Source organism: Peromyscus eremicus, chromosome X (assembly GCF_949786415.1).
Source record: "Peromyscus eremicus chromosome X, PerEre_H2_v1, whole genome shotgun sequence".
NCBI classification, from domain to species: Eukaryota; Metazoa; Chordata; class Mammalia; order Rodentia; family Cricetidae; genus Peromyscus; species Peromyscus eremicus.
Window position 1 is genome coordinate 37,011,053 of NC_081439.1, and position 72,089 is coordinate 37,083,141.

Here is a 72,089-nt window from a genome sequence, read left to right on the forward strand (position 1 = left end):
CACTGAAGACACCTTATGCTGGAGAGGATGTGGAGCTAGGGGAACTCTCCTCCACTGCTGGTGGGAATGCAAGCTTGTACAACCACTTTGGAAATCAATATGGCGCTTTCTTAGAAAATTGGGAATCCATCTCCCCCAAGATCCAGCTATACCACTCTTGGGCATATACCCAAGGAATGCTCAACCACACCACAAGAGCACTTGTTCAGCTATGTTCATATCAGCATTGTTTGTAATAGCCAGAACATGGAAACAACCTAGATGCCCTTCAACTGAAGAATGGATAAACAAAATGTGGTACATATACACAATGGAATACTACTCAGCAGAGGAAAACAATGACATCATGAGGTTTGCAGACAAATGGATGGACCTAGAAAAAATCATCCTGAGTGAGGTATCCCAGACTCAGAAAGACAAACATGGTATGTACTCACTCATAACAGGATACTAGATGTGGAACAAGGATGACTGGACTGCTACTCACATCACCAGGCAGGCTACCTGGAAAACAGGACCCCAAGAAAAGACACGGGGATCGCCCAATGACAGAGAAATGGAATGAGATCTACATGAACAGCCTGGACATGAGTGGGGGTAGTGAAGGGCGAGGGTCGAGGGAAAGAGAGCTTGGGTGAGTGGGAGATCCCAGCTGGATCAACAACAGAGAGGGAGAACAAGGAATAGGAGACCATGGTAAATGAAGACCACATGAGAATAGGAAGAAACAAAGTGCTAGAGAGGCCCACAGAAATCCACAAAGATACCCCCACAACAGACTGCTGGCAATGGTCGAGAGACAGTCCGAATTGACCTACTCTGGTGATGGGATGGCCAAACACCCTAATTGTCATGCTAGAAACCTCATCCAACTACTGAGGGATCTGGATGCAGAGATCCATGACTAGGCCCCAGGTGGATCTCTGGGAGTCCAATTAGCGAGAATGAGGAGGGTTTATATGAGAGAGAATTGTTGAGACCAAGGTCGGATAAAGCACAGAGACAAATAGCCAAACAAACGGAAACACATGAAATATGAACCAATGGCTGAGGGGTCACCAACTGGATCAGGCCCTCTGAGTGGGTGAGACAGTTGATTGGCCTGATCTGTTTGGGAGGCATCCAGGCAGTGGCACTGGGTCCTGTGCACATTGCATGAGTCGGCTGTTTGAAACCTGGGGCCTATGCAGGGTCGCTTGGCTCGGCCTGGGAGGAGGGGACTGGACCTACCTGGACTGAGTCCACCAGGTTGATCTCAGTCTGTGGGGAAGGCTTTGCCCTGGAGGAGATTGGAATGGGGGGTGGGCTGGGGGGGCGGGAGGGGGGCAGGAGGGGGGAGAACAAGGGAATCTGTGCCTGTATGTAGAACTTAATTGTATTGCAAAATAAAAATTAAAAAAAAAAATTAGTAGATTCCCATAGATCCATAGATTTTGTTCCATTAGTTTTGGCTAGCCTACTCCTTACCTTCTTAACTATCTAATCCCTCTTTAACCTTTAACCTGAGTATATGACCTCTCTCTCATTTCACGTCATCTGTATTCAACTGTTCTATTTGATTTTTTCCTTAAGTTATAAGGGTATGGTTCCATATAGATTTTCATATACCCTTCATTTTGTTTAAGCCTTCCACCAACATTTCAATAAAAACAGGATACTATACAAATCCTAATTCTGCCGTTTTCACTAACAAAGAGGAGTTACACCAATCTCACATGGCAGATGTGCAGCAGTGATAGAATGAAAACAGCCAGGAGTTACTAAATCAAGCACCAGTATAAATTCAGGAAGAGCAAAGAGACAGCCAACAATGAGAGCTTGATGGCGCTAGGGAAGAAGCAAAAATACACATCCTAAATCACCTTTGTCTTTCTGGACCAAGATAGATGTTAAAACTGGCTCAATACTAGCATTGGAATAAAGCTTGTTCATCAATTGGGAACCCTATGCTTCATCCAATGTGTCAGAATTATACTAGATAGAAATATAAATCCTGAAGAAGACAGACCTTCGCATTGGAAGTGTCAGTCTAAGGCAAGCATGAAGGGTTACTTTTTTCTGCATAAGCAGTAATTGTGGTGATCCTGGGGGAAATGGATTTGGGGTAAACACCACCTGCGTTGGCTGCTAAAAGAATGAGAATGAGGATACTTTGGCATCTAAATCTAATTATGTATGCAGCATTATGAGCAGAATCTGTGAATTGCATCTATCCCAAGGCTATGGTTCTTTATTGCTAATCACACATATTGACAGACCAATTATTGATGAAAAAGCTTGTCATTTATCTAAACTGAACTACAATCAGCCCTATGTTATATATCATGCTATAATTAAGTTAGTTTAGTAATCTAATTCCTAATGCTCAGAGTAAAATTCTTGACAGGTATGGTATCTCCTTTATCCTCTACCTTTGTCTTAGTCGTGAAAACAGGAAAAGTAAAAAGGTAAGATAAGAGTAGAAATGGGAATTAGTATGATCAGTTACCTTTTTTTCTAGTCTCATGCTTACAATATTGAGATATGTATTTCCCCTTGCTAGTGTGATCCATGCGTGTCCCTCTTAGGGTCTTCATTGTTACCTAGCTTCTCTGGGGCTGAATTATCCTGGTTATCCTTTGCTTTATATTTAATATCCACTTTCCTATGATGGGATACTTTGCTCAGCCTTGATGCAGTGCAGAGGGGCTTGGTCTTGCCTCAACTTTATATGCTTTGGTGACTCCCTCTCTGAGGAGTAAATGGAGGTGGGGTGGGGGGAGGTGGGAGGAGGTGGAGGAACAGGAGGAGAGGAAGGAGGGAGAACTGTGGTTGGTATATAAAATGAAAATTAAAATAAAATAAAAAGAAATATTGAGATATGGAGACATTCTTGTAATGACCATGTTTAGGCAACAGAGACTTGCACTAGTTTACACAAATGACTGAATGAGTAGTGAAGAGAATATAACAGAAAATTATATCAGTTACTGAGATTTATGATGGAAATTGTTGCTGCCATGATCATGGTTATTATGAGCTGTCTTGTGAACCATCTCTGAATTTATAAACAATACTGGCTTTGCAACAAAGTCTGTGAGTCATTGAACAGCTCTTCTATTTACTTGGTTAGGAGCAATTAATCATGCCTGTATGCCACCAATAAGTAACAATATTTTTCTAGTAGACATACAGGACATGTGGAAAGGCAGTCAGGAAGAAGGACCCATTCAAAACACATCTTTATTCATTTTAAATTCAGTATAGGATTTTTAAAACTATAAGTACACATTAAACAAGAGGGCTGAAGCACAGAAGCAAATGTAATGTATCTGTTATATTCCATCATCTCAGCCTCTTTCATGTTCCTTATGAACTTAGCAGTGTTACTAGTCCATTTCACTTACAACCATCACAGCAAAGACATTTTATTTTGACTAAATTTGCAATATGCAAAATCTTGGATATTCTGGTAACATTTCCCTTTTCCTACTTTTACTCATTTACACATGCTGGTTCTTGGAAGTTTTAATGAGAGAAGATTCAATACTAAACTGTCTCCTTGTACTTCAAATTATTTCTGAAAGGAGTATGTGACATTTTATCCTAATAGTATAAGTGAAATTTGAGGAGCCTACACTTCACTTCTTCTGTCCCAACATTGGGGCTTGATTGCAAACAATCTCTTTAGAAGACAGGAGAGACTCTTAACCACCTTGCCTTTAACCTATGTTGTTGCAACTAGATTGAAATTTCCAGTGACACTGTAATTTTTCTAGGGTCAATACCTTCCAGTATAAGCACACCACACAGACACACACACACACACACACACACACACACACACACACACACACACACACGCACACACACACACACACACATTTATTCAGGGAAAATGTGCATTGAAATAGACTAATAATGGGAATGTTACTTTTGTCTGGTTTTGGCTGATACAGAAATGCTATCAGACATGAATGATACATCTATGATATTGATTTTAATATTTACTATTTGCTTATATTTTGTGGTCATAATAGTTTATGAAAATGTTTATAGACAAAAGCTACTGTGTTCACTACTTCTTTTGTTGTATGAGATTTACAGAAAACTTTAACATGTATTTGATTTCATTTCTGTATTATTTCTGCTTTAATGATGAAGGGAAACAAGATTATCTCATTAATGAACTTAAATTGAAATAATCTTTGTATTCAGAAAGGTCCATGGAAATTTTCAAAGAAATATGTTTCATAAACTTTTGCCTTTGACAAATTTGCATTTATACTGTGATATTTTATGAAATCAGATCTCATTGTCAATAAAGATAATTCCTTTCTGGATTTCTGTTTTCCTGTCAACCAAAAATATTTGGTAAATTAATAACTTTAAGCAAGGCATACTTTTCTTATGTGTCTCTGTTTTTAAAGGAAATTACTAGAAGACAATGTCTAAGATACAAGAGACTTTCTTGTTATAGTAATAATTTTGTTACAATCATAGAAGCATTTCAAATATTGGAAGACAATTTATATAAAAATAGAGCCAATGGGAAGCTGATTGACTTTGTAGATTAAAAAGCTGAGATCAATGGCAAGCTCAGCTGTTTTGTGGTTTCTATTGATCACAGTTCTCTCACATGGTGCTAAGATCAGGATATTTGTGCCCTCTCAAAATTTCTACCAAAGCCTAATCCCCAAATATTAAAGGAAGGAACCAGCCGCAGTTGCTTAAGGCGTGAAAGTGAAATCCCTGTGTCTGAACCTAGAGGAATCTAATTTATGTTGTCCAAATGAGAATACAAAGAAGGTGCTCTCTACAAGGAAAGAGTCCTCATTAGACAGCAGACCTGCTGTCACCTTGATCTTGGACTTCCTTCCTTTTATAACTGACTGGATTTATTCATTTTCTTTATAAATTAGCTATTTTTTATAGCAGACTGAAAGGAGTAAGATAGCTGACAAATTGTTAAAATATATCTGTCCACATAAAGTTATCTGGAGAGTTGAATTAAAATAAAGGAGAAAGTACATAATAAATGAAAGCTCAAAGCTCACTATACTAGGAGCTGTATATACTCTTGCTTTGTTCAAATTGTGGACATTCCAATAACTAAGTGAAGATCTGTGCAAAATAAGAAAACAAGGCTATGATGTCAGTAAATAAAGATAAAGAATGCATACAAAAGATCATCTTAAATATACTGTGTAAAAAGAGAATTCACATGAAGCTTAGCTTTCCCAGCCCTGTTTATTTCTAATTACTAGTAATCACCTATATCTGCTTATTGTTTTGACTTGATTGGCACAGCCATATCTGATGATAAAGAAAGAAGTCATAAAGCCAGCACAGATGCTTGACAAAGATCCAGCAAAGCTGAGTCACATGGTGGCTGCTATGTCACCTTTGGTTTTCATCTCCACCTGTTGTATACTTGGGGGACTTTTAATATTCATACAATTTGGGGAGATTGGATTGATGGAAAATTTCTTATGAATCATTTATGCCTTCTCCCAGTAATGCTGCTTCTAAGCTTCACCAAGAAAGTTCCAAACATACTATTCCCCCTGCTTTTAGGAAGATATCCTTATCTACTTGAAGGTCTTCCATATGCCTTGGAGGTTGTGACACATAAAGAAGTCAGAGGTCTCTTTAGGAGGCTATGAGACATTCTTGAACCATCTATCCCAGTACTTATGCAGGAACAATATATTCAAAACAAAGTAAACTCCTCAAAAACATCAACAAGATTTGGTGGACTAGAGGAGTTGTCCACAGATCAGATTGCAAGCCTCTTTCCATCATAAACTCAGGCAACTACGTGGCATATACAGCAACAAAGTTAGACTAACTGAAATTACCTCTATCCTATATAGGGACTTATACTGACAAGAATAGCATGGAAAGATTATTTAAAAAATGAGATGTCAGGACCTCCCTTTCTTAGAAGAGTTAACACATACAGAGCCACTATAGTGTCATATGACCAAGGAATAATATAATGCCAAGATTAGACATTTAGACAAATTCTATAAAGATATAAAATATAAACATTGTGTTATGCCAAAATTTGAATAATAACTGCAGCAGCTTTGGCTTGAGGATTTTTCTTGGGCACTCTGACCATTAAGAGTTAATAATACACTGCTTGGGACATAGCAATATGCCTGGGCTGGTCCGAAGATTTTGTTTTGGTCTAATGTCCTCATAGCTACAAAAGCTTCTAGCCTGAGGACAGGCTGTCTTATGCCTCTAGATCTTTAAAAATTGGGTTATGGAGTTAACAAGTAAAAATGATAAGTCTGTTTATCAATGATGTCAAAACCTGAGGGAAAAAGAGTAGAAAAGATAACTCTATCATAGTTTATTAATGATGACTAAAAGATGAGCAAGAGGAAGTGCAACACATGTCCAAAACCAAAAATGATGTGATCTATGTTTTGGAACATCATGAATGTATCCTTGCTTACTAAATTCTGTATAAATAAAGAAGCATTCTGCCTGCTGGTCAGTCAGGCTGCAAGATTCTCCCAACCACCATGGCCTGGCTAATTCATTCCTCTGCAAACACCTTATATCCTCTGCAGGGACTGGCTCACTGCTGGGGATGGCTCTCAGCACTTGACATATCTTTTTGGGTCTCCTGATTAACCTTTTGTCAATTAGTTAAGCAAAGATTTAGTCCATTTCCTCATAAGAGTATAGTTGGTATATCTAAATTAAATGCAGGAGCTGTGGGTAAGATATGAAATCTTATTTATGAATTGAGATATAGGCCATCCACAGAAAGCAGAGAATATGAAGACAGATCATAGATTAAAAACTACTTTTTTGTTGTTGTCTTAAATTATACATTCTTAAAAACCTGCTTTCTGGTGCAGTTTATTTCCAAATAAAGCCCAATAATTCATTCAGAGAAAAATGAAAATCAATTTTAAAATCATAAAAGTAAGACAAAGATTACCAAGGGTTTCAAGATTATCATAAAATATTATTTAAATAATGTTAAAAAAACTATGGAGTGTGCTGAGTGTGGTGGCGCACACAGGCACAGGCTTGTGGGCCTTTGTGAATTTGAAGCTAGACTGATCAACATACTGAAATAGAGAAAGTTTAGCTAGAAGTACATAGTGAAACCAAGTCAAAACAAAACATAGCAAAACAAACAAAGCAGAGTTATGCCTGACACCTCATTTTTATGTATGCCAAATTACTTTGAGTCATTGCCTCTGTATGACTTGGAAAATACATGTATGATGACATCCAGTACCATTAGATTTTTTTAAAAATAATGTAACTAAGTCCCAGAAAGCTTAACTTAGTAGCTCAAACCAAGGCTTTCTTTGCTACTCCTTCCCTAGCTGTACAATTTTGGTAAGTTACATGGGCTTTATTTGTTTCTCGGTTTTATTTTTCTTTCTTTAAAATTAATTACACTTTTGCACCTGTTTTGAGTATGAGTATGGGTGTTTAAGTGTGAAAAAACTCGCAGGCTGCAACATGCTTGTGGAGGTTAGGGAACAGTTTATACGAATTGGTCCTTTCCTTGCACCATACAGGACCTGAGGACTGAATTGATGTCCTCCAAATTGGTGGAAAGCACCTTTACCCGTCAAACCATCTCACTAGCTTTGCTTTTGTTTTTTAAACCAGATTTTGTGTAGCATAGACTGGCCTTGAGTTTGTGTTCCTCCTGCCTCACCTACTATCTCAAGATGGGGTTACAAACATGCACTGCCATGTCCATCTAGTAGTAGTTTATAACATCCAAGGTGCATATATATACATATATATATATATGTATATATATATACATATATATAAAATGGGCCTAGACTATCAAGTATCCCATAACGACAAGTCAAATGCATTTAAGTTATTTATAAAAGCAATTTCTGATATATTAAATAACGTTCTACCATTTAGAATAGGGACTAAATCTGTCATCATAATAATTTTAAAAATGAACTTTGTTTTATATCCTGACTGCAGTTTCTCCTCCATCCTCTCCTCCCATTTCCTCCCCTGACCTTGTCTCCACCCCCCCAATAATCCACTCCTCTGTTGATGTTCAGAAAGAGGCAAACCTCCCATGGGTATCAATAAAACATGACATATCAAGTTGCAGTAGAATAAAGAACCTCCCCTTGTATTAATGCTGGGCAAGGCAACCCAGAATGAGAAATAGATCACCAGAAGCAAAAGTGTTAGGGACACACCCACTGTTAGGAGTCACACAAGTAGACCAAGCTATACAACTGTCACATACATATATAGAGAGGGTCTAGATCGGTCCCATGCCGGCTCCCTGGTTGTCAGTTCAGACACCGTGACCTCCTATGAGCCCATGTTAGTTGTTCCAATGGGTTTCCTTGTGATGTCCTTGAACCCTCTGGCTCCTACAATCCTCCTTCCCTCTCTTCATCAGGTTTCTCGGAGCTCAGCCTAATGTTTGGCTATAGATCTCTGCATCTGTTTCCATTAATTACTGGAAGAAGGCTCACTGATGTCAACTGGAGTAGGCAACAATTTATGAGTGTAAAATAATATAGTTAAGCATCATTATGTTAATATTTTTTCTCTAATACTGTTTGGTTCTATCCTCGGCCATGCAGCCTCTGGGTCCTGACACTACAGACAGTGTCAGGGTTGAGACACTCTCACGCCACAGGTCTCAGGCTGGCTGGATCAGTCATTGGTTGGCCACTTCCACAATCTGTGTACCACCCTGACTTCAACACATCCTGAAGGCAGGACAGACTATAGGTTAAAAGTTGTGTGGCTGCACTTTTTCCAATCTTGTTCTCAACAATTCTTGCTCATACAATCCCTCCTCTTTCTCGCCAATTGGACCTCCTGGAGCTCCACCTGGGGCCTGGCCGTGGATCTCTGTATCCGCTTTCATCAGACATTAGATGAGATTTCTAGCATGACAGTTAGGGTGTTTGGCCATCCGATCACCAGAGTAGGTCAGTTCGGACTTTCTCTCGCCCATTGCCAGTAGTCTATTGTGGAGGTATCTTTTTGTATTTCTGGGGACCTCTCTAGCACTTTGCTTCTTCCTATTCCCATGGGGTCTTAATTTATCATGGTCTCTTTTTCCATGTTCTCCCTCTCTGTTCTTGATCCAGCTGGGATCTCCCGCTCCCCTAAGCTCTCTTTCCCTCAACCCTTGCCCTTCATTACCTGCCCCCTCATGTCCAGTTTGCTCATGTAGATCTCATCCATTTCTCTGTCATTGGGCGATCCCTGTGTCTTTCACAGGGACAAATAGCCAAACTAGTGGAAATGCATGAACTATGAACCAATAGCTGAGGAGCCCCCAACTGGATCAGGCCCTCTGGATAATTGAGATAGTTGATTAGCTTGAACTGTTTGGGACTGGGACCTGTCCTTAGTGCATAAGCTGGCTGCTTGGAACCTGGGGCCTATGCAAGAACACTTTGCTCAACCTAGGAGGAGGGGACTGGACCTGCCTGGACTGAATCTACCAGGTTGAGCTGAATCCCCAGGGCAGTCCTTGCCCTGGAGGAGATGGGAATGGGAGGTGGGCTGCGGGAGAGGGGGGGCGGGAGGAGGGAGGACAGGGGAATCCGTGGCTGATATGTAAAACTAAATCAAATTATAAAATTTTAAAAAAAAGTTGTGTGCCTGGGTTGGTGTCCCAATCCCTCCACTGGAAGTCTTGCCTTGTCACAGGAGATGGTCAGCTAAGGCTATTTACCCATTAGTGCTAAAGCTCAGGTCATCATGGTAGATTCCTGGGAGTTTCCCTTGCAGCAGGTTTCTACCTGTCCCCGAAATGCAGCCCCCCTTCCAGTCATCTGTTTCAGTTCTTTTCCCTTTCATCCACTTTTCAACCCAATCCCTCATGTTCCCATCCTCACCTGCACCCAGTCCACCCATGAAATCTCTTCTATTTCCTTTTCACAAAGAAACACCTGCCTCCTAGCCTGGTGGCCCTCTTGCTACCTACCTTCTCTGGGTTTGTGGATCATAGGTAGCATGGTTATCTTTTATTTCACAGCTAATATCCACTTATGAGTGAGTACATACTATGTTTGTCTTTCTAGATCTGGGTTAACCTCACTCAGGATGCTATTTTCTAGTTACATCAATTTACCTTCAAATTTCTAAATGTCATTGTTTTTAACAGCTGAGTAATACTCCATGATGTAAATATACCACATTGTCTTTATCCATTCTTCAGTTGAGGGACATCAAGGTTGTTTCCAGGTTCTGGTTATTACAAATAGAGCTACTATGTATGTAGTTAAGCAAATGCCCTTGTGGTACAACTTAGTATCACTTGTGTATATGTTCAAGTGTGGTATAGCAGGGGGTCGAAATAGACTGACTCCAAATTTTCTGAGAAACTGCCATCTTGATTTCCAATGTGGCTGTACAAGTTTGCACTCCCACCAGCAATGAAGGAATGCTCCCCTTGCTCCACATCATCTCCAGCATGAGCAGACATTTGAGGGTTTTTTTTGTGTTTTTTTTTTTTTTTTTTTTTTTTTTTTTTTTTTTTTATCTTAGCCATTCTAACAGTTGTAAGATGGGAATCTCAGATTCAGTTTCATTTGTATTTCCCTGATGGCTAAGAATTCTTTAAGGATTTCTCATCCATTTGAGATTCTTCTGTTGAGAATTCATTGTTTATATCTGTATGTCATTTTTAATTGGATTTTTTTGATGTCCAATTTCTTGAGTTATTTATATATTTTGGAAATCAACCTTCTGTATGATGTGGAGTTAGTGAAAATCTTTTCCCATTCTGTATGCTGCCATTTTGTCCTATTGACTATGTCATTTGCCTTATAGAAGCTTTTTGGTTTCATGAGGTCCCATTTATTAATTATTAATCTAAAAGTCAGTGCTACTGGTATTCTATTCAGGAAGTTGTGTTTTTTACCAATGCATTCAAGGCTACTTCCTCTTCTACCAGGTTCATTATAACTGGATTAATGTTGAGGTATTTTATCCACTTAGACTTGAGTTTTGTACAAGGTAATAGATATGGTTCTATTTGCATTCTTCTGCATACAGTAGTGTCAGCACCATTTGTTGAAGATGATTTCTTTTTTCATTGTGTATTTTTGGCTTCTTTTTTGAAAGTCAGGTGTCTATAGGTGTATGAATTGATGTCTGGATCTTCAATTCAATTCCATTGATCCACCTGTCTCTCTGTTTTTATGTCAACAGCATGCTGTTTTGTTACTATAGCTCTGTAGTAGAGCTTGAAATTAGGGTGATGGTACCTGTGAAAGTTCTTTTATTATACAGAATTGTTTTAGTTATCCTGTTTTTTTGTTTGTTTTTTATTTTTCCATATGAAACTGAGTACTGTTATGTCATAATCTGTAAAGAATTGTGTTGGAATTTTGAATGGGATTGCATTGAATATGTAGATTCCTTTTGGTAAGATTGCCATTTTTACTATGTTAACCCTATTGATAGATGAGCGTGGAAGATAGCTCCATCTTCTTATATCTCCTCCAATTTTTTTTCATGAAAGACTTGAACCCTTTGCCATGTAGGTCTTTCAATTGCTTGGTTAGAGTTACCCTAAGATGTAGCGAGTATCTTAACAGGTCTTATTAATAAAATCAAACCTTGTGCCAGTTATTAGGGTGAATGCTGGAATATCAGAGAAGCAGCACAAGTCACAGCCACCTCACCTTGCCAATTCCTCAGCTGATCCTGTTTCTTCAGACTGGAAGCTTCTGAGTTCTCATCCAAATGGGTCTCAGCTGAACTCCTTCTCAAAAGTCTGAAAGCTTAACCAGGTTTGTTCCTGGTCCTCATGCCTTAAATACCTTTCTGCTTCCTGTCATCACTTCCTGGGATTAAAGGCTCTTTTTACCATGCCTGGCTGTTTCCAGTGTGGCTTTCAACTCACAGAGATCCAGACGGATTAAAGGTGTGAGTGCCACCATTTTCTGGCCTCTATGTCTGTCTAGTGGCTGTTCTGTTCTCTGACCCCAGATAAATTTATTAGGGTGCACAATATATTGGGGAACACAATATAACCACACTAAGATATTTTATATTATTTGTGGCTATTGTAAAGGGTGTTGTTTCCCCGATTTCATTCTTTTTTTTATCATTTGTATATAAGAGGACTACTGATTTTTTTTGAGATAATTTTTTATCCAACCATTTTACTAAAGGTGTTTGTCAACTGTAAGAATTCTTGTGGTATAGTTTTTTGGGTTGCTTATGTATATTATCATATCATATGCAAATAGCAATACTTAGACATCTTCCTTCCCAACTTGTATCCCCTTGATCTCCTTTAGTTTCCTTATTGCCCTAGCTAGAAATTCAAGTACTATATTGGATAGATACACAGAGAGTGAACAACATTTCTTGTTCCTGCTTTTAGTGGAATTGCTTTGAGTTTCTCTCCATTTAATTTGATGTTGGTTGTCAGCTTGTTGTATATTGCTTTTATTATGTTTAGGTATATTCCTTGTATCACTGATCTTATATTCCAAGACCTTTATCATGAAAGGGTGTTGCATTTTGTCAAAGGCTTTTTCAGCATCTAATGAGATTATCATGTGGTTTCACTTTTTTCAGTTTGTTTATATGGTAGATTACACTGACAGATTTTCATTTGGTGAATCATCCCTACATCTCTGGGATGAAGATTACTTGATCATGGTAGATGATATTTTTGATAGGTACTTGGATTTGGTTTGTGAGTATTTTCCTGAGTATTTTTGAATTATTGTGCATGAAAAATAGTGGGATGTAATTCTCTGTCTTTATTGTGTCTGTGTAGCTAGAGTTTTTCTCTCTGGGTCCCACCAAACCCCGGCAGTCCCTTAGCCCACTTATAAAATAAACATACAGATGCTTATATTATTTAAACTGTTTGGCCATTAGCTCAGGTCTACCATTGTCTAGCTCTTACTCTTATATTCAGCCCATTTCTGTTCATCTATATGTCGCCATGTGTTCCGTGGCTTTACCTGCTGCCTGTACATGATGCTCCCTGGACGGCAGGCTGGTGTCTTCTCCTCTCTGCCTTCCTGTTCTCTCACCTCTCTGCTAGTCCCACGTATACTTCCTGCCTGGCTATTGGCCAATCAGTGTTTTATTTATCAATCAATCATCCACAGCACGTCTGTGTGGTTTGGGTATCAGGGTGTCTGTGGCCTCATAAAAAGAATTTTGGAATGTTCATTCTGTTTCTATTTTGTGGAATAATTTGAAGAGTATTGGCATTAGCTCTTCTTTGAAAGTCTGGTAAAATTATGCTCTAAAGCCATGCAGCCCTGGTCTTTATTTTGTTGTGAGACTTTTATTGAATGCTTCTATTTCCTTGGGGGTTATAGGTCTATTTAAATTTTTTATCTAGTCCTGAGTTAATTTCAGTATGTGGTATCTATCAAGAATTTTGTTGAGCTCTTTTACATTTTCAAATTTTGTGGAGTACAGGTTTTTGAAATATTACCTAATGATTCTCTGAGTTTACTCAGTGTCTGTTTTACGTCCCCCTTTTCATTTCTGATTTTGTTAATTTGGATATTCTCTCTCTGCCTTTTAGTTAGTCTGGGTAAAGGTTTGTCTCTCTTGTTCATTTTCTCAATGAGCCATCTCTTGTTTCATCGATTGTTTTTTCTGTTTCTATTTTATTGATTTTAGCCCCCAGTTAGATTATTTCCTGCCATCTTCTCCTGTTGGGTGTGTGTGTGCTTCTTTTTTTTCCTAGATATTTCATGTGGGCTTTTAAGTTGCTAGTGGGTGATTTCTCCAAATTCTTTCAGCAGATAACTTAGTGATATCAACTTTACTCTTAGCACTGTTTTCATAGTGTCCCATAAGTTTGGATATGTTATGCATTCTTTTTCATTGAATTCTAGGAAGGCTTTATTTCTTTTTGTTGTTGTTGTTGTTGCTGTTTCTTTCTTGACCCAATGGTAATTCAGTTGAGAGTTTTTTGGTTTCCATGTGTTTGTAGGCTTTCTGTAGTTTTTGCTTTGTTGAACTCTAGCTTTAATCAATGGTGATTTGACAAGATACAGGGGGTTATTCCAATTATTTTGTATCTGTTGAGACTTGCTTTGTGACTGCACAGATGGTCAGTTTTGTAGATGGTTTCATGAGGTGCTGAGAAGAAGATATATTCTTTTGTATTTTTGTGAAATATTCTGTAGATATCTGTTAGGTTCATTTGAGTCATAACTTCCGTTAGTTCCATTATTTTTCTGTTTAGTTTCTGTTTATTTTATGACCTGTCCATGAGTAAGAAAGAGTGAGATGTTGAGATCTCCCACTAATAATATGTGGAGAGCTCTATGTGTGATTTAAGCTTAATGTTTCTTTTACAAATGAGGGTACCCTTGTTTTGGGGCTTAGATATTGAGAATTGAGACTTCATTTTGGTGGATTTTTCCTTTGATGAGTATGAAATGTCTTTCTCCATCTCTTTTGATTGATTTTGGTTTGAAGTCTATATTGGTAGATATTAGGATACTTATACTAACTTGCTTCTTAGATCCATTGGCTTGGAAAATCTCTCTGCATTTTTTCACTCTGAAGTAATGTCTACCTTTGTTGTGGATGTGTGTTTCTTACATGTAACAGAAGGATGAAACCTGTTTTCATATCCGTTCTGTTAGCCTGTATCTTTTTATTGGCAAATTGAGAGTCATTAATGACCAGTGATTATTAATTAATTCCGGTTCTTTCTTTTTTTTTTTTTGGTGGTGATGGTGGTAGATTGTGTGTGTGTGTGTGTGTGTGTATGTGTGTGTGTGTGTGTGTGTGTGTGTATGTATGTGCTTCCATTCTTTGAGTTTTGCTGGTGTGATATTATCTATTGCCTGTGCTTTTGTTGGTGTAGCTCACTTCCTTGGGTTGGAATTTTTCTTCTTGTACTTTCTGTAGGGCTGGTTTTATGGATAGATATTGTTTAAATTTGACTTTGTTGTGAAATGTTTTGTTTTTTTCATCCATAGTAATTGAAAGTTTTGCTGGGTATAGTAGTCTGTGCTGGCATCTGTAGTCTCTTAGAGTCTGGAAAACATCTGTCAAGGCCCTTCTGACATTTAGAGTCTCTATATTCATGTCTACAACCTTAGAAGAAGACTTAGTCTTTACCAGAGGCCAGGCTGGTACTATGGACTCCAGAAAAAGACTTCAGCTTTGTCTGTGACCAGGCCAGATCTAGGGACCCAAGGCCCCTAAAGCCCAATGGAGACATCTTACTGGACCAGAAGACTCACTGGTCCCCAAAACCCTTGTCCACTTATGCCAGATTACCAGAGAGGAAACAAAAACTAAGGAAAAAAAACACTCATTCACTTGTTCAGTAAACACAAATGCAGGAACCAACTCATAGAAGTATAATCTCCCCAAATTCTGATGCTTAAATGCCAATGTAAGAATACAGTCAATAATAGAAAGTGCAATATGGCACTGCCAGAACCCAGCTATCCTACTACCACAAGACCTGTACATTCCAATGCAGTAGAAGCACAGGAAAACTATCTTAAAAATAATATGATGATAGTTATAGGCAGGAATGTTATTATAATAATATATACTCTAAAATAATGACTAGAAAGACGATATATAACTGAAGTTGAGGATAATTTTAGATTGTATTTGTGACTAGTCTTTTAATTTATATTACTTAAAAAGTAGCAATTATGGGACAATGAGATATGTCAGTAGGTAAAGGTGCCTGCTTTGAAGTCTGACAACCTGACTCAATCCCTGGGCCCCACATGGTGAAAGGAAAAGACCAATTCCTGCAAATTTTCCTGTGATCTCCATACATACACTGTGGCATGTACACACACACACACACACACACACACACACACACACACACCCCAAAAAGTATCAACTGTAAATATTGCCTTAATGTTTTCTAAAAGTATGAAAGTTTCTGGTGCTAAAAGCAGACTCTTACTGCAGCATTTAAAGGACATCTGCAGTGAGTATAATATATAAATGACTATTTAGAAGATTAATAGAGATGTATTTTCCGATAAGTTCATGATAAATACTTATCTATTCTAAAAAATATAGATATAAGCAGTGATTTAATTCCACCATGTAAAGTGTAAGTAGGACCAATAAAAAGTAGAAAGGCAAATAAGAAGGTTTGAAATTGTTAAAATTTCATTGTTTGAAAGGTGGTATACATGTGGTATCATCCAGTCCAAATAAAGGCTGAAGATGTAGCTCACTTATGGAGCACTATCCTAGGTTATATAAAGCACAAGATCTTAGGTTATCACCAGAACTAAAATAAAAATACTCTGCTCATGTAGTTCTGGATAAAAAAAATCTAGATATACTTTGAGTTTTATATACAAGAACATTTTAAACCAATAATAAGAGATATTACCAAAAAATTGCTTTATTTTAGAATTCTTCAGTCTGAAAGTCTCTTCCAACTTGTTATTTAAAAATCCTAATGAGTGCTCTTAGGTAAAAATGTAATACTTTTAACAACTTTTTCTGAAATGAGTTGTCTATATCATCCCTTCACAAGAGGAATACGAAGACACTTTCCAGTTTTCTCATACATATAGAGAATTAGGGATATCTTGGATGGGGAAAGCATGGATTTCAAATGCAGAGTTTCTAGAGGACAAAATCAATGGTGATTGATGCCAGATCTCAATTTGTCCTAATATGCCCATGAATATCTGAAAGATGAAAACTGAGTATATCACTTAATTCTCTTTAAAACTATAGAGGAGACATCACATTACATGTCAGAATTGCAGGCAATATTATCTAAAGTAGCCTTGTACTTGAGAAGAATGTGAATATTATTACAGCTACTTTGTGTTCTGATATACAATATTTATTTAACTAAGTAAAGATGTGTTATATTTGTTTGTGTTGCAGAATAGTTGTTCAACTGTGTAAGGATATGTTGCTGTTTTTTCTAGTCTGCCTAATGCACCTGGTTGGTCTAATAAAAAACTGAACTGCTAATAGCTAGGCAGAGGAGGGATGGGCAGGGCTGGCAGGCAGAGAAAAAAGGGGAGCAAGCCAGCCAGCCAGGGACCTGTCAGCCAGGAGCCAGACAGCCAGAAATGGAGGAAGCAGGAAAGTAGAATAGATAGTATATAAATGAGGTAAATGAGCCTCAGGGCAACACATAGATTAATAAAATGGGTTAATTTAAGTTTAAAAAAAAAGCTAGCATGAAACAAGCTTAAGCTAAGACTTAACATTCATAACTAATAATAAGTCTCTGTGTCATAATTTGTGGGCTGGCAGTTCAAGAAAGCCTGCTACAACTTTGTTATAGTAGCACTTGAATTATTTTTTCTTATTTAGGGTCAGAGGGTATGATACAGTTTGTAGTATGACATGCCAATAGGATCAAAGAAACTGGCTCAAACCAGTTGCCAAGGCATGCACATAATATACTTCCTTATGAGCCAACCTGAAGTTTGCCTAGGGACCTAGCAACAGGCACTGTCAGAGTTCCTGGTAACTGTCAGAGTTCCTGAACAAGTAGAGTCTGCCTGAGGACAGACTTCAAGTTGGCTTATAAGGAAGTACATTATGTGCATTCCTTGGGCACTGGTTTGAGCCAATTTCCTCCACCTATGGGCCTGTCCTACTACAACACTTGATTAGGCTAAATTTCTCAAGCATATTAATTTTGCTTATGTCAGAAGTATTTGTCCCTACAGAGTAGTTCTCTTCATTCCTGCAACACATTAAGTGAACAGCAAGGGTTACTTTACAAACAATATAACCTTAATAGTTAAAGTTTCTCTGTAAAAGGATTAAGAATTTATTTCTTGCCATCATGCTCATTGTATGTTATGTGAAAAATGAACTACATGCTTAGTGCCATGGTGATTAACACCTTGAAAATATATAAATCATATAGTTCAATTACATATTTAATTGTTTACATAATTGTCCCCAGTAAATTATGTCCAACAACCTTCTATGAAAATTGTACTATCTATATCCAACTTCATATAAGGAATAGTATACTCAAAATACATGTTTAAAATATAATATCTGGATTGGGCAATTGTGGATCTCAGCAGAATGGCTTATAGAGGCCAGATTAGTGGTGAAAGTTATTAAGACTACAAATTGTTTTAATGGAGACATAGGTGTCAGAATGTGAAGATCAGAGCACAACACAGCATATTTAAAGGCATCCAGGCCTTTGTTTAGTTCTAAGGAAGGTCTGAAAATATAATTGGATGCATCAGAAAAACTAAATCCAAAGAAGTCACACTTGCTTTTCATTCAATTTCCCAATTGTGATGCTACAATGACTCATAAACTTGTTATTATAAATGTCATTTATTTAGGATGAAAATGTACTTGAAGTATTTGTTTTAAGCTGATGTTTGCTTTTGTTTATTAGAAGTAACTTTGGAGGAATAATCTGAAGTGAAACAGATAAATTATAAGTGTTTGAGAAAAACTAAATTAGTAAAAAGACAGAACATTATATAATTTTACAAAATGATTCAAGAAGAAATGTGTGTGTGTGTGTGTGTGTGTGTGTGTGTGTGTGTGTGTGTGTGTTGGGAAAATATATCATATTTTAAAAACCAATCTAACTGACATTTAAGCCAGTGGTCCCTGGATACTTTCTGCTGACATGAAATGGAAGATTGGCTTGGTACCCAGCTTGAAGGTCACATTGTACTACAAGTTGAACTTCAAATTGTTTCATTATAAGAGTAATGAAATCTATACTGTTATGTACTATAAATGTGCTGCACAGTTAGTTTTCAATGCTTCTGCATAAATAGTTTCAAATATAATGTTAAAAATTATAATGGACAGAATGGCCTTTTATGCAACCAGGAAATCACTTTTTCTGGTGGGCTTTTAATAACAGTGATTTTGTCATGAGTTGACATTTGTACTACTATTTCATCTAGGTATAAACAAGACAAAACAAAACAACCCAAAAATTTATTTTTATACCATATACAAATATATTTTTATACCAAATAGCCATAGCCATTATTTGTTTTTTAAGGATAAGAAAATCCTGAATTATTGTGGTGATATTTTAATTGTGCTGAAATGTGATTTTATTTGTATGTTAATAAAGTTTGCCTGGAGATCAGAGGTCATTAGTGAGCCAGGAATAGAAGTCAGGTGGTGGTAGCCCATGCCCTTAATCCAATCACATGGCAGGCAGAGTCTCTGTGTGGTCAAGGACACAGCCAAGCGTGGTGATCCTTGAGTCTTTAATCCCAGTACCAACCATAGAGACCAGGAGGTCTGTATAGACAGGCAGTGATGAGGAAGTCATGTGGCTGGGCTTAGAGCCAATGAGAAGGCAGAACAGGAAAGCAATAAAACTCAAGACACACAGGAAGAAGGTTTCTCTCTCAGGGGAAGAACAACAGCAAGTGGTAAGCTAAAGGGAGTCATGGCTATTGCTATTGCCCTGATCTCTTAGGCTTTAACTCTGTATTTGCCTCCGTGTTTCTTATTTAATAAGACAATTTGAAATTCGTCTACAAATTATTATCTGAATACAACAAGGTGGGTGTGTCATTAACTATATCACATTCCTTTACTGAAGCATTTCTATGAAGAGTCAACAGTAAAAGAAGTCTTTCAATGCCAAAGTCACTTCTAAAATGACATTGTGTACTTGGTGACAGACTATCACAGGCAGTGTCCAGGTATTCTTTGGAAATCAGATCAATCTCACCTAAGTTTCTGTAAGATTATTTCACACTGACAGTAAGGAGATTTTGAGAAATATTTTGTTAGGTAGAATTCTTCTGTGTGTGGACAAATTTGTTGATTCTCAGAGTTGTTTATTTACTAAAATGTGTTTCAAGTCAATTTTCAAAATTTTATTATTGTATTTTCATGACATGTTTAAGTGTATACTCCAGAAATAGTAAATACATTTATTTTATTGTGAAAGTCCAACCACTACATATTTTTAATCTTTCCCCAAATTTTGTCATTGTAAGCAGAAACTCTACCCATTAAGTTATAATTCCCTTCTCTCCCTCACTCAGGCTCATTTCCTCCAATTTTTGGAATGGTAACATTAAACATAGGAATGATTTCAGTAGAATTTATATGCACTGAAGTATTTAGTGGATCTTTTGTCAGTATTTCAGTAATATAATAGTATAATCTGGCTAAAGTAAGATAGGTAATTGTCAAGTGGAGCTGATCAGCTGGCTCAATTGGTAAAGGTACTTGCTACCCACCCTGACAATCTGAATTGGCTACTCATGTCCTACGTGGTAGAAAGAGAACAGATTTCCACAAATTGTCTTCTGATCCACATGCATACCATTGTACCAAGGTGTGTACACACACACACACACACACACACACACACACACACACACATTAACAAATGTAAAAAATTAAAATTGAATTATAGTTCAATTCATATATGGCAAATCAGACAAATTATGTTGTGTTTTAGAAAATGAAAATTTTTTCGTAAGTTTCTGTTGTGGCTGGAGAGACGGCTTAGCAGTGAAGGGCATTGGTTGTTCTTTCAGAAGACTTGGGTTAGATTCCCAACATCTACACATTGACTCACAAAGTCTTAGAACTCCAGTTCCAGGAAATCCAATGATGTCTTCCAGTTTCTGCTGGCACCAAGCTGGTATATAGTACACTTACCTATATGTAGGCAAAATACCCATGACCATATTGTTTTTCATTTAAAGTTTATAAATTTCTATTTATAAACTATAGTGCAGTCTGAGTGATGGTCCCTCTATATATGAAAGGAGACTAAAAATATTGTGGAGCCACTGCTTATCCCAAGATATCTCATGTTGTTGAAGTAATATATTTTTGCAAATACATAAATAAATTATGAGTTTTAATTAAAATAACTAATTAAAGTTGGTCTCGGAGTCAATATGCTTTTATCACTTAGTATATCTAAAGAATCAGTAATTCAATCTCCTATTTTCTAGGAATTTTAGAAATATTAAATTGATACCTTTCTGTTTTGTTTTGTAACCTGCTGACTTTAGCCAGGACCTGCTGTGTGACTATGAATTTAGACTATGTACTGAAGCCTGGTGGGCTCACCAATAAGACCATCCATTAGCTGCACCCTGATCCATGACTAGATATAAACAAGTAAGTCTTGTGTAAACCTATTATAAGCAACCACTCATGTTTTGAGACCTTAAAGTAGAAAGGAAAGGGGTAGATATAATATTGGTTGAAGGAGTATAAGAGAGTAAAGTGGATGAGAGTAAACAGAATGCATAAAGTGCATTCATGTAACTGTCAAGGAACAAGTTTAATTAATAAAGAAGTAATAATAAATTTCTGTAAACAATTACTTAGGCATGTTAATTGTAAGAGAACTCTTTAATTTTAAGGTAGGAAAACTTTGCATTCATATCAGGAGTGAAGGTATAGGTTATGTAGAAATACTGGCCCAGAAACAGAGGCATTTTCATTTCAGTTTTAAAAGTGTAAACTATGGTGGAAGGTACACACAAGAATAGAATATTTCCTTAGTACAGAGATCCAGTAGCTGATCCCTGACTGAGACTATGAAATTCTTCTTTGTGTTGACATATCAAATAGACGAATAAAGACTGATTAACCAGATTCTGATTTCTCTCATACATATGGAAAATATCGATTCAGAGAAATATACCATAGATCTGATCACAAAACCAAGTATTACCATATGAACAAACAATTGCAGTTTGCTGTACACACATGAGAACTGAAAATATATTTTCTCACAAAAATTTACACATAAAGTATCAAACCTTTTTTTATAAGCAAAGTACAGAAGAGTCAAATATGTCCTCAACTGATGAATAAACAAAATATGATTTATTGCTATAACTGAATATTTTATATTCATAAAATGAAGTATCATTATATTCTGTGATACAGATGAAACATGATAACATTTATATAATATGTCTAGAATATCCAAACATACATATAGAAAAGTAGACTAGTGGTTTTTCAACATTTGATGGGGAATTTTAGCTGGCTAATGAACAGGTATCTTTATGGAATTATGAAGTTATTTTATAATATGATATTGGTGTTAGCTCCACAATACTGTGAATGGATACCTCAGATGTAGCAGGGTCCTTGCTATTGTTCCCTTTGGGGGCGGGGGCCAAGTATGCGCAGAGTCAAACCACACAGACTCTGGGAGAATGTCCAAACAACAAGCTCAGTTTATTCAGTTAGAGGCAAGCAAGCCTTATATACCCTCCACCCCACCCTGGGGGGAGGTCTGATGAATATGCATCTGCTGGTATGACATGGCTGCCTCTCATTGGTCCAGGTCATCTCCAGATCATGTTCAGCTGCTATTTCTAAGACCTTCAGGCAGACCCAGGCTGGCTCTCAGAAAGTATCTTTTTTACTTGTTTGGGCCCGCTGGCCCTCAAGCCCATTAGGGATGAGTCATCCCATATATCCACCACTTTTTATTATGTACATAAACAATAAAATGGTGTAGTTACATGAAACTTGTCTCAATAGAAAACATTAAAAAATAAAAACATAGTAGTCAAAAATGGAGAATTATCAGCTGTAAGAATTAAAAAAAACAGAAACACCAATTTAGAAATCAAGAAAACAAAAATAGTACAAACAGCAAAAAGAATGTGATCAAAGTACATTATATATATGTTAACAAGTGACACATATTTATATATATATATATATATATATATATATATATATAATGATAGAATGGAATTCCTTGGTTTAGACAATTAATAACTACTAAAAGATAATAAACTTTAATAAGCCCACTGGTGCATTGGATATATAAGAGAACCAAACTAGATAGGCTTGATGGTACCATTTTGTGACTGAACTTTGAAGGCCATAGTAAGTGAATCTGTTAAGTTTATGAGTGCGTGTACTCCAAAATGAGTAGAAATAATGAAAAATTCAAACAGATATGGGCAATATTTTTAAACATTTGTCAAATATTTAGCAGATAATGAATGTGTTGTTAAATTCAATAACTAGTCCAGAGAAGAGTCAAATAATAGAAACAGCAGTATTGATTAGAAACTATGAAATGGAAGCAAGATTAGTTTCATTTTCTTGTGAGTAGAGGGTATATGAGCCTCTGTTGGCGGTTTTATGTATGCTAGGTAAACTAGGGTTTATATACAGGCTCTAAAAGGTGCTTCAAGGTAATGTAAAACCACTCTCATCCACAACCAGAGGCTTCATCCTACAGATAAAAGTTTGGCGTTAACACAAAAACTTTAAGAAGTGAAAATCAAGTAGAAAGTTACATTTTTCTTTTTTTCATTTGCATTAAAATGAGTGGTGTATTTACTAAGGTGAGCAGTTTCTTTTTTGTTTGTTTTTTTTGTTTTTGTTTTTCGAATTAGAGTTTCTTTCGAGATAGGGTTTCTCTGTGTAGTTTTGGTGCCTATGCTGGATCTCACTCTGCCTCCCGAATGTTGTGATTAAAGGCATGAGCCACCACAGCCCGGCTGGTGAGCAGTTTCTTAATGTGAGAAACACCAGACTTTCTTGGGAACCAATGACATCACAAAGTATAAGTTCACAAAGGCCTCTCCTGATGTATGAGGAACAAGGTAAACGCATGAGTAGTTATGGAGGCTGGTTGTTTTGAGAGACCCAGGCCAGAAGAGATCCAGGTGAGCCAAATCCATCAAACCTGCACCATGGCATGGAGAAGGCAAAGATGATCCCGTTCCGCAAGAGCTGAGCTTCAATTCTCTGTTAGCCGAGTGGACAGATACCTTTGAGAAGGAAAGTATTGCCGGCGCCTGAGTGCTGCTCCTGTGTTGCTCGCTGGTATACTCGAGTACCTGACATCCAACATCCTTGTGCTGGCTGCTGAGGAAGCCTTCATCAGGGGCAAGAAGTGCATCACCCCAGAGCACTTATGTTGGGTGATTCAGAACAACAGACAGCTCAGTTAGCTCTTCGAAGAGAACACCAAATCTCTGGATGATTTGCCATAATGAGAACTGATGATGGTTGGGTCTCAGAGGCTGAGGGTCTCCCTTTTCAGCCTCCACCAGGCCCAATGTAGCTGGGGGAGCTAATCAGTCATGCTATTAAAGCATATAAGCAGGTGAGTGGTTTGATTCCTTTAAGTTTGTCATTTTGAGCTAGAGATGTTCTGAGATATGGGTGTGTGTGTGTGTGTGTGTGTGTGCAGTAGCGGAAGCTGTCTGTTATCAGTGTGTAGGATATTTGAACTGTGGTTTCCAGAAGAATGTTTTTAATTGGAGATGGTATGCAGAGTGGTCCTGTTAGAAGGAGGTGACCCCATAGAGGATTGGGAGGCCACCCTGGTTGGGGGCCTGGAAGGCTTTGGGAGGATTATAAATTGTCTGAGGCCACCTAGGCATGTTGGGTTCCCAGAGCCATCCAGCTAACTTGAGAGAAGTGACTGAAGACATGGACTGTGGACTTTATTCTTAGGAGAGTTCTCAGGTTAACAGGTGAAGGAAATGGTGTGAAGCAGTTCAAGGGATAGAGAGCAACTAGCTTTTGGCAATAGCTTAATGGGTGACGTTATTCATACAAACAATGGCTTCTTCATGTGTATGGGATATAAGAATCACTCTATCTTTGATTTGTCAAATACAAGCTGGCTTGTAATTCATAAACCGCTGCTTCTCACAGGACATCACACAGGATAACCAGTGAGCAACTGCATCTGTTTCCTTCCTTGTCTGCATATAGTGAGGCTGCTTCCCAAAGTTGTTGTTCTCAGACCTTTGACACACAGGTTAAATAGCTATCTGTTGTATAAAAGTGGTTCATTTGGCTTATAGATATGACTTATCATAGCTCCAAGCCTAGTACTTTGCCCTGGAGTGAAATAGGAGAAGTCATAGTACATCAGTTAAATAAGGTGAGCAGCAGAGGATATTACTGATCAAGAGGGATCCTGTAAAGAGACAGGCAACCTGGACTCATTCAGATTCTTTTTCCTGTCTGAGATGGAATTTTGAAGTTGTCTTGACTAATTCCTAGTTGGCAAAGCCTTTGTAGAATCAAGCAAATGGAAGGATTAGCAGTGAATCTTCTCTCCCTTTATACATGTACTCATCTATGCCTTGGGATTTCACAGGAAACAAATAAGAACCATGAACAACATAGTAAAATCCTGATCTATTACCCTGTCAATGACTATTCTATGAATGCAAGGAGTCCTACACTAGGGGAACAAATGAGGCAGTACAAACTCTTAAGTATGAACGCTTAGGAAAGCATGAGCACACTCAACAGCAGGCTTTCTGTAACTTTCTGAGATGAAAGGAAAGAATGTGGTGAAGAAGGATGCCTACTGCTAGCATCCTACAGAGGGAACCTTTGGCAGCCAGTGCTCTGTTGAGGGAAGGTAACCTGTAACTTGCCTGACACAAATTACCTGCCTATCTGGTGTGTGATCAAAATAGCCCCAAAGCCTGAAATGGGCCAATGTGGCAGAAAATATGAGTTGTAAGAATACGTGATCCAAAGAATCAAACTTATTAGGAACTCATTGTGTAACAACGACTTAGTATTGGATAGTAGACTATCCTCACACTGAAATCTTCCCTTGATAGCAGAGATTTTATGAAGAACCAAGTCCCATCCCCCCAAAATATATGGCCAATCTTATAGGATGTACCTGAAGAGAGGGACAATCTGACTCTTTATAAAAGGAATTTGTTACTCTAAAAGTGAGATTCTAGAAAGAAAGGTTATTCTAAACTCAGATATACTATTTCTGTGTGCAAAACCAGAGGGACAGCTCACATGCCTAATCTGGACAACAGAAATGTTTACTTAAAAGGATATTACTTAGATGCTGATCCTTAAAAAAATCTTTTTTACCTGAGTGTCTGAATTTTTTTCCTTACTTAATTAGTCAAAACATATGGTTATGGTCATTTGGAAATGGCAAGGGCTGTTCAATTAGCACAAACATCACTTGTTTTCCACAGTCCTCCTCCTTTAATATTAAGGTCCATGTTGGCTCCACTTTCTCCATGTACTGTCAATGCAAGTGTGTTAGAGCTAAGCAGTAACAAGCAGTTCTTGGGATGAACCCAGTCCAAAAATCAGTCTTATGAGAAGCAGAACACAAAACCTGTTTTTTTTTTTCTTTTAGGAGTATTGACACATCTAAGGATGGCAGTGACTGGGGCCTCTGTTTGATATTATTTGACTGTTTCTCGTCAGAATCTTTTACAAAAAGTAAAGATTAGATTCATTTCACACTATGTATTTTATAATAGCATGGGAAGATGAATCTCTAAATTCTATTAAATCAGAATTTACTAAAATAAACCAGTTAACAGCAAGGAGGCAGGTTAGGTAGTACAGTTAGATATTGGAATTTCTGCCATGTAGGATGGAAGGAATCCATGAAGGGCAATGAGTCTTTTTGATATGAAGGGTCAAAATAGTTAAAGCAGCTGGGCGGTGGTGGCACACACCTTTAATCCCAGCACTCGGGAGGCAGAGGCAGGCGGGTCTTTGTGAGTTCGAGGCCAGCCTGGTCTCCAAAGCGAGTTCCAGGAAAGGTGCAAAAGCTACACAGAGAAACCCTGTCTTGAAAAAAAAAATAGTAAAAGCAGAGGAAGGAGAAATGAGTTCTAGTCTCCAATACTTGTTCACTTGTAGATCCATGAACTTTCATCACTGTAAATAAATTTAGAAAGTTAGAAAAGTAACTTTAAAAGTCCACTAGAAGTGTGTGGTTGTCAGGCTAAATCTTTTCCCAAGAAAATCTTCTATTGAATGAGAGAAAGCAGGGTAAGGAAACAGGAACTTTTCATGGTGGCTACTTTACAACTGAGGCCAGCAAGGTCCAGAGATGGTAACCAGCTCCCCGAAGACTCAAGTGTGAGAGAAGCATAGCAACCGTGAGGGGCCAGCCCATGTACATGATGTTTAGGCTCTTTCCTCTAGTCTGTCCTGAGAGAAGCACTGTGAGGTAGATGCCCTTGTGATGTTCTCCCCTCTGGACATGAAGCTCAAGCCTTCACTTCAAACATGTTAGGAAGTCTTGAATTTTAATAAAGCACATTCAAAAATTCATTCTTTTTATTATTAATTATTTTTTTATTTATTCTACATCTTGTACTCAATTTCCCCTCCCTCCTCTCCTCCAATTCCCTACTCTTCCCCCTCTCCTACCTCTTCTCTGCTACCACAGTCCACTCCTCTTTTGTCTTCATTCAGAAAGGAGCAGGCCTCCCATGAGAGTCAGGAAAGCCTGACATATCAAGTTGAGGCAGGACCAAGTTCCTTCCCCTGCATCAAGGCTGGGCTAGGTAACCCAGCATGGGGATTGGGTTCCCAAAAGCAAGCTCAAGCACCAGGGATAGGCCCTGATCCCATTGCTAGGAACTCTACCAACAGACCAAGCCACACAACTGTCACACATATGCAGAGGACCTTAGTTGGTCCCATGCAGGCTCCCTAGCTGTTGGTCCAGGTCTCTGAGGTCCCTGTGCTCCCACGAGCTCAGGTCAGCTGTCTCTGTGGGTTCCTCCCCCATCATGACCTTGACTCCCCTGACTCCTATAAGCTCTCCTCCCTAACTTCAACAGGACTCTGTTGATCTGTGCATCTGCCTCAGTCAGTTAATTGATGAAGGTTCTCTGAAGACAATTAGGCTAGTCACCATCTGATTACAGGAGATGGCCAGTTGAGGCACCCCTTCCACTCTTTCTGTGAGTCTTAGCTGGAATCATCCTTGTAGATTCCAAGGAGTTTCCCTGGCACCAGGTTTCTCCCTAACCACGGGATGCCCCTCTTTCTCCCCCCACCCCCATGGAGGCCCACAGAGGTTTCCTAGTGAGATCTGAGCTTGCTTTACCCAGCAGGGCTGCATTAGGGGGTGGCTTGTGTGGTTACCAGGTGTTTGGAAGGGTCTGCACTTGGCTGTGCTAGGGGGAGGTCTTTTGCCCAGCCCATTGGCATTCCTATAAAACTTCCTTTTGAAGAGACAGAAGGGGCTGGTAGATATTGATTCAGGTCATCCCAAAGCTATCCTGTGTTTCTGTCTGTCCTCTCCACATTATCTTTCTATCTAAATATTTCTTATACCTCTCTCCTCAAGAGTACCTTGGCAAAAACAGAGAGCTGGACTCCCACAGCCCTCAAGACATCTCTTGTATTACCCCCCTCCTTCCTGCCACCAACCGACCCAACCCAATCTCTCATGTTCTCATCACCTCCCAACCCAGACCCAGTATACCCAGGAAATCTCTTCTATTTCCCTTTGCTAGGAAAGTCATGCATCCCTCTTTGGGCCCACCTTATTACCTAGCCTCTCTGGGGCTGTGGATTGTAGTCTGGTTATCCTTTACTTTACAGCTAACATCCAATTTTGAGTGAGTACATACCATGCTTGTCTTTTTGGGTCTGGGTTATCTCACCAAGGATATATTGTTTTTCTAGTTCCATCCATTTGCCTGCAGATTTCATGATTTCATTATTTTTTACAGCTGAGTAATATTCCATTGTGTAAATTTACCATAATTTCTTTATCCATTCTTCTGATTCAGAGTTATCTAGGTTGTTTCCAGGTTCTGGCTATTATGACTAATGCTACTATGAACATAGTTGAGCAAGTGTCCTTGTGGTATGATTGCGCATCCTTTGGGTATATGCCAAAGATTGATATAGCTGCCTCTTAAGGTAAATTGATTGTTAATTTTCTGAGAAACTGCCATATTAATTTCCGAAGTGGCTGTACAAGTTTTCACTCCCAGCAGCAGTGGAGGAGTGTTCCCTATACTCCACATCCGCTCCAATGTAAGCTGTCATTAAAGTTTTTGATCTTAGCCATTCTGACAGGTGTAATATGCTATCTCAGAATTGTTTTGATTTGCATTTCCCTGATGGCTAAGGATGTTGGGTAATTCTTTAAGTGTTTCTGGGCCGTTTGAGATCTTCTGTTGAGAATTCTCTATTTAGATCACTATCCCGTTTTTAATTGGATAGTTTGATATTTTGTTGTCTAGTTTCTTGAATTCTTTATATATTTTGGAGATTAGCCCTCTGTCATATTTGGAGTAGGTGAAGATCTTTTCCCTTTCTGTAGGGTGCCATTTTGTCTTATTGACAAAGTGCCTTTTGCTTTACAGAAACTTTTCAGTTTCTTGAGGTGCCTTTTACTAATTGTTGTTCTCAGTGCCTATGTAACTGTGATTTTATTCAGGAAGTTGTCTCCTGTGCAAATGAATTCAAAGCTACTTCCCACTTTCTTTTCTATCAGGTTCAATGTAACTGGATTTATGTTGAGGTCTTTGATCCACTTGGACTTGAGTTTTGTGCAGGGAGATAGATATGGATCTCTTTTAATTCTATTACATGCTCACATCCAGTTATGCCAGCACCATTTGTTGAAGATACTTTCTTTTTTCCATTATATAATTTTGGCTTCTTTGTCAAAAATCAGGTGTTCATAGGTGTGTGGATTTATGCCATAGTCTTAGATTCCATTTCATTGATGCACCTGTCTGTTTTAAGCCCAATACCATGCTGTTTTTATTAGCTCTGTAGTAGAGCTTGAAGTCAGGGATGGTGATACCTGTGGAAGTTACCATATTATACAGGACTGTTTTAGCTATCCTGATTTTTTTGTCTTTCCATATGAAGTTTAGTACTATTCTTTTTGAGGTCTGTGAAGAGTTATGTTGAAATTTTGATGGAGATTGCATTGAATCTGTAGATTGCTTTTAGTGAGATTGCCATCTTTACTACGTTAATCCTACAGATCCATGAGAATGGGAGATCTTTCCATTTTATGATATATTCTCTAACTTCTTTCTTCAAAGACTTGAAGTTCTTGTCATACAGGTGTTTTCCTTGTTTGGTTTGTTACTCCAAGGTATTTTATATTATTTGTGGCTATTATAAAGGGTATTGTTTCCCTGATTTCTTTCTCATCTTGTTTATCATTTATATATAGGATGGCTATTGATTTTTTGAGTTCATCTTGTTTCCAGTCATATCACTGAAGGTGTTTATCAGCTGTAGGAGACCCCTGGTAGAATTTGTGGGGCCCCTTATGTATCCTATCGTATCATCTGCAAATAATGAAAGTTTGAATTCTTCCTTTCCAATTTGTATCCAGTTGATCTCCTTTTGTTGTCTTATTGCTCTAGATAGAACTGTGAGTTCTACTAGTGCTTTATTAGGTAGACATGGAGAGAGTGGATAGCCTTGTCTTGTTCCTGACTTTAGTGGAGTCGCTTTGAGTTTCTCTTCATTTAACTTGATGTTGGCTGTCAGCTTGCAGTATATTGTTTTTTATTATGTTGAGATATGTTCCTTGTATCCCTGATTGCTCCAAGACCTTCATCATGCAGGGATGTGGGATTTTGTCAAATAATTTTCTATATCTGATGAGATGATCGTGTGTGCTTATTCTTTCACTTTGTTTATATGGTGGATTGCATTGACAGATTTTGATATGTTGAACCATCCCTGTATTTCTTGGATAGAGCCTATTTGATCATGGTGCATGATTTTTTTGGATGTACCTTGAATTCAGCTTGCCAGTATTTTATTGAGTATTTTTGCATCAATGCTCATGAAGGAAAATTGGTTTGTAATTCTCTTTCTTATAAACTATAGCCTCATAAAAAGAATTTGGGAATGTTCCTTTTGTTTCTATTTTGTGGAACAATTTGAGGAGTATTGGTATCATCCCTTTTTTGAAAGTCTGGTAGAATTCTGCATGGAAAACATTTGGCCCTGGTCTTCTTTTGATTGGGAGACTTTTAATGACTGCTTCATTTCTTTACATTATAGGTCTATTTAAATTATTTATCTGGTCTTGATTTAATTTTGGTATGTGGTACCTATCAAGAAAATTGTCCATTTCCTTTAGATTTTCCAATTTCATGGAGTACAGATTCTCTGGATTTCCTCAGTGTCTGTTTTATGTCCCCCTTTTTGTTTCTGATTTTGTTAATTTGGATATTCTCTTTCTGCCTTTTAGTTAGTTTGAATAAGGGTTGTCTATCTTGTTGATTTTCTCAAAGAACCAATTCTTGTTTCATTGATTCTTTGTATGGTTCTCTTTGTTTCTATTTTATTGATTTCAGCCCTGAGTTTGATTATTTCCTACCATCTATTCCTCCTGGGTGAGTTTGATTACTTTTGTTCTATAGCTTTCAGGTGTGCTGTTAAGTTAATAGTGTAAGATTCTCCAAATTTTTGATGCAGGAACTTAGTGCTATGAAGTTTCCTATTAGCACTGCTTTCATAGTATTCCATAAGCTTGGGTATGTGGTACATTCATTTGCACTGAATTCTAGGAAATCTTTAATTTCTTCCTTGAACCAATGGTAATTTAACTGAGAGTTTTTCAGTTTCCATGAGTTCATAGGCTTTCTGTAGTTTGTGTTGTTGTTGTATTTTAACTTTAACCCATGGTGACCTGATAAGATACAGGATGTAATTCCAAATTTTTGTATCTGTTGGAATATGTTTTGTGACCAAGCATGTGATCAGTTTTAGAGAAGGTTCCATGAGGTGCTGAGAAGAAGGTATATTGTTTTGTTTTTGGGTGAAATGTTCTGTAGATATCTGTTAAGTCCATTTGAGTCATAACATCTGTTAGTTTCCTTATTTTTCTGTTTAGTTTCTGTTTGGCAGACCTGTCCATTGGTGAGAGTGGGGTATTGAAGTTTCCCACTATTAATGTGTGGGGTGTGATGTGTGATTTAAGCTTTAGTAATGTGACTTTTACAAATGTGGATATCATTGTATTTGGGGCATAGATGTTCAGAATTGAACCTTCTTCTTGATGGATTTTTCCTTTGATGAATATGAAATATCCTTCTTCATCTCTTTTGATTAATTTTAGTTTGAAGTCTATTTTGTCAGATATTAGGATAGCTACACCAGCTGTCTTAGGTCCATTTGATTGGAAAATCTTTTCCCAACTCTTTGCTCTTAGCTAATGTTTGTCTTTGACATTGAGGTGTGTTTCTTGTATGCAGCAGAATAATGAATTTTGCTTTCATATCCATTCTGTTAGCCTGCATCTTTTTATTGGTGAGTTGATTCCATTGATATTAAGAGATATCAATGACCAGTGATTGTTAATTCCTATTATTTTGGGGGTTTGATGGTGGTTGTGTGTGTGTGTGTGTGTGTGTGTGTGTGTGTGTGTGTGTGTGTTTGTGTGTGGGGGGAGGGTAAATGTCTGGCTGTGGGTCTCTGTATTTGTTCCCATCTACTTCAGGAGGAAGCTTCTTTGATGATGGCTAAGCAAAGCACTGATGTACGGGTATAGTAGAATGTCATTAGGAGTCATTTTATTGCTGTTTTTGTTTTGTTTTCTGTTTTATTTTAAGGCCAGTAATGTTTGGTTTTACCCTGGGTCCCTGGGCTATTTAGTCTCAGGTTCTTGGTCACCCAAGAAGTCTTGAGTAGGGGATCTATCTCATGCAGTGGGCTTTAAGTCAAATTGATTTGTTACTCCCACAAGTTTATACCACCATCACCCTAGACTATCATGTATGCAGAACACCATTGCAGAACAAAGAGTTTGTAGCTGGGTTGTTCATGTTTCCCTTCTGGTAGCCTACAGAGTACTTTCCCATACCAAAGACACTAGAACATAGAGGTGAGATTTTTATGCAATTAACAGCTTGACTTCTCCATGTTCAATGAGTTTTGTGGGTGTTGTCTTCAGCAAGGGTCTTTGCTGTCAGTTTAGGTAGAGTGACCTATTATCTTGGCAACAGCATGGATTATTTGGGGATTCCCATCAGACCCCTTTATCCAACAACTCAATTGGATATAATCCAGTTAAGATACTGGAAGCTTCATTTCATGACAAGAGCTGTCCAGTTGGGACTCTTTCTCCCTTATTATTTGAAGAATGAATTATAATGACCTACATGTATTTTAAGACATTTCCACTGAACCAGATTTCCATACCACCCCTCAGATGCTAGATGTCAAAAACTAAATATTAAAAAATGAATAATCCAATTTAAAATGGCCGACATATCTAAACAGTGAATTATCAATAGATTAAACTCAAATGGCCGAGAATCACTTAAAGAAATGTTAAACACATTGCCAGTCATGGTGGTGTATGCCTTTAATCCCAACACTTGGGAGCCAGAGGCAGGCAGACTTCTGTGAGTTCAAGCCTAGCCTGGTCTACAATGTTAGTTCTAGGACAGCCAGGGCTGTTATACAGAGAAACCCTGTCTCATAAAAACAAACAAACAAACAAAACAGAAAACAAAACAAAACCAATAACAACAAAAGAAATGTTCAACACCCTTATCCCTGAGGTAAATGTAAATCAAAACTACTTTTAGCTTCAATCTTACACCTTTCACAATAGCTAAGACCAATAAAACAATTGACAGCTCTATCTGTTGAGGATGTGAAGCAAGGGAACCCTTGGAGTAAGAGAACATTCTTCCATTGCTGGTTGGAGTGCAAACTTGTACAGTTACAGTTACTATGGAAATCAATATGATGGTTCCTCAGAAAACTGGTAATTAGTCTACCTCAAGACCCTGTTAAATCACTCTTTGTGATTTAACATACCCAAAGGACGCTTCATCCTACCACAAGGACATTTTCCCAACTATGTTCATTGCTGCTCTGTTAATAATAGCCAGAAATCGGAAGCAACCTAGATGTCCCTTAACAGAAAAGGATGGGATGGGGGAGTGTTTTGGGGGGAAAGGCTGGGGTGGAGAGTGGGAGGAGGGATGAGAAGGGGATTTGTGGTTGGTATGTAAAATGAATAAAAATTTCTTAATAAGAAAAGAAGAAAAAGAAAATGTGGTACAGTTACAGAATAAAGTATTACTCAGTTGTTAAAAAATGACATCATGAAATTTGCAGACAAATGTATGGAACTAGAAAAAAATAATCCTGAGTGAGATAACTCAAACCCAGAAAGATAAACATGATGTGTACTCACTTATAAGTGGATATTAGCCATTAAATAAATGATAACCATATAGTTATAGTTTCTATACCCAGAGAGGATAGGTATAGAGGAAGGGACTAGAGAAGATACATGGATCTCTCGGAAAGGGGGAAATAGAATAAATTTTTTGGGTAGACTGGTGGCAAGGGAACTGGGAAAAGGAGGTTCAGGTGGGGAGTGGGAGGAGAGTTGAGGTTGAGGGAGGGAATACACGGACAGACACCTAGAATTTGAAATCTTAGAAGATTGTCTTATGAGGTTTTCAAACAAAAGTTTCACACTCATATACTTCACATTTAGGGTGGGGACAGTGGAGAGATGTGTACTTTGAAAACATTATATGTCTTAGAAATGCTGTGTGATTGTCATATAACTATTCCTTTTCTGAAAACTCAATTACTCTTGGGGTATGGTAGCTACTGTGAAAGTCTCTATAGTAAAGCTTCGCAGTCACAAGACTATACATCAAGCATTGCCTGTTGGTCCTTTGGAGTCCTACTTTAGAGTCTTGGCTAAGGCTACCACAAATTGTGTGTTTTGGACACTGATATAGTTAAATAGTTATCTATGTGCTTTTTTCAAATATATGTTTCTCAAATAGCAGGCACATTTACCCCTCTGAGACAATAGATCCGGGCCTATCCAGAGACTTAGTCACTAACTAGCTGGGCCTTAATTGGCCTTTGAATCAGGTCATAGGCCTCAGAGCCAAGATGATAGGCATAGCTACACAATACCCTTAAGTGGAAACAATACATCCATAATTTAGTTAATGCAGGTGCATTAATCCAAAGGGATGCATATTCTATATTCTGCCCCCTACCCACAACAATTGAAAATGTGACATTTCAACATTCCCAGCAGCAATCTAGGAATCAGACAGAATAACTGTCTGATACAGAAAGGGTATTTCTGTGTGTTGCGAATGACAAATATCACTACCACACATGGTGGACCTCAGTGAAAAGTGGTGGCATACTAGTGTGTTTCAGTCTCCTAACACAATGAATGGACATGATTTGGTCTAATTGAGAAAGCATGACACTATCTGTGGATTTTCAGAGTGCCTAAGATTATGAAAATTCAAGATTGTTAATGCCTCCTAGACATGCAACAACTGTGCATCCATTTGATCAGAAAAATGGGAACAAAATGATTTTGTCATCCAGGAGTTGTTTTTATAGGGTGTCACTGTATGGTAGACTTCAATTAATTTCCCTACTCATCTTGACTTCATACATCTCTGCTTATACTGAGCATTTTGGATCCCTTTAAGGGTTCAACATAGACATTAAAACAAAAACATCTTCACTACACATTAATGGAAAGAACTCCTGGTGTTCATCATTACTGTCTGCCTTTGCTCATGGCCAGATATGTATATGATGCTTTGGGAAACTTAATATCCCAGGCTGCCTTATTTGAAGTACAAAGAAGAGGATTTTGAAAGAAAGTTTGTAGACATTAAAGATGCCCTTATTTGCTATGATTTATGCATACTTATCATACAGATTGGCCATTATTAACACAATTATTCATGGTAGAAGGCCATATACATGATGGTGATTTGAATATATTGAGCTTGTGGTACATTCCACTATAGCCTTCCATTGAACCTTCATCAATACTAACATACATGAGTGCTCCAAAACTTATCCTTCACCTAAAATAATTCTGAGTCATCATTCATGGCCTTATTAGACCAGTCCTTGTTCCTGTAAAATCTCTGTGTAATAACCCAGTAGAAGTTGCCTAAAAAAAATTGGGCCCCATGCTTTTTGAAGGCTAATTTCTTTTGTTTGGTGTTTGACTAATTTTATCTTAAGAGAGGGAAAGAATATGAATTTTCATGGGTAGGGAAGAGGATAGGGTATAGAGGAATTGGGGGACAGGAAAGGATATGATAAAATATACCATATTAAATTCTCAAAGAAAGAACTTTTAAAATAATTTCAGAAATAAAAAATGAGCCATGAAACTTAAAAAGAAGTATGTGAGAATAGAGTGCCAGCCTAGAGAACAAACCAACAGGAACAATAACACTGCTTCAGGAAAGTCAAGTAACTGTCCAGGGCATGTAAAGAGCTCAAAGAGTAGCACAATCACAACATAAGAATACTCTGGAAACTGGAAACTTGAAAGAAAAAATAAGTAGCTGGAACAGAAATATCCTCAGGCTATAAGTTCATTTGTGAGGGACTTTAAGTAAAGTCAAAATGCATCTGAGCCAAATGAAGTAACAGCACAGATATGAACATGAATCATGATTGGAACCTTTTTCCTGTCAGTTCAGTGCATAACTGAATATGGGAGAGAGAAACTTATCCCATTCAAAGGACTAATGGATAGATGACAGGGATTGGGCAGATAATGGGAACCCAAAATTATTAGTTCATAATAGTACCTGGGAGAATTCTGGACAACAACACAGCCCACAACTCCAGCAGGCACTTACTGGGAACTGACCAGCTACTCCAGCCAAGGAAGCAGGTTGGCAAAGTGCAGATCTCCACCTATCCCTCTTGTTCTCCAAGTCAAATCCCCCATAATCATCCCCAGCTCTGTCTCAAAACTTGTACTTTGTGCTCTCCTCACTTTCTGCTCCCATTCTGAGGTTACTAAGCAGATCCTGGTAGAACACCCCGATTTCCTCCCATCTGTGGACCACCTCAGGTCCCCAATCATAGCAAATCCCCACCAACATGTGTTAGCTCCCAATATCTAGTAACATATTTTACCTGGAACCTGCAATGGCCTCAACAATCAGGATCCAAGAAGAATTTCCAGTCAGGCAACCCACAGTCATGACACTATCCTAAGAACCAGAGAAGGCAACAGGAACCAAGGAACAAAAACCCACCCAACAAAGATAAGGTCAGATATCAGCACCTAGAATTAAAATCTTCCCAATCCCAGATGCCTAGATGCCAGCCTAAAAATGTATTCAATATCATGCAGGACAATATGTCTCCATTAGAGTCCATCAACCCTATTAGAGTAGGCCTTGAATATTGCAATATAGCAGAAACACAAGAAAAGGAACTTAAAATAACTTTAATGGTTATAGTAGAGGTTCTTAAAAAGGAAACAAATAAATACCTTAAAGAAATCCATGAAAACATAAACAAACAGTGGAAAGAAATGAATAAAACAGTTCAAGACCTAAAAGTAGAAATAGGATCAATAAGGAAAACAAAAAAATACGGAAAATCTTTAAATCAAATACTTAGGAACTGAACTAGGAACTTCAGAGGCAAGCCTCACTCACAGAATACAAGAGAGAGACTCTCAGGCATTGAAGACATAATGGAAGAAATGATATCTAGGTCAAATAAAATGTTAAATCTAAAATAATCCTGGTACAAAACATCCAGGAATTCTGGGACACTATGATTAGAGTAAATCTAAGAATAATAGGAATAAAGGAAAGAGAGAAGAAAACCAGGTCAAAGGCATAGGAAACATTTTCAACAAAATTATAGGATAAAATATCTCTAACCTAAAGAAGAAGATGCTTATCATGGTACAAGAAGCATACAGAATAACAAAAACTAGACCAGAAAAGAAATTCCCCTAAGCAAATAATCAAAAAACTAAATGTACAGAATGAAGAAAGAATATTAAAATCAACAAGGGGAAATACCAAGTAACACATAAAAGCAGACATATTAGAATAATCCTTGACCTCTCAATGGGTACTCCAAAAGCCAGAAAGGCTTGAACAGATGTTCTACATACTCTAAGAGACCACAAATGCGAGCCAAGGTTACTATACAAAGCAAAATTTCAACCACAAGGAATAGGAAAAATAAGACATTCTGTGATAAAAAGAAATCAAATGTATTCAGCCAAATTTAATCAAATTTCTACATATCCAGCCCTACAGAAAACAATATAAGCAAAACTCAAATCTAAACACTTTAACTACACCCAGGAAAAACACAGGAATAAATTATCCCAGACCAGCATGCATACACACACACACACACACACACACACACACACACACACACACACACACACACACACACCCTGGGAGAGAGAGCAAAAAAAAAAAAAAACCAAGAAACCACAAACAACTTCTCATTGACATTTCTCAACATCAGCGATCTCCATTTCCCAATAAAAAGACAGACTAACAGTATAGATCTGAAAACAGTATCCATCCTTCTGCTGCATCCAAGAAATACACCTTAATATCAGGATAGACATCACCTCATGGTAAAGGGATGGAAAAAGATATTCCAAGGAAATGTACCTAAGAAACAAGCTGGTGCAGTCATTCTAATATCTGAGAAGAACTGACTTCAACTCAAAAACTGATAAGAGATAGGGAAGGATACTACATACTGATGAAAGGGGGAAAATGACGCTGCAATTATTAATATCTATGCACCAAACACAAGGGCACCCAATTTCATAAAAGAAACACTACTATAGATTAAATCACATATTGACCTTCCAACTTATAGTCAGAGACCTCTGTATACATGGATCATCCAGAAGAACACAAAACTAAACAGAGAAAATGGAAATTTTCTGGATTTAGCTGACATAAGAAGCCAAATGGACCTACCAGATGTATGCAGAACGTTTCACCCAAGCATAAAAGAATATCTTATTTTCAGTACCTCTTGGTGTCTCCAAATTTAGCAGCATACATGGACATAAAGCAAGCCCGAATAGATACAAGAAATTTGAAATAACTCCTTGAATCCTATCAGAACTCCATGGAATAAAGTTTTTTATCAACAACAGCAGAAACAACAGAAAGCTTACAAACTCCTAGAAACCTAAGAGCTCACTGCAGAATGAAAAATGAATCAAGGTATGGCAGACTTTTGGGCCACCAACGAGCTCCCAAATCATGACATGGAGACTTAGTATTACTTATGAATGCTTGGCCTTATCTTATGTTTGTCCCACTAGCTCTTATAATTTTTATTATCCTGATTCTTTTTATCTACATTTTGCCTCAGGGCATTTTATCTTTCATTCTGTATGTCCTAATCCTTATCTAGCTGTCTGATGGATGCCAAGCTGGCTGGCCCTGGGTGTCTCCCTCTCATTCTTTCTCATTTTCTTCTCCCTCAATGAGATTCCTCCTAATTATTCTCCCTGCATTTCAGTCCCACCTGCTGTGTGATATTTTGTTTGTGTTCTGACAAATGAAGTTTGATTGGAGTCAGAGGGCAGAGCTAGCCACTAATTAACCATAGAGGTTTGGAGGACTGTAGATAGAGGTATAGGAAGTGGTAAGGTGGGGCTGAGACAGGAACTTTGCCCTTTTGGACAAAGAGGAAGGGAAGAGGAAGGAAGCAACTGGGGCTGCTCCCCTGCTTCCCTAGTCTTTCAGGTATTAGCCTGATATCTGGTTTCTGGTTCTTATTGATAAGATTAATTAGGTTTATGCTTCACCCACCCATCCCTCTACTGCCTACTTATTGGCTGTTAGCTAAGTTTTTTATTAAACCAATCAGGTGCCTTAGTGAGGCAAGGTGAAACAGCAACACATCTTTACCTAAATTAACAAAGATAGCATAAACAAATATAACACATATTTACATCATTAAACAAATGTAGCATGAGCAAATGTAACACATTTGTGCCTATTTAAAATAACGTTTCACAAAATAAAAAAATGTAATGTATCTTTCCATAGTTAAGGTAATTCCGCAATAAGAAAAAAAATTGAAGCTTTTCTAGCATTGAGTTAAAATGAATACACTACATGCCAAAACTTATGGGACAAAATGAAGGCAGTTCTAATAGACAAGTTCACAGCACTAAATACCTACATAAAAAAATTGAAGAGATTTTATACTAGCAAATTATCAGCACTCCTGAAAGCTCTATAACAACAAAAACAAAAACAAACAGAAAACAAACAAACAAAAACCCCTCACAATCAAAGGGAGTAGTTGGCAAGAAACAATAAACCTCATGAATAAATGAAGTAAAATAGAGACAACAGAAACAAAAACAATTCAAAAAATCAGTGAAACAAAGAGTTGCTTCTTTGAGACTGACAAACTCTTATCCAAAATAACAAAAAGGCTAATAAAGAAGATATGAATTAGCTGGGTGGTGGTGGCAAATGCCTTTAATCCCAACACTCAGGAGGCAGAGGCAGGCGGATCTCTGTGAGTTCAAGGCCAGCCTGGGCTACAGAGTGAGTTCCAGGAAAGGTATAAAGCTACACAGAGAAACACTTTCTCAAAAAAACAAAACAAAAAAAAGAATATCTAAATTAACAAAGTCAAAAACAAAAAGGGAGACATAACAACAGGCACCAAGGAAATTCAGAGAATCAAGGACATACTTTAAAATTCTGTACTCCACCAAATGGAAAAAGCTCAAAGAAATGGTTAGTATTCTCAATAGGAACCACTTACCAACTTTAAGTCAAGACCAAATAAACAATTATTTTCTGGTACATATACACAATAAAGGTTTATTCAGCTTGGAAAAAAAACATGAAATTAGGAGAAAAATGAATGAATGTGAGAATTGCTACATTAATTGAAGAAATCTAGGCTTACAAAGATATGTATCACATGTTCTAATTCATATTTAAATCCTATCTTGTTTGTCTACATACATTTGGTTATGTGATTGTGAGTGTAGGTACATGCTATGAAACAACATAGCAGATCTTGCAAGTGGAAAAGAGATTTCAGGAAGGAATAGGGAGACTGTAATGGAACATATATGGCATGGAATTTAAAAGGGGCTATTGTAGGTGGAAGCATGCAAGCAGCACAGGAGGTGGGAAGAGAAGTGAGGGAGATGGATCATCCAAAACAAAGCATGTATGGAAATACCATAACAAAACCATCACTTCATTAAGTCAAGAGAATTTATGCTGTAAAATAATATTTGATTTTTAAAACTAATCATGGTGGTACATGTGTCTAATTCTTGCTATGTAGAAGGCTGAGGCAGGAGGACCACAAAATTGAAGTTTCTCTGGCAACTTAAAGAGATGCCCTATCAAAATTAAGAGTGGCTGGTGATATTGGCCTAGCATGTCCGTAACCCTAGGTGAAGGTAATCCAATGTATAGTTTTTGTAAACCTATTATTTATGCTTCAAAACAATTCTGAAAAAGCATTGCTTGATGCTAATACATGCTGATACATACACATGCTTTCTATTAAGATTGGTGTGATTCTAGATTTTTTTATCTTTATTTTTATTTATTCTTTGTGTCTTTCACATCATACATCTTGATCCCATCCCTTTGTATCAACCTTCTGTCCTTGCACCCTGTCCACAAAAAAAAGAAATAAAATTTAAGAGAAGGAAAAAAAGAAAAGAAAAAGGGAAAAAAAAGAAAAGAAAATCTCACCATAGAAGCTGTAATGTGATGTAATGAGTCAAACAGTATATCCTTTTGTCCATATATCTTTACTTGGAAGTGTTCATTGCAAAGAGTCATTGGTCTGCTTGAGGCCTCTGGTTTCTGCTACATAATCAATACCGAGCCCTCTCTGGGACTCCTTTTGAGTATCCTGTTGTTACCTGTTTAGACCAAGTTTTTCTGTGTCCTGGCAGCAGTTTCCAAATAACCATTCAGAGACTATTTATTAATTATAAATATTCGGCCAACAGCTCAGGCTTCTTACTAGCTAACTCTTATATTTTAAATTAACCCATATTTTTTGTCTACTTTCTGCCACATAATGGTAACTTCTTTCAACAAGACACATTCATCTTGCTTCCCTCTGCATCTGACTGGTGACTGTGAGACTCCACTCTTCTTCCCAGCATTCTCTCTGCCCCCAAAATCCTGCCTAGTCATCTGCCAATGAGCTTTTTATTAACAATGAGAGTAACATGTCTTCACAGTGTACAGAAGTCTTTTTCCACAGCATTTCCCTCTTCTCATCTAATTAAAAAGGAAGGTTTTATTGTAAAGTTAATACAAAATTAACTTTAATTTGTATCAATATACTAAAATTCATACCAATGTAAAACATTTTGAGATTAATCGTTGTTTTGTGGATTAAAGTAGATTCAATAATCTACCCCTTTTCCCTATCTTCCTATATCATATCCCTCTTTTTTTCCCTAAGAAAGATATCTTTGAATTTAACTATTGTTTATCCCCCCTTTTTTTTTTACTATGACCAATATCAATTTGTAACCAACCCACTTTAAATGATAACAAACATCCATAACACATCTTTAGGGAATGTGAGCATTGCTTTCTCTAGACTGCTTTCTGTTGTTTGTGGGTGCAGGTATGTTTGGGGGAACCTTGAGAAAATGCAGGATAATGGCTAAGTCTTGGTTGGAGTGGTCTCTGAGGCTGGATCATCTCAGTCAGCAACCCTGAAGTGATTTTGGATGCAAAACTCACAAACTGTAACAGAGGCATTTTGAGATGTTGGATCACCTGAGCCATCCATTCTAATTGGTGTTTGGGTCTCCTTGTTTGGAAAATACATAAACTTTTTATTTTTTATTTTTTTTTATTTTTATTTTTATTTTTATTTTTTTTTTGGTTTTTTTTTTGAGACAGGGTTTCTCTGTGTAGCTTTGCGCCTCTCCTGGAACTCACTTGGTAGCCCAGGCTGGCCTCGAACTCACAGAGATCCGCCTGGCTCTGCCTCCCGAGTGCTGGGATTAAAAGCGTGCGCCACCACCGCCCGGCCAACATAAACTTTTTAAAGGTAACATACATCACAAGTATGGAATATGTGGTGTGTACAAGTCAGTTAAAAATTATTTTCTGTTTTGTGTTTGAGCAGGTAAAATATAAATTACATGTTTTGTAGTTTTTCTAGATTTATTTCTTTATGTCTGTAGCCAGGATTTCAGGAGTCTTCCCTGATCAAAGCTGATCCATATAACCCTGGAATGAATCCACAGCCTCTCATTTCTTGTGGAAATAAAAGCATAACCTCTTCTCCAAAGTAACATATCTTTTATAGGTTGATTTAATTTAGCAGTTTCATAATACAATGTGTCTTAGCAGCTATTGTTCCTTTATTAGCAATCAAAAAATCTACAGACAATTCAACATCATACAGAATCTAGACTCTCTGTGTATCTCCTATCTTTATGTGGCTTATATATTTTTTAAGTTACTGTATTATTTTTATAAGGACTTTATTATTTTTAAACTATTATTTTAATTTATGCCTGTCTCTACCCTTTCTCTTTTCTATCCCAAGCATATGAATATTTTTAAACATACTGTAACCTGTTTAGAGTCTTTTCCGTCTAGTTCTATCTTTACTGAGCATCTGTATGTTTTTTGATCACATCAGATGAATCTTAAACTGCTATGTCAGTCATTGCCTGTGTGCATGGTGGTAGTGTATGGTGGCTGGTGGCTGCCTCCTCCTGCAAGCAATTGCTTGGAGACATGTCTCAGTAATACAGCCTGAATGAGAGACACAAGACTAGGAAGTCATGTTTGTCTCTGTTTTTCTGTATTTAGAAATTTTTTGAAGTTTTCTCAGGTTTTATGTAGATGTAGGTGCTAGACATTCAGTTGCCATATATAGGTGGAGTTTTCCTGTCCTGGCATCTGCTCCCAAATAACCAAAAAGAGACTTATTATTAATTATAAAAACTCAACCATTAGCTCAGTCTTCTTACTAGCTAACTCTGACAACTTAAATTAACCCATTTATATTAATCTGCATTCTGCTACATTGCATTAGCTCTCTTTCATCTTGCACATCCTGTTTCCTCCCTGTGTCTGGCTGGTGGCTCTTCTGATTCCACCCTTCTTCTTCCCAGTGTCCTTAGTCTGGCTCTCCCACCTGACCTTATCCTGCCCAGCTATTGGCCAGTCAACTTCCTCATTAAACCAGTCATGGCAACATATATTCACACAGTGTAAAGGAATATTCCAAAGCCCTTTGTCATGGAGATCCTGCAGCTTCGCATCTACCTGACATGCCACTTCACATGCTCCAGCAGATTATAGACAGGGTGGATATTGGAATGGCCAACTCATAACCCCTGGTTCTGCACCTGTGCAGTTGAGGAGTTGGGACCCTTGATCCTATCAGAAAGCCCCTCCCTCCTGGCCATTTTCCACGAGTGAGGATTCGACTCATCTCAACCAGAGTTTCTCACCTTTTGGCCCACCCCAAAGCCTTCGTACTGGGTGGCTGCTTGTCTCGGGCTCAGCCCTTAGACATCTGTTCCCACATAATGACTAACAGGAAAGCTTGCCCCCATTTACCCCACGGCCCCTGGACCTTTGGATGACAATCCACTGGTCAGTCTATGCCATTATTGGTCCTCACAGAACCCCTGGGATGCCAGAGTTGGATCTTTTCTACTTCATTCATGAAAAATGAGCCTACCATCAAACCTCTAATTACCCCTATCTTTACAACTTCTGCCAGTGATCCATGTCCTGTTCACTCTCCTATCCCAACTCTAGCCTGCTGGATTCCTTTCTTTTCTCCTGCTCCCTCATGCTCCTCTAGCCTCTGCCAAAGCAGTTATATCATCACCTGTCACCAGGTCCCTTTCTGTGGCATGTGCACCCTTCAAAATTGCCCGCCAGGCATAACTCATTCTCTTTGCCTGTCCCTTACCTCTTATTATTCTCCTTGTCTGTAACTTCATTTCTTGACTCTTCCTTTCTCTCTCACTTAACTCTGTTGCCAGGACCTCATCCGTCTCTTGCACCTGTGGCAGATATCCTCCTCCTCTGAGCCCAGGGCCGACATTTTCTTGCAACTACCTGTCCCTCTAGCCTGACTGGTCTCCAGCTGACCAGGGCAAGGTTGGGCTGAGGCTGAGGCCCAGGGCCCCTGAGTGCCCCAACTTGATATGGGAGTCCACAGGGGGCACATGAGCTGGGGCTCTCCAGGTGGCCAGTGGCACATGGGCCAATGGTGGCTCGTGGCCCTGAGCCCCACCCTGGGATGACAGGCAGGCCAGGATCTGGTGCAATGGGATGTGGGGACCCTCAGGCATTTGGGGGGTCCCAATCCCTGCTAGCTGCCTAGCAGAAGGGGTGGCAGATATAACATGATTCCATTTTGGATTGCAATCCATTTTTAATCAGCCACATGCCTGCCAGCCATCTTTGCTAGGATTAGAAAAAAAATGTGACCAGGTGGCCAGGCGCCAGAGGGTGATTACCTTGCCAGGTGCCATCTTGACTAGTGTCAAAGACAGACAGGTAATATGGCCTCATTGCCATAGGCAATCTTTACTAAGGGCAGCAAAATGTCACTTCCTGTCCATGGCTCAAGCATGGGCAGGGGCATCACACATGTGCATGGCCCCTTCTTCTGTTCTGCTGCCTCTTGGAACACCAGTTATCTCTAAACAACAACAAAAAAAGTACATACCTTTTATCCCAAATCTGTAATTTTGCTAGAACTCAAAGTTATGAGCCTAGATACCCATTACCTGCTTTTCTACTATTTGGATTTAAATATTGATTGGTAATACTAATGTATCTAAAACTTGTATTTCCTTTTTATAAAATAAGAATACAGCTTGAGTTTTCCCTACGTGTCCAATTACTAAGACTATGGGCATAAAAATTCCAAACAAGTTCATACATTTTAACTTATGTTCCTAGTTCAAACTTGTCTCAACAGGTTTACAAAAATGTCTCTCCTTATCTAAGGTCTATTCAAGCTAACAAAGACCAATTTATGCCTAACCACACTTTTACTTACATATTGGTAATCTTTAAACAGGCTGAGGAGGGTCCCCAATCCCCATACAAGAATTGGTGAAAATGTTTTGTTTTTTTTTTCCACACCCAAAAAGAAACAGGCCTTCCCAATGGGCCCAGCTGCAACAGAAGGCTATGCCCCAAGCCCATGTCTTGGCAGCTGCCCTGAGGTTACTGCTCCTGCCCCAAGGGGAACAAGGAAAGTCGACCAGGAGGCTCCATTCTGCTGGAGCTCAGCCTGTTGTTGCCCGTGTGGCGAGACCCCCCCCCCCCCCCCCCCCCCCCCCCGAGCAAGACCACCACATAGCAGTTTTTTGATAACAAGCAAGCCAGGATCGGTGTCCAACACTCTGATGCAGAGGGAGGAGGAGGACAGCCCTGAGTTCTCAGGGTAAGGACTTTTTACAGGGAAAAACCGAAAGCAGGGTGGTACAAGCCTTAGCATCATATGATTAGGTGAGGGTATGTAACCTTTGAATTTACTGGTTCGAGGTTACAGTTATCATTTTGAGGCAGGCCTGGACAAGTCTCAGGCTCTGTCCTTGAATTGCCATAGAGGCTGGCTGGCCTTGCAAGTTCACATTGACCCATGCACAGAGCCCTAAGTTGGTGAGGGGTCCCAGACAGTAGACAACTGGCTGAACCTTGAGCAGTCAGAGTACAGGTACATGCAAAGACTATGTCTTTTGTTCATGGCCCTCCCAGAAACCGCTTGCTCAAGTCTCAGGAAACTGAAATTGAGGTCTGATCTCTGAGAGAAGACTGAGCATCCTGTTATGGCATCTGCTTGGTCCTTTCAAGCCCACATCAACTCTGTCAAGAGCCTGCATCAAATGCAGCCTGAGGCCACTAGTCACGGTATTGCCTTGACACTCAGCCACCCAAAAGGCCATACCCTGTCTGCCAACAGCCTGGACACTGGAGATCAGAATGCCTTGTGTGGGCTTATCCTCAATCCCACGCCAAGGAGTTCCAGCCTCACCAACACTGGCATCTGACTCTCCAGGCATTTGAGCTCCTAAGCCTGACAGAGGACTGACAGAGCCTAGACTTGATGACTCCCACTCCTAGCCTGGGGTGGTGTTGCAGGTAGCTGTAAGTCCATTGACCTTCTGCTGGACTTGGAAGCTTCCCACTATTTTAACCTCTTCCTCAGGTCCCTTGCTAATTCCTGTCACAGAGGTGAATGGGACACTCTCCTTCTCATTTAAGAGAAACTTGGGACTGCCTATGTAGCTGGAAAAATTTGTCTCAGTTCTGTTCACTTACTCATCCTTCTCAGATCTGATGGTGTTTGATGACCAGGGTTTGCCAATCTTACAGCTCTCCCCAACCCCATGGAGACTACAAGCACCTTGGTAGTTCATTAATAAGTTTCCTATCAAAAGTACAGGCAGGTATGTATCATTCACAGACTCCATGGTACAGGATAAAACTGGTCTCAGATGTAACTTCAGAGGTTCAAAATTTTAACTTTGATAATTGCAGTTTTAATAAACTGACAGAGCACTGATGACAGTTTTTAGAAGTCCTTAAATTTCTATGGATTTTACCAATCCCAGCTTTTAGATACAGGTTAGCATTGGAGAGGATAGGGAAGCCTCCCTCTTCCTTCGTCACTTACTCAACCACTTCCATTCAGTAAATTTTCTTTGGTTGTAGATTTAAAGATGTGTTTCATTGGGCTGAAACCAGGCCCTAGAAAATGTTCATGCCTTTTACTCCAAAGCCATAGCTTTTGCTATGACACCAAGATATAAATCTGTTTCAGTTGTTTTACAGACACTTACAGGTCCCTGCACAAATCCACCCCTCTTACCAGACTCATGCCAAGGCCAGACCCTCAAAGAACCTCCAGATATACCACCAGCCAGTGCACCAACTGAGGACACCAACCAGGTGAATATTGGCAGGTTAACTTCATCCATATGCCCACTCATAAAAACTCCATTATCTCCTAAATTGTTGACACTTTTACAGTAGAAATGAAGGTATTTCCTGTCACCAGAGAAACAGCAGATGTGATGATACCTGTGCTTCTGATTTGATGTGCCACTTTCCCAAGCTCCTGGAACATCATTACTGATACCACCACTCCAGACTCAAGGGCATATCTGCTCTTTCACCTGGCTCATCCACACTTGCCTCTTCTGTACAACCAAGGCACTTCTCTGTCCCATTCTTTCTGGCAATTGTCACTTTTCCCATGACTAGCCCCACTCAAGAGGCCAATGATAACAATCTATTTTTTTTCCTACCAACCTGCATTCTCAACTTCCTCAAAGGGTCTCCAGGATGTCAGCTAAATAAATGTTTCTTCACTCACAGCTTCCACTGTGCATGGCTACCAACTTCCCCTTCCCCACTTTGTCCCAAATTCAGCAGGACGTAGTCATGAGAATTTGGTGCCCTCAACGCCCCCCCCCCACTTGCTATCCATAACTCACCTTTTTATACTAATCAAAAACGGAGGAATGTTGACATTCAGGCCCAACCCTTGGGGACCTGCCTAGTGTCCTGACATCATCTTATATAAAGTCCCCTTTAAGAGGAAAAATCCCTTCCCCTCTTTCTTCTTCCTCTTTCCCTCTCTTTATGAGGCTAGGTACACCTTCCCTTTCCTTTTCTCTCTCTTTCCCTTTCTTTCTCTCTCTATCCCTTTTTTTTGTCTTCCATCTCCCCTCCCCCTTTAATAATAAAACTTTCCATGTGGATGCCTGTGGGAGCCCGTTCTCGGGTTCCTCGTGGCTTTACCCAGCAGGTCCGCATAGAGGATGACTAGACCACGGGCCTAAGTGCAGGTATCTGGGATGGTCTGCACTTGGCTGTGCTGGGGGAGGAGGTCTTTTGCTCCACCCTTTGGCGTCTCTATAAAAACCCTGGGGCAGAGACAGTCAGGGCCCATTTGAATAGGTTCCAGGCCCTCTTGAGGCTATCCTTTATTTTCTATCTGTTTATCTCCACAAGATTCTCCACAATAAATCCTTCTATCTAATATTTCCTGCTGCTCGCACTCAAGAAAACTCTGGGGAACTGTGGGGGTGGTTGGGTAAACGCCCCACAGAATGGCGCCATGAACAGGGACTAAAGAAAAAAAAGGGACTAAAGAAAAAAAGGGTGGACTAAAAAAAGGGGGGACTAATGACAAATGAACAGGGACTAAAGACAAAGTAATAGGGACTAAAAATAAAGGAAAATAATAGTTTTATTACAGAGTTTTTGGCGAAAGTGCTGAGTTCAGCCCTGCCAGTGGATAAGGCATGCCGGTGTTATGGAAAATATATATATATATATTTTATATATATTGAGAGGCAGGGGTTTTATTCTTGAGAGAAAAGGAAAGCAGACTGGAAGGATGTCTGATGCTGCAGCGAAATTCTCTTCTGTCAAAATTTTCTATCTTGTATCCCTTTCTCAATTTCTATCTGTGAAAAATAAGTATAAGGTATAGGGTAGTGATATAGGGTAGGAAAAACTTAGTGTAAGATCATGTAGGAAAAAATAAGTAAGGCAACTAGACAGAAAAACTCTTCAATTTTCTAACTTTGGGGGCTCTGAATGCAAACTGGGGAAAAAAATCTTTGGGCTTTATGGGTAGTAAAAAAGCTCTTCTCTGAGCTTATGGGGAAGAAAAAGTTTCCTATGGAAGGTTTTGACCTGGGGACAGCTGAAATGCAAAGTCCAAGCGGCAGGAGAAAGTGTTTTCTCCCTGAGGCAATAATGGGGGTGTAAGAAGTCAGAGTTTAAAGTTGGGAAGTTTTGGGAAAAGTTGGTCTTTCTCCTGGGGGAAAAAAATCTTTCTCTTAAACTATGAAGCTTTTCTTGGAAAATTTTGGGGAAAAAAATCTCTCTTAAAAGCCTTAATCTTTCTCAAAAGCTCTCTTAAACTTAAAAACTAAAGCCTTTCAGAACTCACTCTCTCAGAAGGACAAAAATTAGGATCACCTGAAGATTAATATGGGGACCACCTATGATTAGCTCTAAGGGAAAACAACAAACCTCTTAAGACAGCAAAACCTAAGCTCTCTTTCAAGCTTTAAAAATCCTCCCTGCAATGCTGGAGGAGGCAGGGACAAGTTCCTAAAAACCTCTCTTCTAAGCTCTCTTCAAGCTAGTAAAAGACGGTCAGAGTACCCTGAAGTACCCTGAGGGAAACGCTTGGGAGAGTGTGGGTAAAGAGCTACAGAAAGCCCAAAAGGGCAAGAAACTACCTGAGAAAAGCAAAAAAGCCAAGCTTTTCAGTTACAGCCAAACTGAGGCATCAAGGGTTTTGAGTGAGCATTTCAGAATGAAAAGGTGCTCCTAATCGTCCTAATGAAAAGATCCCCTGAAGCAATGCAAACTCTGTTAGCATTGTATCCTCACTTCTGAGTAAAAACCCAGAGGCCACTGGCCAGCGTCTCTGAGTTGGAGTGCATTTCGGGGATACTAGGGTTCCTGCAGTTGTAAACTTCCTGGAGCACAGAGCTGACGCAGGAAGGTGCAGGACCCAGGGGAAGATTGCTAACGAACAAACAAAACTAAAGCCAGTGGGAACGGCACAGTTGTCCACTTTCCTACAAGTCCCGGGTTTATAGGTCCACAGCTGCAAAAAAAAAAAAAGCTTTCCTATCAGAGAAAGGACCTTTCTGGGAAAACAGTAAAGCTGAACTGTGTCTGAAGCAGTCATGCTGCAGAGTCAGAGTGCAGTCTGGGGAAAGAGCCCAGCCAGGGCAGAACACAACTATCCAGGAGTAAAGCTTTCTTTTCTATCCGAGAAAGCATCTTTTTGAGAAAAGCTTTGTTTCAACTGACTTCCGGTGAGATGAGGGAGTGTAGCCCTGAGGGGTGATTGCCTCTGGCATAAGCTCTGTCCTTGAGCACCCAGACAAACAAATGCAACCCACTGGGGGACTGGGCCAGGTGAAGGCCTGATGAGGCAAAACACCTGTCATAATGGGAGTTTAGAAATGACAAAAACCTCTTGTTAGATTTTCAGTCTGTATGCAAACCACACAGACCCTGAAAACAGAAACGGACAAAAAGCCCCTACCTTCAGTAGCAGGGAAAGGCGCCACTGTAGTGTCGGAAACTGTTTCTGGGGTAGAGGGGATAAATTGAGACCAAACTGGGAACTGTCTGGGTGAAAGACTCTGAAGAAACAGAGAAGGGACATATTCCTCCCCAGAAAATATATGACCTGAAAAAGCTGCTAGAATTTGAGGTAGATTTGGGGGGGGGGGAGCCCCTACCTCCAAAGGCAGCTAGCAGAGGTACAGAGCTGCAGACAGATATCTGAAGCTCTGCATTTGGGGGGGGAAGGAACAAGCAAAATGAGAATAAAATCAGTGGGAGAAAATCTCTGAAAGAGCTATGGAAAAGCTGTTGTAAATGATCTTGTTTTTCACTGACTGGCTAAGACAAATACAAGCCCTGAGGAAAGTTGCTATCAGAAATGCCAGCCTCAATGCCGGCTAATGAGGCAGGTGCGGTTCTGATCCTGGGCCAGTGTCTGATGAAGGAGAAACACCTGTTAAAGCCAGTTGAGGAGAGAATAGGAATCTTCCAACGTGCCATAGCTGAAAATGTAAAATGCTTGTTCAAATCTCCTGTTGCAAAAGCAAAAAACTTTGTTCAAACCTCCCGGGCAAGAATTTGTAAGCAAGTCTGGTAAAAGAGAACCAGTTGACTCTCAGGCCCAAAAAGAACTATGGGAAATGACTGATATAAGGGAAATGATAGAAGGGACTGATATTATTATGGACTGATATAAGGGAAATGCATTCTGGGAAAGGTAGTTTTTCCGCTAAAGATGGCGACATTGCCCTGAAACACGTTTGTCAGCTCGAAAATACGTTCATGGTAAACTTAAAAAACAGCTTTTAAAAGAATAAGGAGGAAAATCATCTAAGAGTTTAAGTACTGAACTAGGTGCTTCAGTTTGGGACTCCATTGATTAAATGCCTTATTTACCTTAATAGCTGTGCAAAGTTTTTTACGGTAGTTGGATGACAAAAAGCTATCTATAAGAGCAAACAAGCCACTTTAAAATCCTTAAAACAAGGGAAAGCAGTTTATACACTGAATGTTGTCTTAGATATGAAGAAACTTATGTTGAAATTTAAAAAGTTCTTTGCCTTTTGAAGAAACTGCCTGCAATAAGTGATTCCTCTGCAAACCTAATTAAGGGGATAAGAAACAGGCATTCAAATAAGAAATGACTGCTTTATAGATGGGAAACAAACTTCAGAAAAATCTGTCTTTAAAAAATAGTTGCTTCACCTGAAAGTTCCTTGTAAGAAATCAATGCTAAATATTACAGCTGCTAATGATATCAGGAGTTAAAGCTAAAGTGCTGAGTCATAAAGAACATCTATGTTGACTCCTTTGAATGGTAACAGTTTTGGTGAAAATACTGGAACTAACAATAATCAAGTCAAAATGTTTCGACAAATTCAAGACACTATTCACAAAAGAAAGCTGCCATGCTTTGTGGGCCATATTAGAGCTCACTCCAATCTTCCTGGTCCTTTAGCTGAGGGTAATGAGAAATGGAAAGATCCCTGCTCCGGATTATGGAAGGGTCCCGATCCTGTGCTAATATGGGGTCGAGGACATGTTTGTGTTTTTTCACAAGAGGAGAATGAAGCTCGGTGTTTACCGGAGCGTTTCCTAAGGAGCGTGGAACTAAGAAAGGTCAGCTCCAATGATGTTCCTATAAAGGAACCAGAATGAAAGTGGCTCAATTAGTGTTTCTGAGGTTTTGTCACTGGTTAATGCAAACAGTGAGGAAATAGATTTCGGAGCTGTGCCGTTTTTTTGGCTTTACTAGCTCCTTTGGAAAAATACTTTATATCACCTAATAGCTGTGCGGTATTTGGCAAAGACCTTACAGCAGCTAAATACGGTAATTTCACCCTCAGTATGAAGTGAAGTTTTTCCGTAGAACAAACCAAAAATTCTACTGTAATAGAAACGTTTGTCTGAATTGAAGCACTTAGGGGAACTATTATGAATTTGGGTGAAGGGACAGCCTCTAGTTAAAAACCATTTACCACTGACAGTGCATCTCTGCCAGTCTGGAACGGAACGGCTGAGAGAACTGGCAACTTTGGAGTGTGGTGTCATCCCGGGAAGGTTATAGTCCCCTAGCAACAACTATCACAATTCCATAACAACAACACTCACTAAATCCCAGTGCTTTATAACAAAGCTGACTATAAACTTTAAACTTTAGAAATGATGTATGTACTTCCTGTCTAGTTAAGAGGATCTTTCTAATAGAGATAGTGACAATAATTAAGAGTAAGAAATAGAAAAAGATGAAAATAAGATATGTAAGTTTGTAAAAATTCTCTTGTTAGATCTGTTAAGAAATCTTTAGGTGTTTGCTAAGTTAAAAATATGCTAAAGTAGTTCTATAGTTTCTTTAAGGAGTATAAATAAGTAGATGTATAGAGTTCCTTTAAGCTTATAAGAAGTAAAGATACTAATTGTAAATGTAAGTTTAAATAAGAAATATGATAAGTATATAAGAAGTAATAAGAAATATATTTGCTAAAGTAGTTCTATAGTTTCCTTAAGGAGTATAAATAAGTAGATGTTAATACGTTATATGTGAGTTTGTAAAATGTTGAATGTGAGTCTAAATGCTTTGCAAGGCAAAAATGTTATATGTGAGTCTGTAAAGTGTAAATGTTAAGTGTGAGTCTATTCTTAATGTATATGGTTGAAAGAACCTGAGACACGGAAGGAAGTGTCCTAGTAGACTGCAAAGTAGTCAGTCTGAGCAGTTTTCAAAAGCTCCAGAAGCCGCTAAGAAGCTAAGAATGGCGGACTCGAGAACCAGCACAAGGCATCCGCAGCTGAGATCCGTGGAAAATCAACGCAACACAGAAAAACCTGAGCTAACATCAAAAAACGTTACAGTTTAGAATACTACTGTACCTAAAAAGGTCGGTCTGTGAGAACAAAAGTTGCAGAGATGCTTGTTTTAACAAAAATTGTTAACTGCAAAAAGTTTTGGTTGTAAAACGTCTCTTCATATTTGGAAGTGAAAGCCTGATACCAGAATTTATTTCTTGTTTGAACTTTTTGAACTTAAAATGAGATAAAACTACAAAAAGATTTTGGTTATGGATTTCTTCATATTTGGAAGGCTCGTACCAGAATTTATCATTTGAATTTTGGGACTTAAGAAATGAAATGAACAATAGAGATTTCATTGATATGGGACAATTTTGAGTTTATTCATAGTAATGACCTAGGAACTGTTTGCTGTAATTGGGTTAAAAATGGAACTGTTTAAATGAAGAAATTTATTTCTACCTAGAATCAAGATGCAGTTTTGTGTATGCATATATGCTTTATTAATCGGTGATTCATGAATTGTTTTGTGGAACTATTTATGTAAAAATGAAATTACTTACAGAACTGGTTTTGTGTTACAAATGGAACTGTTTAAATGGAAAAGTTTGGGTTTTCTAACCAGGCTTGAGATTTTGCTTAAATTATAAAGAAAAGGAGGAGTTATGAGATTGAATTATGTTTGCAGAAACCTATTGATATTAATTCACCCTGGTTTTGTGGAGTTAAGGAAATATTTGTTTGATGTGAATACATTGAAGTTTTTCCTATGTTCTGTTAGCAAGCAAATTCAAATGATTGAGTTAAAGTTGTAAGACGGAGAAAATTGTTAACTATATATAGCACCATATATGCTAATTCAAATGGTTTTGTTAAGAGTTTGCTTTGTGTTGTAAGACTGAGAATTGTGACTATGTATAGCAATATTTATGTTAACCTGTTAATGGTAATGATGAAGCTAAGGGATTCTTTAAGTTTGTAGTCGCCTTAAGAGGTTTTGGCTTAGAAAGGGCTTGAGGCAGCTAAGACTGCTGTAGTCACCTTGGACCTAATTCAAAAGAGAAATGCCATCTTTATCATCCTCTACTCCCATACTGGGAGGTGTAACAGCTATGGAGATTGCTGTAAGCCATTAATAGTTATTTTTTTATATATTAAGAAAGGGGGACCTGTGGGAGCCCGTTCTCGGGTTCCTCGTGGCTTTACCCAGCAGGTCCACATAGAGGATGATTAGACCACGAGCCTAAGTGCAGGTGTCTGGGATGGTCTGCACTTGGCTGTGCTGGGGGAGGAGGTCTTTTGCTCCACCCCTTGGCGTCTCTATAAAAACCCTGGGGCACAGACAGTAGGGGCCCATTTGAATAGGTTCCAGGCCCTCTCGAGGCTATCCTTTATTTTCTATCTGTTTATCTCTGCAAGATTCTCTGCAATAAATCCTTCTATCTAATATTTCCTGCTGCTTGCACTCAAGAAAACTCTGGGGGTGGTTGGGTAAATGCCCCACAGATGCCATCCTTGCATCTTGTGAGTAACTTTCTACCATGCCCCTTGGCTGCCACCTGCATGTCCTGTCTCCTTGGCCCAAAAACACCAAGGCCTCTCGCTTGCTGTTTCACAACAGGGGGGTCTCCTTGTACCATTCAGTCTGTAATGGTCCTGAGCCAGGCTATGCTTCCTCCTCGGCTCCCAGGGTATACTGCCCCGGGACTGCCTGTGTCTTCTTGTCTCTCTTAGTCCATCATGGCACTGAGCAGAGCCATACTTCCTCCTCCTCGACCCCATGGGCAGATTGCACTAAGCCTGCTGTGGGTCTCCTTGACCTTCTCAGTCCATAATGGCACTGAGCATTGCCATACTTCCTCCTTGCTTCTCAGGGAGGACTGCCCTGGGACTGTAATTGGTTCTCCTTTTCTGACCCAGTCCACAATAGTGCTGAGCAGGACCATGTTTCTTCCTCAGCACACAGGACAGACTGCCCCGGGGCTGTGTGTAGGTCTCATTGTCCCATTCTGTAAGCAATGGCATTCAGTAGGGTCATTCTTCCTCCTTGGCTCCCAAAGAGGACTACCCTGGGCCTGCATGCATACTTGTCCTGCTCATTCTGTCATGGTGCTCAGCAGGGTCATGCTTCCTCCTTTGCTCCTGGGGGAAGACTGCCCTGGGAATGCAATTGGGGGTCCTTATCCTACTCTATCCATAAGGCTGCTCAGCTGAGCAATGATTCCTGCTTGTCTCCCAGGGTGTACTGCCCTAGGCTTATGTGAGGTTCTCCTAGTCCTGCTCATTCTGTCATGGCACTGGGCACGACCATGGTTTCTCCTCTGCACCCAGGGCACAGCACCCTGGGCCTGTAAGTGGGTCTCCTCGCTATCCATAATTGCTCTCAAAAGGGCCATGATTCCTCTTTGTCTCCTGGGGCATTCTGCCCTAGGCTTCCGTGTGAGTCTGCTTGTCCTGTTCAGTCGGTCATAGCACTGGGCAGGACCTTATTTCCTCTTTGGAACTTGGGTGAACTGCCCTGGTCCTGGCTGTGGGTCTGCTTGTCCCTGTCAGCCCATAACGGTGCTGAGCAGAGCAATGCTGTCTTCTCTTTTCCTGGGGATGACTGCCACAGGCCTGTGTGTGGGTCTCCTTGTCCCCCTCAGTCCATAATGGCACTGAGCAGGGTCATGCTTTCTCCTTGGCTAGCAGGGTGGACTGTCCCAAACCTGCTGATGGTCTCCTTGACCTTCTCAGTTCCTTATGGTGCTGAACAGGGCCATGCTTCCTCCTCAGCTCCCGGGATGGGGGAGGGGTGCCCCAGGCCTGTGTGTGGGTTTCCTTGTCCCTCTCAGTCCGTCCATAACAGTTCTGAGTAGTGCCATTCTTCCTCCTCCGCTACAGCGGCACACTGCCTTGGGTCTGCGTGCAGGTGTCCTTGTCCTACTTAGTCCATCATGTTTTCTTCTTGGCATCTTAGGTGGACAGCCCCAGGCCTGCATGTGGGTCTCTTCGTCCCCCATAGTCCATAACGGTGCTCAGCAAGGCCATGCTTCCTCTTCGGCTCCCAGGAAGGATTGTTCCTGGCCTGTGTGCAGGTGTCCTTGTCCTGCTCGGTCCTTCATGGCACTGAGCAGTACCATTCCCCCCCCCTCGGTGCTGGGGTGGACTGTCCCAGGCATTCATATGTCTTCTTGTCCCTATAAAGGTGCTCAGCAGGGCCATGCTTCCTTTGTTGCTCCTGGGGATGCCTGCCCCAGGCCTGTGTGGGGGTTTCCTTGTCTAGCTCACTCTGTCATGGCACTTGGCAAGATCATGTTTCCCCCTGGTGCCTGGGGGTGGGGTGGGGTAGGGTGGAGACTGCCCTGGGCCTCCCTGTGTGCATGTCTCCTTGTTCTGCTCAGTCCATAATGGCACTAAGTAGAGCTATGCTTCCTTCTTGGCTCCCAGGGCGGACCGACCCAGATGTGCCTGTAGGTCTCCTTGTCCCACTCAGTCCAGTCTGTCATGGTGCTGGGCAAGAACATGTTCCCTTCTTGGCACCTGGGGCAGACTGCATGATGCCGTGTGTGTGGATCTCCTTTATCGCCTTAGTCCATAATGGTACTGATCAGGGAAAAGCTTCCTCCTTGACTCCTGGGGCAGAATGCACGACCCTGTGTGTGTGGGTCTTCTCGTCTGTAATGGTGCTGAGCAGACCCATGCTTCCTCCTCTCAGGGCAGACAATTTAAATAGACTTTTAATCCCTAGTGAAATAGAAGCAGTCATTAAAAGTCTTCCAACCCCAAATCTCAGATTCAGACGATTTACTTCCTAATTGTACCAGACTTTCAGAGAAGAGTTAACACCAATATTACTCAAATTATTCCAAATTTAAACAGTAGGACCATTGCCAAATTCATTTTATATGGCCACAATTCTCCTAAACACAAATCACATAAAGACCCAACAAAGAAAGAGTATTGCAGACCCATTTCCCTTATGACCACAGATGGAAAATCACTCAATAATATACTAGAAACCAAATCCAGAACATATGAAAAAAAGATCATCCACCATGATCAAGTAGGCTGGGTCCAAGAGAGGCAGGGAAGTTTCAACATACATAAATTGATAAAGGTAATATACTATATAAACAAATTGAAGGAAATAAACCACACGATCATCTAATTAGATGCAGAAAATGCCTTTGACTCCTCTTCATGATAAAAGTACTAGAGAGACTAGGATACAAACAACATACCTCAACATAATAAAGGCAGTTTACAGCAAGCCTAATAGCCAAAATCCACTGAAATTGGAAGAAACTGAAAGTAATTCTAGAAAAAGTAGGAATAAGACACAAATGCATATGTTCTTCATGTGTATTTAATATAGTACTTGAAGTCTTTTCTAGAGCAATAATACAACTGAGGGAGTTCAAGGGAATACAAATTGGAAAGGAAGAAGTCAAAGTATCTTTACTTGCAAATGACAAGATAGTATACATAAATGACTCAAAATTCTATTTGGAAACTCCTAGAGCTAATAATACTTTCAGCAATATAGATATTAACAAAAATCAGTAGTCCTCCTGTATACAAATGAGAAACAGGCTGAGAAACGAATCAAGGAAACAGTACCTTTTACAATACCCTCAAATAGTATAAAATATCTTGGAGTACCTCTATCCAAGAAACTGAACCACTAATAAGTTAAAAACTTTAAAGCACTGAAGAAAAAAGTTGAAGAATATATCAGAAGATGGAAATATCTCCTATACACATGGAGCACTAGAATTAGTATATTAAAATTGGCCATCCTACCAAAATCAATCTACAGATTCAATGCAATCCCTATAAAATTCCAACACAATTCTTCACAAATCTTGAAGGAAAGTTTTCAGCTTCACATGAAACACACACACACACACACACACACACACACACACACACACACCATCAGGGTGGCTAAAAAAATCCTGAATTAAAAAAAAAAACTGGAGGTATCATCATCCTTGATTTCAAGTTGTACTGCAGAGCTATAGTAATAAAAACAGCATGGTATTGGCATAAAAGTTGTTCAAGTGAACAAATTGAAGACCTAGACATAAATTGATCAAATTGAAGACCTATACATAAATTTACACATCTATGGAAATCTTATTATTGATGAAGTAGCCTGAAATATACACTGAATAAAAAGAAATCAAGTTCAACAAATGGTATTGGTCAAATTGGATGGCTGCATGTATAAGAATCCAATTAGACCAATTATGTATGGCCTTGCAGAAAACTCATCTCCAAGACTTAACATAAAAAACACTGAACCTGATAGAAGAGAAAGCATGTCATATTCTTGAACTCATTGGCACAGGAGAAGACTTCCTGACCAGAACACTCATACAGACACTAAGATCAACAATTAACAAACGGGGCCTTATGGAACTGAGAAGCTTCTGCATGCCAAAGGACATCATCATTTGGACAAATCAGCAGCCTACAGAATGGAAACCAAGTATACAGCCAATAGATGGATAATATTCAAAATAAATAAAGAATGCAAAAATACTAGGTATCAAGAAAACAAACAATCCAATTAAAAATGGCATACAGATCTAAGAGAATTCTCAACAGAGGAATCTCAAATTGCTAAGAAACAATTAAGGAAATGATCAACATCATTAGCCACCAGGGAAAATGCAAATCCAATCTACTTTGAGGTTTCATTTTACACCAGTCAAAATGGTTAAGGTCACTAAAACATGTGACAGGTAATGCTGTTGAGGATGTGGAGTTAGATGAACACTCATCCATTTCTTGTTGGAAAGCAAATTTTACAGCCACTATGTAAATTAGTGTTGTAGTCCCTCAGGAAGAGGTGAATCTATCTACCTAAAGATCCAGATATACCACTCTTGGACATATATCCAAAAGATTCTTCATCCTACCACAGAGACACATGTTCATTGCTGCCTTATTTATAATATCAGAATTGGAAACCTAGATGTCCCTCAAAAGAAGAAGGGATAAAGGAAATGTGGTTCATTAGACAATGGAATATATATGAAATTATAAAATTATCAAGTACATGAATAGAATTAGAAAAAATCACCCTGAGTGAGGAATCCTAGATCCAGAAAGACAAATACTGTGTACATTCATTTATAAATGTATATTTGTTAAGTCAGTGATAACCAAGCTAAAATTTGTAGAGCCATAGAGGTTTATTGCAGAGTAAGGAACTGAGAGGGGCAGGTTGATCTCCTCAGTTGAGGGAAATAGATTAGATAGTTATGGATGGATGGGGTGTGTGGACTTGAGTTGGAGCATCATTTGGGTAGGGGGAAGAAGTATGTGAATGAGGGAGGAAATACAGAAAGATTAATGGTCCTTTGATGGGTAATATGGAAACCTAACACACAAAAAGCCTCCTAAAATGTATAAATATAAGAAGGTGATCTAAATGAAATTGCCAAACAGTGGGGAAGACAGAGATCCACCTGGACATTTCTAGTCATCAAGGAAGGCTTGCAGTACCAGGATTGGGTTACATCTAACTGAGTTTTTGGCCAAAAGGGGTTTCCTGGGAGTCCCCAAACTACCCATTCTGTTGCCAAGACTGTAGCTTACTCTCCACAAATTTATGGTGAAACCCCTTTGCTGAAGACAATACCTACACAACTCATTGAACATGAAGAAGTTGACACGGTACCTCCATAGAGCCTGTGCTAGTGTCTTTGGTATAAGAAGACACTGCAGTCTATCAAAGGAGAAACATAAACACCAAACCAACTGCAAATCCATGGATCTATAATTGTGTCCCGTTTGCAAGATATGCTAGTGCAGTGATGGTATAAAGTTTGTAGGAACAACCAATAAATATTTGATTTGACTTAAGCCCCAGTCATTGAGATGGAACACACACTGGATACCGCTTGAGTCACCAAGAATCTGAAATTAGATAGCCTAGGGACATAGGGTAAAAAAACAAACAAACAACAACAACAAAACAAAAATAAAAACAAAAACAAAACAATACTCTTCTAAAAAAAAAAGTAGCAATAAAATGACTCCTAATGACATTGTTCTATACACATAGATCAGTGTCTTGCTCAGCCATCATCAGAGAAGCTTCCTACTGTAGCAGATGGGAGCAAATATAAAGACCCATAGCCAGCGAGTGTGCAAAGAATAAGAGACCTTGGAACACTCAGCCCCAAATGGGATGTCTCCATCAAATCCCTTGAGGCTCACAGAACCTTTTGGAAGAAGGTGCAGAAAGATTCTAAGAGGCACAGGGGATGAAGGACTCCAAGAAAATAAAGCTCTCTAAATCGACATGATTGATGCACATATGAACTTAGAGAGACTAAGGCAGAGTAGACAGGGCTTGCGTGGGTGTGCAAAAGATGGGGCCTTAGAGCGGAAAGGAGAAGTAGATACATGCTCCCATTCCTAAAACAGAAGCAATCTCCAAAGCACAATCACTTGAAAATGAGTATTTAATTTCCTCCAAGGGAAATAACCTACTGTTAAGAATAGGCTGCATGCCCTGCAGTAGATGTCCAACAGAAAATGAACTAAGTGGCATCTTTGGACATTCCTTATCAGAGCTTTTTCTTTAAAAAACAATTTTATCTTACTGTTTTTTCTTTTATTTCTTCTCTCTTTTTACCTTACATATCCTTTGTGCATATATTATCACTTCAAATTTAGTGTCTTCATGGGATTCCTGTGTTTGTGAACCCATAGGTCTCTTTTTTGGACCCCATTTTGCTTTCTTTTTCTTCTGTTTGTTTTGTCCAATTTCAATGTGTTAGTTTTTGTTTTATCTTATACTGTATTTGATTACTATCCTTTAGAAGCCTGCTTGTTTCCAGGAGGGGAAGTGGGGATGAACTGGAGTACAGGGAGTGGACACCATTGTTGTATTTTAAAAACAGCCTCAAGGAGTCACACCACGAAACAGGGCCCATGTAGAAGGTTTATTGAGGGGAAGGGGAGAGAGAAAGGACAGAGAAGGGGGTCAGGGACCCATCCCTAGAGCTGAGGAAGGGAAAGAGAAAGGAAATACAAGGTGGGCAAGACTCGCCTTTTGATAAGGAAATGTAGGGAATGCGCCCAGGAGGTGCTTTTAGTGGCTGAAGCTGAGGTATATCCTGTCAGGACCCTAAGGGAAGGCCAGTACAGATGCTTAAATGCTAACAACCATAATCAGGATATGTTATGTGAGAAAGAAATCTATTTTCAATAAAAGGAAAAGAAAAAAAAATAAAGAAGAGTAAGCAACCATACCATGTAATGAAGAGCTGCATTGATATTTTGTTTGTGATCTAACAAATAAAGCTTGCCTGAAGATCAGAGTACAGAGTACAGAGCTAAGCCACTTGTTAGCCATAGAGGCCAGGCAGTGGTGGCACACACCTTTAATCCCAGCACTTGAGAGGCAGAGGATCTCTGTGATTTCAAAGCCACCCTGATGCAGTCTAAAGGAGAAACAGAGCCAGGCAGTGGTGGCACACACCTTTGATCCCAGCACTTGTGATCTTATGCCTTTAATCCCAGCACTAGGATATTCCTGGAGACAGGAAGTGATATTGCTGGGTGGAGAAAGAAATATAAGGCATAAGGAGACAGGGGCTCACTCCCTTTTGAGTCTGAGGATTCCTAGAGGTAAGACATCTTTGGTGGCTGGCTACTCTGCTTCTCTGATCTTTCAGTTTTCACCCTGATATCTGATTCCTGGATTTATTATTAATACCAATTAGAATCCATGCTACGAAGATTCCCCAGTGGCATCCTCCAACTGTAAGAGGAGCAGTGTTAAAGAAATAGAGATGAAATTCCCAACAGGAACAGCCCTGTATGATCTGTTATTCTTTTTATCACTGAAGTGGTTTAAACAGAAAGAAAATGGGCCAGGTGGTGGTGGTGCATGCCTTTAATCCCAGCACTCGGGAGGCAGAGCCAGGTGGATTTCTGTGAGTTCGAGGCTACAGAGTGACTTCCTTTCTACACAGAGAAACCCTGTCAAAAAAAAAGAAAGAAAGAAAATGGAAAAGAAGAAAATAACCGCCCCCCCACCCCTGCCAAATCACTGGCATAGTTGTATGAGTGGACACAGAATGTAAAGGAAGGGTAAAATCAAGATCTTTGTATGTTCATCTCGGTGGTATAACTAAACAGAGGGTTCAGCATTGTCAAAGGAATATATTTACACTGTTAATGCCAGGCTTTCATTTACCCATGTATGGAAAAGGATGAAAAGAACAGCAGACCTTCTCTATCATTGTAATGGTGTGACTGGACAATAATGTGCATCTAGCAAACAAGAGGACCACAGAACGTTTGTTGTTATAGTGTAATTCTAATCAGGATATAAATAACACAAAGATGAAGAGCCCTGCTCCATCGCTGACATGTTATTCTTGTATGGGAGGTATGAATGGGACAAACAGGAATATTCTATCACTGTTATCATGTTTGTATTGGTATTTAATGTATATGACTATGGCAGTCAGGCAGGTGCTGTGATCAAGGTAATTATGAGTGAGTGTAAAGGCACCTAGCCATGTTCTCCTCTGCTTGGCTTAGCATGCCTGCCTCTCTGCTACTTGAGGAAAGCCCAGGGTGACATTGATACAGGCAATGCACACCCCTTGCAAGTCCCTAAGAATTATTGTGCCACTCTACAAAATTCTCAGAGAATTACAAGTGTGCTTTCAAGATAGTGTAATTTACAGTCACAGAGTCATAAACCATTTTACTTGCAATATACTGATTTGTTTTCCAAGGCATGAGGTGACCTGCTGGACATTGCTATAGTACTTAAATGGGAACCCAATTTTCCCAGCCTCCCAAAGCCTGCAGTGTGTTTGTCCCATAATATATAGTACTGCAAACTCTCAGAGCAGAAGCCCTAAATCTTCAGCCACTTGGAATTTTCTAGACTTATACTCTAGCATAATATTAAGTGGTTAATGTGAAACCTATTCAATAGCCCAAACCCAGTCCAGATTACAGTGATTAAAATTCATCATGACTGTGAAGATTTGTCAATTATAGATACAGAAGAAAAAAAGGGTAACAAAACAACCCTTGCCATGATAGCATTATATTGACAGTTTCTGGTGCCCTGGCCAGGAAATCAGTGGCTATGAGTTCCAAATGTTCTTACCTCTGGAAGAAATCACTGCAGATGACTTGCAAGACACTGGCAGAATGACTAGAGAAGCAGATATCATTTCTGGATGCTTCTCCTCTTCTGGGACAGAGGAGGTCACCTGAATTCAAGGTTTTGTACCTGATGTTGGCTAAAGCACCCAGTTCACCACAGATCTATCACCTTAGACAGCTAAACATAAAATAAGTGGAAAAGACAAGTCAAATTGGTCTTCACAGGTGTAAAGACTTGCATTTTCAATATACTTGATATGGTTGTATTAAGAAAGGAGAGGAAATACATATATAGGGGCAAAGAAGCCTTCAGTTGAGAAAGGATTCAGCAATGCCACTTTGGATATGTGTGTGCTTTATGTGCTCTTAGAATTCTCCATCATACAGAAAAGAATACACTGATATCTAGCCCATATTGCTCTCTCAAACTTGGAGACACACGTGCTGCATCTGCTAGGGGAACTTTTCAGTCTGACTCACAAGAGGCATTCTTCATCTGGTAGAGTATGAGCTCTTCCAGTTTGTTCTCCTAAGGGCAGACCATTTCATTCGGGAGAAGCTGCCTCTTCTGCAAATTCACTTCCCAGAGTGGTAATTTTCATTCCTTAGGCCTTCTCCTATTGAGAATTCTCTGTTACAATGGCACCTGCATCACACTCACCTAGCTGGAAACACTTTCCTTGAGCACAATGAAAGTGCTGTGTAAACTGCTGTGATTTGAGTTGGAGGCACTGAGGAATTTCTAATGGATAGTGGTTCAGTCATTCAGCCTGTACCATAACGGTTGACATAGATTCCTTGCTGTCGTCAGAGTCCCTTCCTGATTTTGCTAACCTTGCCTCTTCCTTGGGATCCAGAAACTGTTGAGTTAGTGTTTTTCATTGTTGGATACCTAAACCTTCATTATACAACTATGCTGAAATCCTCAGCTCTGTGATATTGCCATGTTCAATGACCTTACTAACAGCTGGGGGTTCTGGACTTGAAGTACTTGTGATTACAGATTATCAGTCATTACAACTTCCATCTCCAGTCTCTGGTAATCAGTCATGTCAAGATAGATAATTCTCTATTTTCAGTGTTTTTCAGTAATTTGTCACTTCTGACAACCATTTTGAACTTGAGCAAAAATCAGAACATGAAATGATAACAAGGAAAAGATGATCTTTTTGCTTTTCTACATTATCTAATGTTTTCCTTTTTAAGTGACTTTCATTTCATCTTCCCACAACACTGTCACTAGAGCATACAGTTCTATTACATCTATCTTAACATGACATATTCAGCACAGCTCCAGGGATCTAATGGTAAGGGAATGAAGAAAAGACAAACACAGAAAAGCTGGAATGGGGTAGCCTTGTCTTTTAGATAGAGAAGCCACGAAACCCCAGAAGTTCATACAGTTGAACAGAGAGGCAGGGTTATTGCATATACCTAAATCAAGGAAGCAGGTTTAGTTAATCTTGATAGGAGTGATCTCTGTAGGGGAGCAGTTTTTAGACCAAACACATCTTAGAAGAGAAATCTATGGAGGACATTTTTTATATGCTATTAATATCTGCGCTCATACCTCCCTTGCAGAAGGCTCTGTCATTCCTTTGAGCTTCACCCCAACCAGAAATTGCTCGGGAAGCTTTGTCATTTTCCATTGGGTATGAGGCTATGGAGTTATCTACATGGCCATGGTCATATCACTAACACATATTGACTTAAGACTTCACTCACTCAGGGCTTCCTCTACACTCCACATTATGCAACCAATACATAATAGGATGCAACCAACACATATTACATATGCAAAAAAATTACACTGCCAATATATTTTCAGAAGAGTATGGGTTTAAAAAGTGAAGCAATGAATATTGGGGGCCTATTGTTAATCTCAAAATTTCACAGGTTGAAGCATTTATCTAATTATTCTTTATCAATAAAAATTCAGGAGTCAGATATTGGGGTAAGAACCTGTATGATCAGAGAAGCTGCAGAGAAGCAACCAATGACCTCTTCTCTCTATCCTTCCTTAATCTAAAAGGGATCAAGAATCTTTCTAAGACCCACCATACTACTTCCTGTGTCCCTATATATGTCCTTGCTCAGCTAAAACCTCTATGGCTCATTTTGGTCAGCTAGTAGCTAGCTCCACCCTCTGATTCAAAGTAAACTTTATTGGCAGTCTTGGGTATGTCAGAATGTAATAAAAATATACCACAACACCAAGTAGCTTTTATTCATTTGCATATTAAGTCTACAAACATTTAATTGATTGATATTGGTACTTCACATTTATAGTCCATTTAAGAAATTTAAACTATAAGTAAGGAGTTAAACAACAAAGAATTCAGTGATTCCATTATAACAAATTAAGAAATTTGAGAAATAAAATCAGCAAAATATAAGACCCTCCATACTGTTCTGGAGAAATACCTGCGGCTGTTTGAATAAGGAATTTCCCTCATAGGATCATGTGTTTGAACACTTGCTTCCCAGTTGGTGACACTATTTGGATAAATTATAGAACCTTTAGGAGGTAGAGTCTTGTTGGAGGAAGTATGTGGTAGTTTGACTAAGAATGGCACCCATAATTTATACATTTGAATGCTTAGGGCAGCATTTCTCAACCTGTGAGTCACAATCCCTTTGGCGTTGAATGACCCTTTCACAGGGGTAACTTAGGACCATTGAAAAACACAAAAATTCTTGCATTATGATTCTTAACAGTAGGAAAATTACAGTTATGAAGTAGCAACGAAATAATTTTATGATTTGGGGTCACCACAACATGAGGAATTTTATTAAAGGGTCATGGAATTGGGAAGTCTTGTTGGTGTAGGTGTGGCCTTATTGTGAAAGGTGTGGCTTTGCTGGAGGAAATGTGTCAGTGAGGGTGAGCTTTGAGGTTTAAAGGCCCACACCAGGCCCAGTGCTGCCTGAGTATTTGGATATAGAACTCTCAAATACTTCTCCAGAACCATGTCTGTCTGCATTATACCATAGTTCCTACCATGATAATAATGGACTAAGCCTCTCAAACTGTACACAAGTCCCAATTAAACGCTTCTGTGGTCATGGTATCTCTTCAGATCAAGAGAGCACTAAGTCAAGACAAAGTACATCGGTGCAGTAGACTTTGAGGTTTTATTGCCTCACCACACATGCTTATCTTTTTCTCTTTGCTTTCTGTGTGTGGAGAAATATGTGATCAACCAGATTTCTGCTGCTGCGGCCATGCCTTCTCAGCCATTATGGATTCTATCCACCTGGAAGTATAAGACAAATTAAACCTCTCTCTCCTCTTAGTTGCTTATCAGAATACTTTGTCACAGCAACAGAAAAGTAACTAGTACAATAAAAAGTTCAGTGCTTGTTTGAGAAATAAAGCTAAAAACTTAACAAAATATAAGACCTTTGATATCGTATTGGGAAATCACCAGAACATTTTACAAATATGAGCAATAAGTCTAACGTTTTAAGCTAGAGATATAGATCAGTGTGGTTAAGTACTTACCTAGTATATTTCAGGACCTAGGTTTGATTCTCAGCACTGACAAAAAGGATTTTTTTTACATTATTCTTTCAAACATCTTGTGAAATTTATAGTATTGTCTATGGCTTAGAATTAAGAAATGTCACCTGCCTGCGATCAGCTATAATGCAAAACATTAAATTTTAACTTCCAAAATTAAACAACTCATGTGTTTTGAAGTTTGTACTGCTATGATGAAATCTTACATTACTCTCTTCTGTCCCAGCACATGAATCATTCCATTGTCAGCAGCATCCACACTGAGTATGCTACCTACCCATTTGTTACCTAGTAGCCATCTGTTATTTTGGGTATTTCTAGGATAGCATAGTGCATGTGTTCAAATATCCCTTGCTCTATGGAACAGTAGTGTCAAGGAATAAAAACAGTAATGATACTAATTTGGATATGCAAAAGAAAAGTTGAGGCGTGCCTATAACAGAAAAGGTGGAAATTCACCACTAAATAAGGAAAGGAACAAAGTTGTACATTGTGAAGTTTCTAACTTGCACATTATAATAGTTAGATAGAAAGACTATATTCACTTAATTTCTATTCTAAATATTTTATTATAATTGCTTTATGTATTATCTATTGTTAACACTTTATTCTGCATCGTTCATGAATTAAATATTACTATAGTCATCTACATAAAGAATAAAACATATACAGCCTGGTACTATGAACAATCTCAGACATCCACTTAGTATCTTAGAATACAAACCTTGTAGATATTCCAGGACAGAAGAGGGATAATACTGAATCACTCTACTTATGAATGCAATATCCACATTAAAATATAATATGCATATCATAATAATATATTATTAAATATGATTATAATTATACTAAAAACAGAGAAGTCTATGGTACTTGATTAAGACGTTTTTCTGACTTCATCCCAATGCAGAGTATAAGAATCCAGTCCAGGCTAGTTGAGGAATTTCTTCTACCAGGAGCAGTATGTTCACATTTCTTATATGATATATTATGCATAACTCTTGTCATCTGCCACAATGTTTTCTCTACTTAAACCTAAAGCTCATGTCAGTACCCTGAACATAAACATATTCGATCTCCTTTTACTGCTTTTCTGTAATATGGATCTCTTTTTCAGTATACCAATATTACTGATAAACAGTAAAAGGAGATCGAATATGTTAGAAAAAGCAACAAAATGATGCTTCAGAAATGCCAGATTTATGTTCAGTGTTGTGACATGAGCTTTAGAGAAAATATTGTGGCTAGTGACAAGAGCTATGCATAATTAATCCTTGTCAGAGTATGATCTGGGTGATCATTGTCTCAGTTCTAGTTCTATAAGATGATAGAAGAAATTTGATACCAGCCATTGAAGGGGTCAATCTGGTTCTTAAAAAATAATCATTACTAGCATCTACTCTTCTTGGAATTCCAGGTTACTGCTAGTTTAGGGAAGTTAATCTTTGCACCTTTAGCCCTCATATAAGTTAGGGAGATTTTTTTTTTTCATGAATGAACATACCTGTGCAAAGTCAAGCAGAATTCTGAACTAAAGAACATAGATATAAAATGAAAGTGGTGAGACAGTTGATTGGCTTGATCTGTTTGGGAGGCATCCAGGCAGTGGGACCGGGTCCTGTGCTCATTGCATATGTTGGCTGTTAGAAACCTGGGGCCTATACAGGGTCGCTTGGCTCGGCCTGGGAGGAGGGGACTGGACCTGCCTGGACTGAGTCTACCAGGTTGATCTCAGTCCGCAGGGGAGGCTTTGCCCTGGAGGAGGTGGGAATGGGGGTGGGCTGGGGGGACGGGGAGGGGAGCGGGAGGGGGGAGAACAAGGGAATCCATGGCTGATATGTAGAAATGAATTGTATTGCAAAATTAAAAAAAAAATGAAAGTGGTAATGCTTTAATTTGCTTTGTCTGCACAAGGAAAAAAAATCAATGCTTTTTGGCAAAAGTAGCTTCTAAGTGACTGTAATAGAAGTATCTGTTAAATAAAAGCAATAATGTAAAAACAAACAAACAAAATAAAGAAATCTATGGCATTTGATAAAGATGTTATTCTTACTTCATCCCTATTCAGAGTGTAAGAATCCTGTCCAGGCTACTTCAGGTTTCACAGATGAAGGAATTTCTTCTATCAGAGAAGGGTGTTCACATTTCTTATCCTCTCTTCATAAAACTGTTTCTAAAGATACAATTGAGGCAAGTGACACTGATGCACCGAGGCTCCCATTCAACATTCATACCTCATTTGTGTAACTAGGACTTCTTACATTAGGTAACATTGAGAAGACCAGAGGGAGGTTAATATCTCTTACTCTCATTTACAAGATTAATCTTGGGATATGAAGAGAAACAAGACAAGGGGAACTCGGGCTGTTTACCCCATTCCACTGACTTCTCAACTTTTAAGAGGTCTTGTCACTTTAAAATGCCTAAATAAAACAGGCCCATACAATGCCCCATGGCCCACGTGGGTGGAACAACAGCTATATGCCGTCCTGGTACTCTGCAGCCTGGGCAGGAGGGCAAGTGGGCACCACTACTATGAACAGGTATGCAGTAGAGAAATGAGAGAGAAGGAGAAGTGGGGTTCTTCTTGTTCTGCGGAGAGAAGCTGAACTGAAAATGTGAAGGTAGTAAGGGACAGGTTGATACAGATGGCCTATGCTGCCACATGAGGCCATGTGACACCTGGGCCTGTACTGCTGCTGAGGGCCATGGTGATATCTGGGTCCAAGGAGTGGCTGAGGGCCATCTCTGTGTCCATAGCCCTATTTCAGCTGAGGTCTATGTTCATATCTGTGGCCTGTGGTACCATTGAATGCCATACAGAGGCCCATGGTCTGGCCTGCCACCTGAGGACAGGTTGATGTCTGAGGGCCATGCTGCCACCTGAGCCATAGTAATCTGAGTGCCCTGTCCTGCCACTTGAGGTCATGGAGATATCCAGGCCAGCACTGTAGTCAAGGGTCATGTCTGTGGCCCACCTATAGCTGTGGTCTATGATGATGTCCCATGGCCCTTGTTCAACCAAAGTCGGTGCAGATTTCTACGGTCTGGTCTACCACCTGAGGACATATGGGTGTCCAAGGGCCACGCCGCAGGGACCAGACTGTTCTGAGTGGCCTATCCTGCCACCCAGGATCATGGCTATGTCTGAGCTGTGTCAGAGGATCATGTCTAGACCTGTGCTCCTACTGTAGCTGGGTTCTCTATTGATGTCTGTAGCCCAACAGAGGCCATGGGAGAGCTGGCCCCAGTGGTTTGGGGACTAGAGAACTGGTCCCACCCCTCACTGGCCATCTCAGCTGGAAAGCTCCTACCCCAGAACTGGCCCAGTGATGTGGGTGCAGGAAAATTGGCTTCAGTCTTTGTCAGTGCTGGGAAAACTGCTACCCCCACCCCCAGCTGCATCAACAGGAGAGCTGGCCCTGCATGTGAGAGAGCTAGACCAACCTCTTACCATGTGCTTGGGAAAGCTGGCCCTAGTGGCATGGGCACAGTAGAGATGGTCCTGACCTTCACCTGAGAGGGTGGTGCCTGTGGAAGTCTAGACTGACCAACTCAGACACCACCCAGGCCCACATCCAGGGCTTTGAGTTGGCCCATCTCAACATCTACCCACATCCAGGGCTTTGAGTTGGCCCATCTCAACATCTACCCCATTTGTCACCTGCTGGAGTATGTGAAGGGACTGGTCATGTGAGCCATAGTCAAAAGATCTCCTTGATTCAGGGCAACAGCAGAGTATCCAAGGTAAGTTTTGGTGAAGGTACAGTATTGATGATGTGCCAGAAACAAGAGGCCTTGACCCAGACCAACAACTCATGGAAATGAACATTTTCATGTAAAGTTATTTGGGTACAAGGTTATAATACATGTCATCCTAAAGCTCCCAAGGCCACAATGACAGAAGAATATATGATGGGGAGGCAGGAAAGATGGAAGAGTGAAATGTGTTTGTTGTTTTTCTTCTTTTTTCCTTTTTTTTGGGGGGTAGGATACAAAGGCAAAAGGCAGACATGGAATAAAGGGGTACATGATATGAAATTACCAAAGATTCAATTTTTTAAATTAATTTTAGAAAAGTTTCAAAGAAATATAAAAACTGACAATACAAGTTAGCATGTTAATGTGTATGAGGAAAATTTCACAAGCCCACCCCTAGATGAATAGCTATAGGAAATTAATGGCTCATGAGAGATGGATAATCAGTCTGCTTCAGAGATTAACTGCCTGATTATATATATCTCAACAGGCTCATGTCCTAACTTCTATAATAGCATCATAGTGAGAAAACTATACACACTCTAGGGATAACTGCAGTTTATAAAAGTGGGGATATATGAGTCAAATTTTACTCCGTGTTGAAATATTTAAGTACAAAGGATTTTAAAAATGGTGGAGAAAAGGATGGGGAAAGACCACTGGGATCTTCCTAGGAATATTCATTTCCTGTATAATGGGCCACAAATTTTACACGGGAGGGAGTTGGAGGGAAAAAAAGGGGGGGTATTATAAATATACTATGTGAAATATATATATATGAACTTATAAATTTTAAATCAAAAGGATATTTTTATTGTTCCCGTACCTGGCTCTAGTGACCTGCCTCTGAATTTTTATGCAGGTGGAGAGTAAACCATTGACTAATACCAGTATCACTCAATGTCTTCTCAAACCAACTGTCTTTATTTACAACACAGTACAGAGCAGCTCCAGCCAAAAGAAAGTTTCATTGAAAGATATTTGGGAGTAGACTTAATGACAAAAACTCAGTTGCAGGCAAGCTAGCTTGCAATGAAATAATCGGTGAAGAAAACAACTGGGATTGACTACCTAGAATGAGAGTACCTATCAAATATTGACCAATAGAAAACTACTGAAGACTAGTCACAATATTATTTGACTAGTAGGTAGAGGGGTTTATACCCTAGGCTTCCTTGAGAATAAAAGAGCAATCATCTGACAATTTGTAAGGTTTAACAGCCAAATATGCCTAGAAGACA

At 39.3% G+C, this 72,089-nt stretch overlaps 1 long non-coding RNA gene across 1 annotated transcript; it reads left to right on the top strand.

Annotated features, from left to right (window-relative positions):
* The first annotated feature begins 23,623 nt into the window (after positions 1-23,623).
* Positions 23,624-53,690, top strand: LOC131899760 (uncharacterized). The gene is made up of 2 exons (XR_009376121.1): positions 23,624-24,061; positions 53,321-53,690. It is a non-coding gene; the product is annotated as an uncharacterized LOC131899760 (long non-coding RNA).
* The last annotated feature ends 18,399 nt before the right edge of the window (positions 53,691-72,089 follow it).